Genomic DNA, 71,320 nt, shown 5'->3' on the forward strand with positions numbered 1-71,320 from the left:
TTAGCTTTTTTAAAAATATTGTATTTATTTATTTCCCATCCCCATTTACTCCCCACTGTACCATCTCCACTGCCCCCCACCCCCCCTCCCACAGTCAGTTACCACGCTCAGGTCCTCTTCAGTAAGGACAAACCTGCCTTCCCAGTCCTGCTTCCCCTCACTTGTCCTGCGCTCCGGTTCAACTAGGCGATTCGGTGCCCTGCAAACACACCTACCTGTGTTCTCCCCTCGGATGTCTCTTCTTCTGCCACGTCTGTCCTTCCTTATCCCTTGTCAGATTCTATGTATCTTCAAGCCATGTTTCCACCTTTTTCGTGAAAACTTCTTGGTCCTCACTTTCTCCTGTTGTAAGCGCTCATTGTACTTTGTTTATACCCACCATAGGACGATGCATTCCTCGTCTGATAGACAGACAGACAGACAGACAGATGCCCGGGAATGCCCGGGAACTGCATCTCACTGATCTCTGTCTCCCCTCTGGAGCCTCTGCGCTCAGCGCATGGAGGCATGTCATGCACGCTCCCTGAACTGGATAGGTCTCCCTGCTTCCATTCTCCTCCCTGCCAACAATTCGTTGAAATAATTATCTGATAACAATGGCACTTTGTTCCTCTATAACATGCAAAGTTACAAGACTCTTTCACATCTGCTTTTCGTGAATAGCCCTTCAAGGATGGCAGGATAGATAGTATTCTCCTTTTATAGACAGGGAAACGGAAGCTCACAGAGGGAAATAGTTGCCCAAAGCTGCAGGCAAGCAGCCTAGCCATTAATGGAACTCAGAGAAGTATCCTGATGTGCAGTCGAAGGTCAAAGGAGAGAGTAACTGAAGTCCAAGTCCTCCCAAAGACCCCTTCTTCTTCTCCTTCTTCTTCCCACTTTATTGAGTATGATGGAGATATTCTAAGCCCACTTGGAGCACCTCATATAGGGTTGCCAGGCAGGGAGCTGGGCAGGTGGTGCCGTGTGATTACATGAGCATTTAAAACTGGAGTCTATTTTTTCCCTTCAGCCCCAGATACACAAATCATCACGTGAGCACCAGCAACCGTGGAGCCCTCCTTCCCGTCCAAATTAAGCCATCACTCCAGGCTTCCTTTCAATTTGAACACTCAGTAGATTCCGGCTGCTCATACCTCATCAGGAAACTCAGGGATCTGGGCCTCATTTTCCCCCTATTTTCTCACACTTGGAACTGGCCCCTCATGTACCCACTCACTCATTCATTCACCAGACTTTTCTGGAGTTCCAGATCTGTACACTGCCATCTGTTCCACTGCCCTAGGACTCTCTCCGGCTCTTCAGTTCTAGGCAGAGGAACCCTGCTAAATTCCTAATGGGCTAATGTGTTTCCTTTCCCAGGTAGTACTTGTGTGTTTTAACAGGGGGCTTCACCAAGGGAATGGGAAAGCTTTAATGAAAGAATGGTGGAGGCCTAAGGTGTTTTGGATAAAAAGGATCTTTTCCAAACAGACCTCGTGTGGGACTCAGAGGGTGGGGGATGACCTGTAATTTCCTTCGTTTTTCGGTGCCACTGAGAGGAAAGCTGTTTTTTCCCAAGCGTGTTAGTGAAAGTGCCCTTACTTTCCCTCACTGGAGCTCAGTGGGGATGCCCTCAGCAGACCTTGCCAATGTTTAACATCAGAGTTTGAAGTCAGTGGATGCGACAAGGGAGACCCTTGGGTCTTAATTACACTTGAGATTGTGAGATAATAAATTTGGCAAAATAAGGAAATTCAAGAGAATAAATATGTGCTGGTCCCAGACATGTGAGGAGTCCACATCCCCCTGCCTTCTCTCCCACTGCTACTTTCTTCGCATTGAATGGATCCTGGCTGAACTGCAGGGGGACTTCTGGGGTCCCTACTGCCAAGCAGCCCTTGGGGCCAGGACTTCTAGCCACCCCTTCTCCACTCTTGGCAGGCTGAGTGAAATAAAGGGCTTGTTGGTTCATCTCAGAGCCTAGCAAAGAGCCTTGCCTGGCAAAGGCAGATGGGTAGTGAGCAAGATGGCGTGGTACATGAGGACCACTGAGACTCAAGATCAAATCATGTGAAGGCCTTTGCAAATCAATTTTCCTTTCCGTGTGGCAAATACAATTCCTGAGGTTAGTTACCTCTTTCTTTTTTTTTAAGGGGCAAAATAATTCCCTCCACAAACTCTCCCTTTTCCCTTTTGTCCCTTTAAACACAGTGTGTGTTCTTCCAGAGGTTTTGAAACATCAGATATTAGAATTGGTACTTTCATTTTGCTATCTTTCAATATGAATGAGCCACAATGAGTGGTATGATACACAATAAAGAATTCATTTATTTGTTCACCCTTCCCTCCCCCTAGTTTAGCAAAATAATTCAGATCCTGATTTTCTTCAACTTGCAAAAAAAAAAAAAAAAGGATTGCTTCCCAGAGTGCAGAGGCCTTCAGAGACCCCACGCCAGGCTCAGCACGGGTCCAGCTCACATGTGCTTCTGCTCGTAGTCAGCTGCCTGCTCCAGGACTGGCTCAGTGCATAATTATATCAATGCCTACAGTTTGGATTTCTTTTCTACTATGTAGAAGCTTAATTGGAGTACAAGAATAAATGAGAATTGCTTTACAAACATTAGAAGGTGATAGTAAATTCTCCCGGGGCAATCTTGACATAATGGCTCATGTCACCGACTGTGGCCGATTTCAGGTCTCTGAGTAGCTCCATGATATAGCTCAGAAACATCTGGTATTTTTGAATGGACAGGTCAATCAATCTTTTGGACTCAGCAATGAATTTTTCATAGTAATCAGGGAGTTGGTCTGAAAGATTCTGTAGTTTATATTTGAACTGCTGGTGGTAATCAAAAATGATTTTCTTCATCGCAGTGGTCCAGCTTTTAATTATTTCCTGAGCACTGGTAGAAAGCTCCACAATCTTTTCTTTCCCTTTTCCATCTGCATCGGCAAGGATGCTAAGGTATTTCTGGATATCTTTCTGCACAAACTGCTCAACCTCACTTGAGAGTTGGGAAGCAAAGCTAGTGGCATTGACAGCGTATTTGGAATGGAAGTCCTTAAGGATGTCTACTAACTTTTTGATCAGGTTGATTATCTTGTCTTCAAGTTCATAGTATTTCATTGCCCAGCTGCCCACCTTTGAATCAAAATATTCTTTGTGAAGAGCCTTTATGTACTGATGGATCTGTTCTAACTCTTGAGAAGCTTCCTGAAGTTTGTTCTGAATAAGTTCATTAAGCTTACCCAGGTCAAGGTTTAGGTTTTCTTTCAGAAATTTAAAAATATATTGAATGTAACTGTTGAAGGTTGTACTGATATCATGAATGAGATTAGTAAGTTTCTTCCCCTTGAAGCAGTTCATTGCTCCTTCAATGTCTTGGAAAACGTTTTGTAAATATCTCTGAAGATCACCTAGCATCTGTGTAGTGTTGTTAGACTGGAGGTCATTAAATACCTTTTGGATCTGTTGTGAGAAAGATTTCAACAGTTTTCCATACTCCAAGGTTACATCAGTTAGTTTATGACTTTTTGAATCAAAAGGAAATTTAATTTCTAGGTCCTTGATTAATTCAGATTTCTCCATCAGGTCTTGGAGATAGGAAAACAGTATTTCCAAACCACTATGGATTTTGGAATGTACCTGGGACAGTACCCTCCCTACTTCTTTCATGACCATAGTACAGAGTTCATCTACAGTGTATGTCCTGGCTCCTCCTGGGAGCCGGAATATGGCGAACTTCAGGTAATCAATGAATGAGCCAGTCAGACGCCTGACCATTATTTTGTATTCCCTAGTAACTCCTATTAGGTTGTCAAGCACCGTATTTTGTAGTCTCTGGAGATCGACTTGGCCTTCCTGATCCAATAGTTCCTGGTATAGATTCTGGGCCTTGTCATTCCACAGCTGGTAGGTTCTCGTAGCATCTCTGGCCACCCTCCTGAGTTCCAGCGTCTGGTCCACCTCGTCAATCAGACTCACCGCCTCATGATAGGTCTGCTCAGCTGTGCTCTGCAGGCTTCTTCTCAGTCCCAAAGAAGCGTCTCTCAGATCAAGCCCCGTGCATTCCTTGTGGTACCTGTTGACACCATCATAAAGGGCCTCTGTCGCCTTGGGCACGTTGTCTTTCAGGGAGGTTAGCAGTTCGGACACTGCCTCTTCTTCCCAGTTAACTTTCACCTCCAGTGTCTCATGAGATTCAGGGAAGATAAGCTCAATTTTGAATATGCTGAGTTTTTTATCTGGAGACGTCTAAAACCAGGCGGGGGGAAAAAAGGATAAAAAGAACATGTTTTCAATTATCCTGATTACATAATATACTACACTAAAACTTCATTAGTAGTTAAAAGATCAGAGGATCTTTCATATTCTGAAGGGGATTTATCTTTCTTATGTCAGTTCGTGTGTTTGTCTTACTGTTAAACAAGCCTACTGTTGTTAATGCCTCTTTATCACGCGCCTCAGAAAGGATAAAATTATGCATGGCATTTACCCAGTAACACTTAACATTAAGGCCTTCCTAGGATTGAAGATCAGAGGAGGAGGAGGGGGAAGGGGAGAAAGAGCCTGGGAAAGACTAATTCAGAGAAAAAAAAGAAGTAGCCAAAAAGGAAAATGCCTAGAACCCACCCAGCCAAAACCTACTGTAGGATACCAGCACCAGGGGCTGTTCATTCTCCAAGCCTCTGACAAACTTCAGTCACAGAACCTCATAACTTCTCATCTACTAAATCTAACGGCATCTCTGATTGGGCCCTGGCAGGGCTTGTGAAGCACAGAGAAATCTGGCATATCTCGTAAGAAAATTCTACCGTGGGGAAGCACTGTGAAGCCTCAGATACTCTGGAAACCACTACCTGAAAACGCACTCAGCGTATGGCAGAGTTTGCTCATGACTTGGGTGGTGAGCCATAACCCTCCTCTTTCTAGATACGCCCAACAGTAATAAAATAATAATAGTAGTATGATGCCGTAGGCACACCTCATGATTAAAATGAATCAAAGACTCATTGCAGTGTTTCCCGGAGAATAGCTCCTCAGAGGAGAAGCGTGGCCGGCTCGTCACTGTGTTCTGCCCAGTCTGGGAAAGCCCAGAGATAGTATGTGGGTGGTGCTGACTTACATGTACCTGCCCCAAGTCTCTGCTTGCTGCCGAGGGGTGTGGCCCCTTCGGCGGGACTCACCTGAGGGCGGTAGTAGAGATTGTATTTTAAGGTACTGTTATCATGTTCCGAGTCCATGGCCACCGTGCCTATGGCTGGGAAGGCTGCGGAGTAGTGGACATCTCCATCGGAGTGGTAGCGCAGGTGGGCGTCGGTAAAGGTTGGGCTGGTGACGTCCAGGCGAGCCTCTCCCTTCCAGTCCCTGCAAGCAGAAATGCAGGTGAGCCACCGTGAGAGGGGTATGAAGCTCTGGAACAATCATGATGATCTGAAAAGGGATGGAATTTCAGTAAAAGTTTCATACAGAAATCCTTGATATTTGCCGTCTTCTTTATATGCTGCACTGACGTCACGGTGAGCAAATGTTCCGTTAGTCTTAGAGACCAACGTGCCACCTTCAATCTCGTGCGTTCCCACAACTGCAGAGGAGAGATTTTTCATGCGATTAGTAACTGCAGGACACAGACATTTTCATCGTGATGGCCGGGAGAAATCCATCTTAACTTAAAGGATTTACTTAGATATTTGAAACATGTAGCCCACATTTAAAAACTAAATAAATAGGAGACACTATCGGTCCTAAAATCATGACAGAAAAGTCTGTTTTCTTAGAACTTATTCCTCTGAAATGTCAGTAGGTTTTCTACAGGATGTTACATGTGGGTATATAAGTATCACTTCTTTTAAACGTTGCTGTAGAGAGGAATTGTGCCTCTAGTCATAACTAAGTCCACAATTATTGGTCCACAGCTCTCACTGAAAACATGTGACATATAGAATTCTTACACAGGGGAAGTCAGGACATTTCCTTACCATTAAGGTTATATTCCAGGAACTGTATGGTTGAGCTGCCTGTGGAATCCAGGAATGTTTCAACGTGATCTTCTTTGTTTTTCAAACCAGCACTCCAAGTAGTATTGTACAGGGGAGAGGTCACCCCGAAACGTGCCGTCAGTGCTCCAAAGGAGGGGATGTAGATTCCAGCAGGTACAGAGAACTTCATGGAAGGAATCTTAATAGTCTGATCGGGCAGGGTGATGTTTGGCAACCTGAAGTCTGCAATCTTGCCAGCCACCTCGTTTAGATCCAAAACAGCAGCGCCAATGGAAATACTTTCTGGGTAGGTGAGCTGGGGTATAGTTAATTCAGATTCAGGCACAGCTATCTCAAAAAATGGGACGGAAGAGTCTCCTGGTGAAGAATACTTTGTTAACACATCAGCTTCAGGGAATTTCACTGTGGGCAGTGCTGGTACTTTGAGGGCAAATGGCGAGGTGCTTAGCTTCTTGTAGATTTGTATTTCACTGAAGTCCACTAGGTAGGATGGAACCTGTAGATCTGTGAATGGGACTTGGAATGCAGGGGTGACAAAAACGGAGTTCAGAGTATTTCCTTTCAGTCCAGGAATAACAAATTTATCGGCCAGTTCTTGCACGGGGATGGAGAAAACATAGCCCCTGGGGTTTTTGGTGTACGCAAGGGCTGCTGAAGCATGAAGAGACTGTTTCTGGTCAGTGCTGGTGGTGACATCCAGCTTCAGAAGTTCCCATAAGGTCTTGGCGTACACCGGTAGGGCAATATTGTTGAGACACCGTAGGTGCCCTTCTAAGGAACCTGCAATGTCAAGGCGTGCCTCTTTTTGGTCATTGGAAAGCTGTACATCATTCTGGAGAGACCCAGAGAGGGCCTTGATCTCACTTCTCCAGCTCACCTTCTGGTTCTCAGTGTTAATGTTTAGGGCCATTTCCTGGCCAAGGTAATCAAGATCGAGTAAGTAACTGGGCTGACTTGCACTGACCTGAACCAGGGCTGACATTCTCCACGGGGAGAGTTCCAGCGTGGCTTTGCCTGCATGCTCTCCGGATGTTGAAAAGGGGCCCACTAGCTGTAAGTGGTTTTTGGTATTGTGTTCCCAGATGGCATATACCCGTTGGAGAGTGGTTTCTCCAGCAAAACTTTCTTTTACCTCAAGGTTCCAGATACCATCAACTTTGGAAGCCCCTTGTAGCTTCACTGAAGACCGGGTCCCCTTGGAATTTACATAGGTGTTGACCTCATTGGCAATCATTCCTGAATATTCCTGTGAAAGGACTGAACCCTGGATATTTCCTCTGTGCGATGACTCCATGGAAAAGTAAGAAGTGAGGGTTTCTAAGCTGAGTTTGTGGCCAATGGTCCCCGAGGCAGTAGAGTACAGCTCGGGGGCATTGAAATCATACTTTAATTCAACAGATGATGAGACAGTAGGATTTGACCTGGGATTTCCATTAAGTTTTTGCTTTAAATCCATTTTCAAAATTGGGCTTTGGACTTTGGCTCTTGTTGTCATCGAAGCTTCCGCGGCATTCCTGGTTAAGCTAATGGTGCTGTTGTGCTTGCCTTCCACAAATTTGTTACTCAGAGACAAAGCTGTGGCTACCTTCAACCCCCGCTTCCCCGTCAAACTTGAGGTGCCCTCTAATTTGTACTGCAGTGCATCAATGACAGAAGAAGCTGACGTAAGCAAATGGGCAACGATATCTGATTGGTTATAAAGTCCAACATTGGTATTCAGGGTGATGACACTTGATTTAAAGGAAAAATCATAGGTAATATTGCCCATGGCTGGAATGAAAATATTGTTTGGGGCATTCGGTACCTTGATTTCTGGAAGAGAAAACTCAAGGAAATTCCTAGGGACATTAAGGACTGGCATATCTAGGGTTGATTTTTGTGAGGGCACATAGAAGCCAGAATCTGGGACGGTGACACTGGGGAGGCTGATCTCTTTTGGGGTTACATAGCCGAATGGCAACATCTCTACTGTGAATGGAGATACTTCAGCGTTGACTGCTGGGATAGTATATTCAGGAATCTGAAAGGTCGTGGGTTGCTTGTTCAGAGCTGTTTCAACTTTGTACTTATCAGACCTAATTTTTACATTATTATAGAATCTGGTGAAGAGATTTAATGCCTTGCCCCTGGCTTCCTCAAAATGCCTATTGAAGGAATTGATGTTCTTATTGATAAACACATACAACGCGTCCAAAGGAATCGGGATGGAATGTTTGTCTTTGTTTTTCTTATACCGAGCATTTACACTTAAGTCAAATGACTGCTGTGTTGTTTTCAAGAATTCTCCCAAACCGGTTTTTTCCCATATGGAGAAATTTTGCACGTGGGGAATTGTGAGTCTTGTATAAGGCAGTGTTGTTTCAGGAATCGTTAAAGAATTGTTCAGGAAATCCAGGTTGGCTTCTCCATTTACTCCTACATGGGCCTCGATGCTGTTCTCATTGTTGGTAGCGGAGAAATTCTGATTGTATTTATACTGATTGAACCTGGCACTGGCTTGCCAACTAGCTTGCTGGGCGTTTGGACTCAGAAACAGTGCATAATTATTCAGGAAGCCTATTTTCGCTGTCAATTTTAATGGAAAACTAACTTTCAGGTTTCCTTCATTGTTGGTGGATGCAGTCATCTCCAATGGCTGTGCTGAAAGGAAGAGAGAATTCTTCAAAGTTCCATGCACTCTTCCATGCAAGTGAGCATCGTGGTTGCCAGTTACCTTGACCTTCCTCTCTCGAAGCTGGGCTGTGCCTTTAGCAGTGAGAACACTGTGGCCCACGTGTGGGGATTCGACTTGTGACTGAATCTCCAACTGGTAAAGGTCGAGAAAGCGAGACTCATAATCCAAGGTTTGGTTTACTCTCAGGTGTTTGCTATTGATCTGATTCGACCATTCAAGGGACGTGAGGGGTCCTTTCACAGTGAAGCTAATTTGCGATTCATGTGTTCCCTCATCTGAGAATGTGGGGCAGGCCCATTTCCAGGATCCCGTCCCCGAAGAAGTCCATTCTATGTGCCCAGCTTCCAACAGGGTCTGGATTTCATTGTGTAGGTTGGCCTGACTGGAGAAGTCCAGTTTGGGGATGTTCAGTTTGTGGAAGTACTTTGTGTTGCTGTCCAGGGTGAGCTGATTGTTTATCCTGACGAGGACACCATGACTGAGCTGCAGTGTATTTTTTTCTGTGTGTAAACCTGCCACTGTGTTTGATTTGCCCTCAACAGCATTTTCCAAAAACAGCACTTCGCTCTTATGCTCTGTTTTCAGGTATGTGCTGGAGAAACTCATGGATTCCTTCAGGATGACTGGGTTAACCTCAGGGTATAAAAGTTGTGCCTTTCCCTGAAAATCAAACTTGAGCACTTCTAACTTGGAGTCTCCTTTGGCGGTGATGGAAGCTGTAATCCCTGCCTCGTTCACTGAGGTCGTCACATTCTGAACGTCAGCGTTCACGTCTAGTGTGAAAAGAGGAGACTGGATTTTCCAAACACTATGGAGCTTGCCAAAAGTCGGCACTGCAATCGTGTGTGGGATGTCAGGAAGCTGGAAGTCTGGTATGTGAAGGTCAGGGACTTGAAAATCTCTGAGGTCTAGATTCGGGATTAAGAATTCTGGAATTGTGATTTCCGGAACGTGGAAGTCTGGCAGCGTGACTCTAGTAAGCACGGTGTCCAGCCCCTTCAGGTCCCTCAGGTACACTTCTGGAGCTGACCACTGCAGCTCACTGTCCAGCACTTGGTCAATGACTTGGATGATCTTTGCTCTGATTTCTATCAAATCAATGGTGAAGGAAGGAATGTGGAAGGTGTTGAGGACAGTAAATTCTGGTGTGGAAAACCTGAGTGGGACTTGTATATCTCCTAACCTTTTAAAGTTTATCTGAATGGATGGAATCTTCAGATCTGTCAGGGGGACTGTGAAGGCTGGAGTCTTAAATGTAGCTTCCTGAAGGGCGCGGAGGCTGACCTCAAAGGCAGGCACGGTCCCAAAGGCGGTCTGGATTTCAGGGACAGTGAACCCTTGTTCTACCAAAGCTTTTAGGGTCTCAGCCCAGCCTTGCATAGAATGCTGTGCCGCAAAGTCAGTGAGGTTTTTAGCCGCAAGACTCCACCAGTCAGAAATGTAAGTAACAACTGTGTCGTAAACTTGGCCTACTAGCAACAGGTATTGCTGAACTGTCTGTTGAAAGTCCATCTGATCTATTCGGTCTCGGATATCTTGTAGGGTCTCTCGGAATTTAGCTTTCATGTAACTTAAAGATTTTGAATTTAAAGCCTCCTGCAACCGATCAGTGAATAAGGTTATGTTGGTGGCTTTTATATTTTCCAGATGCTCTGAGACCACAGTGTTGATGTCCTCTACAAACAGTTTTAGTGCCTGTGCTTTCTGTGGGAGTTCCAGGGCCTGGATTTCACCATTGATTCTCTGAGTCACCTCATGGATTTTGTTGTTGGTGTTATCTACAAACTGGTGGTAATCAAATGACCTTAATTCCTTTATCAGCACGTCAAGGAATCTGTTCACTTCTTCAATGAATTTTTTGAAAGACAACGCTTTAAGCTGTGTGACTGCATCATCAATAAACCCAACCAATTTCTCAAAGTGGTCTTTTATCCCAACTTGTTGTAGGACATTGCTCAGCTGCTGAACAGTCTCCTTCACCTTATATTTGTGGGCCAACTGTACTGATTTATCCAGGAGCACCTGGATGTGTCGGTCTATTTCATACGTCTGAATTAACCTGTGAACCACAGCTCTAAAAGCATTGATTTTCTCAGTTACTTCATAATCTTCAATGAAATTTCTAACATAGTGTTTGACATACTTAATCATGTGCTTTATTTTTTGAAATGGAATTGCAGTTTTCAGTAGATTTAAAAGCACTCTGACATTGATGGCTTCAACCTGTTGTTTTAATGTTTCTGCAAGGTGCTGGATGTCAATATTCTCAATTTGTGTTTTGAGCTGTTGCAACTTTTCCTGTACCTGGCTTCTGATTTGATACTGAGTATCCATCTTTTGAATCCAAGATGCTGTACTAATTCCAGCTTTGTTAAAATCAATTGTTTCAACAAACAAATACAGATCATGGATTGCTTTTACTAAATTTACACGAATATGATAATGTTCATCAAGAGTTTTCAATTTTTCAATGATTTGATCAATAATCTTAGTAATAGCTGTCTTAAAATCATGCAAATCATAATTATCTTTAATATACTGATCAAATTGTATCACATATGCTTGTAGTTTTTCATTAAAATTGATTTTGGCATTGTCCAGTGCAATTTTTAGATCATTTTCTGTAATTCCATAATTTTCCGCGAGAGCAGCGAGTTTCTCCTTGGCGCTCGAAACTTGTTCCTCCCAACTGACTCCACTCAGCTGATCGTTGACTTGCTGCGAGAGTTCGTCCAAGGTTGTTCTGTATTTCGTCATGAATTCATCAATATTGACACGTTTCAGTTCTCTCTGAATGGCTTCCAGCGAAGTTACAATGATTACTCGACCCTTCTCGTAGTGTTCCGGCAGGAGGTGAAGGAATGGGAGGTTGATGGTGTGAACATCTTGGTTCTTATCATACTTTACAGAGGCAACCATAGTGAATTCCTGGGGCTGGTCGATGGTGTCCCTCATCTCCAGGACATCAATGACGTTGACAGGGTTCCTGAACAAGAATGGCACCGCAATTGGGGAGTCCAGGACGGTGAGGTCGGCCAGGGCTCGTCCGGTAAGCTCCACACCGACTTGGTCCTTGGTGTTGTAAGCATCGAGCTCGTGACTGTATTCGTTTTGGTTGTACTGGGTCCTGAGCCTCCAGGAGCCCGACTGCTCAGCAGGCGTGAGCAGCACGCTGACTTTGTGGTCCAGCGCCGTGCTGACGCTCCTCCCGGACCTGAGACGGTGGCTGCCAGACTCTTTGTAGTCATGAGAGAACGTCAGGGCCAGGGGCTCCGCTTTCAAGAGGAATTTGCTATAGAGTTGCCCTGTGTGTTCTCCCCAGAGAACCAGCTTCCCGTTGCCGCTGGTGTGTGCATTCACGGTCACAGTGAAAGGGGCCACGGCAGAGTGGAAAACGTTGCTGAAATGCAGTGAGTCCGAATTGTAGTTTGTACTGACATCAATGGCCGACGCCAGCCCCGCGATGTTTGTGCTGACCCGGTGGCTAAACTCTGTGTCCTGCACTTTCGCTACGGTGTCTGCTTTGTAGCTCGCTGACAAGTCTGCGTAAGACATGCTGTAGATGTGTTTTATCTCATGACTTTGGTAGGCTCCTTTTATGCTCCCGCCCACGTTCAGCTTCAGGGGTTCCAGTCGTAGTTTTCCGTGGTTGGTCAGATCTAGGACATCGAACTTCAGTTCATTGTTTAAGGTCGTTGCAAGAGAAAAGGGCTGCAGCTGCAGATTATAAGTCTGCTTATAAAACTTGTCCGAACTATAGATGTTGTCCATCTTTGAAGAGAAGTCCAGCAAGAACCCCGCAATGTTCAAACTGTTCGTGTAGTCAAGTTTCATTTCGGCATAGGAGCCCATCATGTCATTGGAAAGCTTGAGTCCCTCCTGGTTAATTTTGAAGTTGAAAATATTTTTGCTGTCGACACCCAGCATCATGGCCTGATAAACACTGCCCAGCGACACCTCTGTGAGGGTGGCTTTTCCGTCGAGACTGAATTTTGCATTGTGTTCCCTGAAGCGGCCGTTTGCTGCCACCTTCACGAACGCCCCGGACAGTCCCAGGGCTGCATTCAGCTCGTTCTCCAACATCAGGGGACTGTACTTCAAGCTGGTCGTCGCGCTGGCCGACATTCCATCTCGGGAAATCCTCAGTGTTGCTTTGTGAGCTCCAGTGTTGCTTCTGTCCGTGCCCAAGACGTCGGCATTTATTTCAAGCCCGTGGGAATTCAGGGAGCCAGCAAGCAGGCTGAAGAGCCTCAGGGTCTTGTAATCAGCCTGGTACTCAGAACGCAGCAAGGCGTGTTGCGGAGAGAAGGTCAGGTCTACTTTGTTTGAAGTAGCAAAGTCCTCATACTGTCCGTTGGTGTCGGATTTCAGAGTCAGCTCATAGTTCTCATACTTCAGGGAAGCAGTGTTCTTAACCATGCCGTCTTGCAGGTCCGAGGTGGAGATGAAGGAGACCGTGCCGTCTTCGTAACTTCCTGTTATCCGGTTGGTGCCCTGGAGGTAGGTGGAGTTGAACCTCAGACTGGACTCTACGCTGCGCTGGCCGGTGGCAGGGTCCTTTTGATAGGACAGGCCGTATGCACCTTTAGCGTAGATGGAAGAGACTCGGAACTGCCCATCAACCTTGACCTCCTTGATGTACAAATGCTCTTTCTTTTTTGAGTCCAAATGTACCGAAGCGGACATCTGCGGTCCCCAGGCACTGGCTGCCTTGAACGTCAGCAGACCTTTGGAGGCTGGATTGTTTCCAATCTTTTCTACATGGCTGAACTTGACATTTGAATCCAGGAACTTGTGGTGCAGAGATCCATCACATGATAACGTGAACGTATTCCTGTGGTCATATGTTGTTTCTCCAGAGCCTAACCAAAAAATTAAATCACATGGGTTAAATTAGGCAATAAATTTCCAGAACCATTTCTATGTTGTAAGACTTTCAGTGAAAAAGCCCCACCGATCTGGGTCAGTTGTGCCACGGTCTCCTCCGTCTATAACATGAGCATAAAATCTGATAGCAAAAGGCATTCCCACAGGAAGACTCCCCAACCCCTGTAGACCTTGCTGGGCTCCCTTATTAAGTGCTTCCTCTGTACCTTATACTTAGACACAATACGCTATCACAGCACCTCTTCCATTAAATTCTAATTGCCAGTTTGCCTGTCTGTTTTCTCTGTTACTGCCTAGTAGAATACTGGATATATTTAATAAATATTCCTATTGGTTGAATGAATGAATGAATGAATGGGTTTCCGAGTAGCAGGAAAAATATCTGTAAGAAAGCCCAAGTCCTTTTCTCCCTGGAGAAGCCTATCCCATCAGAGCCTGCAATGCCTTAGCCCTGTGCACCCTCTACCTAAGCAGGGCTCACCTTGCACACTGTAGGACAGCAGGTCGACCACAGAGTCAGCCTTCATGCGGTACCGAGCCTGCAGGCTCAAGTGGTCTGTGCTGGTGTTGCCGCCGGTGTAGGAGGCGGACCAGTTGTAGAAGTTGCTATAGACATTTGTGGAGAGGTCTAGGACACCCAAGTGAGGCACCCGCAATTCATAAACGGTGGGGATGGTAAAAGTGGGGACCTGGAACTCTCGGGATGGCAGGTGGAAGCCCACAGACCGCAAGTCGATGACTGGTGTCCGAACAGTCTCCGCCATCTTCAGATCTTTGGAGGATTTGCCACCAAAAGGCAAAGGGATCTCAATTTTCAAATTGTTCTTGTTTATGGTGTATCTGACCCGGCCATCACTGAAATGAAGAACAAAGACAGTGTCCCCACGGTCAGGTATCAAGAACTTAAAATTCTCTGCCATCTGACCTGCTGAGTGACGGTGCATACACCCCATTCCCAAACCCATTCTCGCTTTTCCCCATGCTGCTCCCTGTGCCCAAATCCCTCTGCCATTACTTCCACTGATCGCACACTCACATCCACTCAAAACCCTTCCAGGAGCCACTTCCTTATCAGGATCAACCTCAGTTGTAGTTAGTTGCTCTTGTTCTGATAGTGACACAGTCCCTGACACCTATCTCAAAGAGCATGTCATAATTCTGCTTATGGAATTAGAACTTACTTGCTCCTTTGTCCATGTCTACATGGTATCTTCCTGGGAGGAAGGGTTACGACTTGTCCAGTTTTTTCTTCTCACTCTACCTAGTCTAGTATCTCGCCCACAGGGGACACTTGGTACATATTTGCTAAACTGAATTCAAGCAACTTGACATGTGGAAAGAACACAGGTGTGGGATAGAGTGGTAGCTGCCACCGAAGGTGATACCATGTTACTGAATTCACCTCGCCGAGTCTCAGTGATGTTATCTGTGCAGTGAGGGTAATAGTGCCCTTCCTGACGACCTCACGGAGCTAAATAGCAAAGGAGAAAAATAGCCAAACCGGTTTGCAGTCTTTTCAATACCATGCACCTATCATGGACTATTATAATAACTTATGAGGATGAAGTAGAGTGGCAGAGTTTTACATTTTGTGAGTAAATCAACTGTTCATTGCACTACTCCAACGGCGACTGGATGGTGTCCATCCAGGGTCCTGGCATCCGGAAGAAGGATGCTGGATCAGACCCTAGATGAGTCTAAGGTCCACAGTCCTATCCTGTCAGCACAGCACAGGGAAGGCTGCTAGTCAGAGGCACTGGTGGTGAAGGAAGAGGTTTCTGAGTCCCCTGAAGCTGCCACTTTTCCCTCTTATCTTCAAGGGGTTTGCCCACATAAGGGCTTTAGCAAACTTCCTTCCGTTCACACTTCTGTGGTCTATTAAACTTTGCTGCTCAGCCTCAGACTACCGAAAGGCCCCTGTGACACAGGCTACTTGTTTTCTTAACCCTGAAGATCATACAGAGAACAGTCAATCTAAAAAAAAAAAGACACTTGTCTTCTTAGGTCATGCTCTGATTCTTTTTTTATTTTCATGAAATAAAGAAGAGCACTATGTGTATTTCTGTAAACACAAGAGTGGCCTGTGTAGTTTGGAATCTGACTTCCCTGTAAGGAGGAGGCTTTATTGCTAAAGTGAAATATTCTCTCAGAAAGCTTCCTTCATTCAGCGCTCAGTGGCCCTGCGGAGCTCCACAGCACGCTTGTAGTCAAGAGTTCCACTAGACAGTCTCGGATTCTTTACAGCCAAACAGTTATGAGTATATTCTGATCCTGAACAAAGGAGGAATTCACTTACAATGGGAGAAAATGGAATGGCTTTCCAGTTTCAGTTGTAGTAAATAAAATGTTTTAGGGTGAAAGTACGAGAACACTCAATTATTTCTTAGGTACTTTCTGAATGGGCTGGCATTGACATTCTGACCTTATGCTGAATAGTGCAAAAATGCCACCGTGTGTATATGCCACAGCTATTAATATCCTTAAAATGCTTAAATTATTTCCCTTTAAAATGTGAATTAGAGCCTTAGTCGTGCTAAGTAAAATATTCCTCATATTTTGCACGGTTCAAGAAATTTTCCTGTTTATTTTTATACCTTTTCAAGAAGAGGTTTTCTGGGATGCGGAAGTCTGGTAGTCCCATCTTCTGGAGGTTCAGGTCTTTTAGGCCACGAAGATAAACTTGCAAACTCTGGGCATAAGGAAGAATCGCGGGTGCCTGCTGAAGCCATGTGCTTGTTGTCTACAAAATAATAGAAAGTTTTCAGGGCTATGGGCGCAGATTAGGCGATAATCCATACTTGACAGATCAATCACTAAGCAGGATGATGCACCGAAAGGCAAAAATAAATCACAGAAAATTATGACTTTTTAAAAAAAAGATTTTATTTGTTTATTTTTAGAGAGGGAAGGGAGGGAGAAAGAGAGAGAGAGAGAGAGAAACATCCATGTGTGGTTGCTGGGGGTCATGGCCTGCAACCCAGGCATGTACCCTGACTGGGAATCGAACCTGTGACACTTTGGTTCACAGCCCACGCTCAATCCACTGAGCCATGCCAGCCAGGAAATTATGACTTTTTAGCTGTCAGTCATTGATTGCTTCCTGTGTTTTATTAAAGGAGCATATCATATAGTCAGACTCCTAGCCAGGGTCCTGAGGCTTCCTTTGATACCCAGTCACAGTCAACTCCTCCACTTAGTCGTATATCCACTTAGCACTTACCGTACCCAGCCTTGTGTAACTGTGTGACCATGCACGGATGTTTCTCTTCTCCCCCGAAATTCCCTGGGGGTGGGAAGCACGCCTTACCCATCTTCGGATCCCCTCCTTCACCTAACTCGGGGTTGGGGATGTAATTAGCACTTCTGACCACACGTGTTGCCCGAGTTGTACTTACAGCTATGAACTTGGAGCCCATGTGCCGGAAAGTCATGTCTGTTTGAGGAACTCTGTGATCCAAGAGACCGTTGGCGTACATATGCAAGCTTTTAGGATAATCAGAGAGATCCACGGGGAAATTGGAAGCCGCTTTCTTGGTATCCACGTTGGTGCCCGTGTTCCATTCAAATTCAATCTTGTCTTCATCTGAAAACACACGTGTGAAACAGTTGTCAGTGGTACCAGGTCAGCCCCTAACCAATGGCTCTCGACACTGCACTTGAGTACGGAGCGCTTTGGGAAGCGCTCCTGAGGGGAAGAGGCACGCACCATAGCGCCAGGCCAGCTTCTGGGAAACCGCGGAGCCATAAGCTGTAGCCGATGAGTCCACTCGGAGGAGCAGTTTCGTGGGAGACCAGTGGGCGAGGGCTTCACTTCTGGCTTCTGCTTGCAGACGGGGTATGGAAATGACACCTTTGATTTTGCCTTCTTCCTTCTTGTCACAGCTATTGGAAAGAAAATCAGTTGACATCAACGACTTTGTCCCTCCCAAAGAGGCATGCGGGATTCAATAGAAGTTCGACTTGTGGTGATGAAAATGAAATACACGGATGGCTCAGAGAAAATGACCAGAGATGACACTCACTGACTTCTACAGTCAACACAAACTCAGGACTCTCCGGGGAGGTAGGGGAGAGAGAGGTTTTCAAAAACTGTCTGAAGGCTGTGCTACCATTTCCTGGCTCTATTACCTTGTCCAGATTATTCAGCCCCTCTGAGCTATCGTCTCCTTATCGATCACACAGGGAAACTCATACCTACCTTGCAGTTTATTATGAGGACTGAGATAATTACTTTAAAGCACCCAGCACAGGGCCTGATGAATAGTAAGTGCCCAGGGCGTGGTAGAAAGATCTAACTGCACGTGGGCAGAGGGTCAGAACGCTGAGGACTCTCTCTGCCCCTCGGGCCATAGAGCAGGAATGCCCCAGCCTGGTCAGCTGCAAAGACAGGGAAGAGCCACGAGGACCAGCAGCTCAGGTGAGGTCACCCTGAGCCTTCTGTACCTTATCTGGCCAGTGAGGGCTATCTCCGTGATTTTCTTGTTCTGAATGTCCAGGGTGAGTTTGTAAGATGTTTCTTCCTCAGCAGATTCATCACTAACTCTGAGGACTGTCCCAAGGTCAACGTCCAAATCTGGAATTTGCATTTCACTGGTCAAAGTCCTAGTCTGCCGGTTATATCTGAACGTCATGGAGGCCTCGGTCTGCTTTACACCTGAAAGAATGTACAAGGTGATCAAAACGTGTATCCAGGAGCTCTGTTTCGGATGGAGAGGGAAGGAAAGGCCGAGAAACCCCACCTACTCCATGGTCTTAAGTGAGGACCCTGCAGGATTTTACCCTCGGATTTTAACTCAGTGATGCTCATGTATTTATTTGCTCAATCTGCAAATATTTATTGATTGCCTATCACGTGCTAGGCACTGTACTCAGCATTGAGGGGGAGCTCCTGCCCTCACAGAGCTTACATCCCAGTGGGGGAGAACAGCCAATAAACAAGTAAATTATTTATGTCACCTGGTAAATGATATTATCTAGAAACGACAACTGGATAAGACAATAAAGTTAGAGAGGGGTAAGAAAGGTGCTGTTTCATGTGTGGTGGTCAGGGGATATCTGGGCAGGCACTCGAATGAGGAGAGGGGCCGAGCCAAGCTGCACGCCGGGGGGAGGACGGTCCAGGCAGAGAGAACCGGAAACACCAAGGGCCTGCTGTGGGAAACACTCGGCACGTTCTGGGGACAGTAGGGCTCAAGGTCCTTCTGCGTCAGGCAGATGTGACATCTCTAATGACTCTCCTCTGATGACACCCTTCCTAGGTTTTTGCCCCTCCCCCACACCCTGCCTCATCCTTCCCAAACTCCTTTCTTTTTTTTTGTTTCTCTAATTCTTTTCTTTATTTTAATCGTTCTTCAAGTACAGTTTTCCGCCTTTTACCCCATCCCAGCCCACCTCCCTCCCAGCCTTCCACACCTCCCTCCTGTTTCCAACCCTCTGCCCTTGATTTTGTCCATGTGTCCTTTATACTTGTTCCTGCAAAACCTTCACCCCTTGCCCCTGAAATTCCCTCCCCTCTGGTCACTGTCAGCCTGTCCTCTATTTCAGTGTCTTTGACTATATTTTGCTTGTTTGTTTGTTTTGTTGTTTAGGTTCCTGTTAAAGGTGAGATCATATGGTATTTGTCTTTTACCACCTGGCTTATTTCACTTAGCATAATGCTTTCCAGCTCCATCCATGCTGTCACAGAGGACAGGAGCTCCTTCTTTCTCTCCGCTGCATAGAATTCCATTGTGTAAATGTGCCACAGTTTTTGATCCATTCATTTACTGATGGGCACCTAGGCTGTTTCCAGCACTTGGCTATTGTAAATTGTGCTGCCAAACTCCTTTCTTTCTGACAAGGACCACATGTTTCCTCCAATCCATGGGTTTACCTATTTTATGTCCTCTGTCACATTGTCGTATGACATATTTTTCAGCATGCGCCCTGTGGATGTCTCCTATGAATTTGTTTTCCTAGTTTAATTTGGAAACACTGTTCTTACCTAAGAAACCTTTCAAAGTGAACATCTAAGTTTGTCCTATCCCCTAAGACCCACTCCTCTAGCGGCCTTTTCCATCGCAGTGAGTGGCATCTCCGTTTTTCGGTTGCACGGGCTGAAAAATGCAGTCACCCTGATTCCTTTTTTCCTTACACTCAACGCCCACTCCGTCAGCACACCTTGTCAGCCTAACCTTCACACTGCAGCCAGAATCCAACCATTTCGCAGCTCTCCTCGGCCACCACTGTAATCCCAAGGCCCCCGCCTTTGGCTTGGATTAATGCCATAGCCTACATACTCATTTCTCTGTCTTTGTTCTCAAGTCTTTCCTCAGAATAAACATATATCAAATCGTGAAACTCTCCAGTGGCTTTTTATTGCATGCAGTAAAAGCCAGCATCCTTACCAAAACCCACGAGAGTATCCTTCCTCCACATCTCCCTATCTTTCTGACCCTGCCTCCTCCCTGCTCTCTGTTTCCGCCACACTGGCTTCCCTCCTCCTCCTCACACATGGCAGCCTCACACCTACCTCAGGGCCTTTGCACCTGCTGGCTCCTCCGCCTGCAAAGCTCTTTTCATATGGCTTATCCCGTTACCTCCTTCAAGTCCCTCTCACGTGCTCCCTTTGGCAGGGAGACTTGGCTTCCCCTTCCCCTGCCTCCTCCCTCCACTCCTGCCATTCTCTGCACTCCTCTAAGTCCTCTTTCTCTCCCCGGCACCACTCTGATGCCCTAAGTATTTACTTGTTTGGGTGTTTACTGCCAGCTCCATGAGGGCAGAGACTATCTTCAGTGTTCACTGTGCTAGCCTCCGCTCTTAGAATAGGCCTGACACTAATCAGGCACTCCGCACCTACTTGTTATACACATTGCCTTGAAGATGTTCTCCTCATGGGCTCTGGACCTGCGGCAGAGGGCAGGGATGGAAGGGCCCTTCTCTGGATACCTACCTTCTGCCTGGATTACGAACTTCAGCGAGTCCACCCAGGCTTTGCCCTCTTCCTGGAGATTGTAGATTGCGCTGGCAGAGTACTGCTCTACCTCTCCCGTGGGCCTCAGTTCCAGGTCATACCTAGAGAGGCTACAATGCACATGGTGAACGATGTTCGAGCTTTCCATGGTGAGGATGCCCACAAAGCAACTCAGCCCCAGTAGCCACAAAACTGTGGTCCTCATTTTAAGATGGACTCTTTTCCTTAACTGATGGTGAGCTTTACCCTCCCTTTCAAGTCCCTCCAAGAGCCCAAAGCCAGGGCAGAGCCCGGTACTCCCAGCGTTCCCGGACAAGTAGAGCAGAAGTTGCTGGTTGTGTCAGCAAAGCTGAGAACAAGCGGTGGAAGTGGGGGATGGGGAGTGGAAGACATGTTGCTTTTAAGCATGGCAAGGGCTTGGAACACCTGTGGGCTCTAGGGGAGGCCTCCCCAGTGAGCCTGGAGGCTCAGAAACACAGACACTGAATTAGAAGCAAACCGGAATATGTGCTGTGATCCCCTTATCAAATGCACATGGGAGAAAGAGGGGGCACCAGCTACAAAGAGATGCTTTTACAGGAGTGGTTCTCCAGGGCAGTGGCTGCAGGTCCCTTGAGGGGCACGAGAGAACTACTTTGGCTATTTCTTTTGGAGCTAAGACCTCCCTCAGTGGTCGGGACTCCCCACTTTTCACCACCACCACTCCCCTCCCACCTGTGGGGGAGCCCAGTCCTAGACTCAAAGTTTAGGCAGGAATCTGTGTACCCTTCAGGTGTGTTGGGTAGAGGACCACTGTTTTAAATAATTAAAAGAGGGTACAAACTACTGAGGCTGGTGACCCAGGCCCACAACACAGCATTTTTTCCCTTGCCCTGTTAGGTAGAAGGTAATCAGACGCTGGGCGGGACTTGGAGCGTGTCTGACCTGGTGTGTCCAATCAGAGGATAGTAGGAACCGCTGTCAGAGTAAGCACTCGTGGTACAGTAGTTCAGGCCGGTAATGAAAGGCTTGCAAATTGACTGGGACTCCCTGTTCTCCATTAGAGATGGAATCACTTGCATTTTGGTGGTAGAGACCAAGTGTAATGTGTTGCTAGTGAAGAAAGAAATACCCTGAGTTATTTGGAAGTCATGAATCAAAATGAACGTCACTGATTCTCATAGCACAAATGCCCTCTTATCCTGCCCTCTATCTCCCCTCTGTCCACACCCACCTCAGTTTCTTTGATTTACGCAGACACAAGTCATACTAAAACACTGACAAGGCTAACAACCATCACAGTGACTCCATGTTTCAGACACTGCACTGAGTTCTTTACATTTGTTATCTGTAGTCCCCACAACAGCAGGCATTAGGCGCCTCCTTTTATACAGGAAACAGGCTCAGCAGTGTAAAGCAACCGTCTCTGGGACCTGACCTCAGGTGTGTCCCTTCCTTCCTATGATGCAGGGTAACAGGTGCCCTGTCTCCTTTCATCTGAAACCTCTTAGTCCCTATTGGCTTCTTTCCACCAGCATTAAACACACTAAGTGTCTTCGTCTCTTCTACACGTGAGCACACGCACGTGCACACTCTCTCTCTCTTTCCCTTCTACCCCCTCGTTTCCCTCACCATCAAGGAATTGTCTTTGCCATCTCCACTTTCTTTCAACACCCTTCTCCTGAACTTCTATCTGACTGCCACCTGCACTGGGTTTCTGGAACTGCTTTCATCAGCATCTCCAATCACCTTCTTGCTCCCAACTCCAATGGACATTTTTAGGTTTCATCTTCCTTGATCTCTTGGAGACATTCAGTAGAGCTGCTCACTGAGGGCCAGATTAAGACTTTAGAATCCATAACCTACAAAATAATTATGGCCTCCTTCTCCCAAGTGTGTACTTAAAAGAGTAGTCAGTGCAAGAAAGTTCAACTGTGTCTTGGTATCGCCCAAGTATGCTTTCTTTGATTGATCATACTCTTTCCTCAGCATTGTTTCTTCATTTTAGAGGTACCCTGAGATGCAGCTATCCTTGTGCGCTAGAGCCCTAAGCATCAGATCCACCTCTGGGGCCACTCCTGGGCTTCTGTGACTCTTCACAGCCTTGGCTCTCCTTCTGCGTCTCTGGTCACTCCCTCTCACTCTTTGCTGCTTGTCCTCTCCCCCTTCACGTGTTTATGTTCTCCACATTCCTGCTCTAGTCCCTCATGGTTTACTCTATACCAAACCTCTCTATGCCAACTCCCAAATCTGCGTTTGTACCTCAAACCTTTTTACTGAGCTCAGACCCATTGGCTCAGTTGCCACCTGGATATGCTAATTGGTTCCAATGCAATATATCCAAACATGAATTTGTCATCTTCCTCCACACCAGCCTCTTGCCTTCATTAGTCCATTTTTCAATGAATGGCACACCCTCACTCCCCTTTCCTCCTTTCTTAAGTAACCTCCCCATATCCAGTCAATCACTTAAGTACTCATGTTTCTAAGAATTTCTAGAGTTGGCTCACTCCTTTCTACACCCAGTAGGCCACTGGCACCTCTCACCCATGTATGATTGTGACAGACTTCTAACTGGTTTCCCTGTCTCTGGTCATGCCTCCTGCCCACCCACAGTCCACTCTGGAGTCAGAGTACATCTTCTAAAACACCAACTTATTTTATTTATGTCCCAATTTTTAAACTCTTTTTCCTTCAGAAGAGGCCAAACTTCTTAGGATGGTTCAAAAGACTGACCCTTGCCCACCTCTCCTGTCATTTCTCATTCTGTTCCCTGGGCACGTGATTACACTGAATTTACTGTAGCTCTTGAACCCTATCCTTTTCTTCTCCAGGCAACCACACCTGCTTTTCTGTTGGCTTGGGGACAGTCATTCCTTTCTGTTTTGTCTGAATAATTCTGACAGAACTTCGGATATCGGCTCAAGTATGACTTTCTTCGGGAAGCTTTCCTGAACTACCACAGGCTCCATGCTGTAGAATGTCACGGTCCTCTAATATGTCCCCTAACTTAGCCTGTACTTTATAGTTACTGTTCGCTTCCTCGTATGCCCTTCCCATATACTGTAAGCTCTCTCATTCAATGTGCTTGGTCTATGGTAGGCAATTCAATACCATTTTTACTATTTTTGAATCAACAAATGAGTGTGCCCCAAATACAGAAACTATGGCAAATCACTATTTGAGGAGATCACTGAAAATAAAGCTCTTAATCTGAGGCTCTCTATCTCATAGTCATGAGGTATGGACTTCCATACTGTATCTACTGAGCTAGCTACCACCAATCAGCTATTTTTTCCTGGGAAAAATGTCCATTTCCCAAACATCATTTCTCTAGAGCTAATGCTTTTTTCATTCTCAAAACAATCAACAAATAAAAAAAACCCCATAACCTAATAACAACTAGGTAATCTAGATCTTAAGTCTCCATTTAGTAAAATGTAGGAAGTTGGGAAAATTATAATTATTTAGTGAGTGTAGGCTAGGTTAAAAGCAGGTAACCCAGCACTTTCTCTCCCTCTGTCACTCCAGACCCACTAAGGCCAGAATTATCTCAATTAGCTGTCTCTCTGGCTCAAGTCCTGCAGATACAGTCTCAATTCTCCTGCAGACCCAGCTGAAAGAATCACCTGATGCTGAACAGCTTAACTGGCCTCTTTGGAGCCTCAATGATGAGCTTCAGACGCCCAGCACCTGGGACAGCTCGTGCCGTCAGGCCTGTCTCGTGGAAGAAGTTGACGTTCATTTGGACACCACTTCTAGCGAAGTGTGGGATGACGACGCCCATATTTGTCACGAACTCCACAGACACAGAGGGCTTTGCCACCAGTTCTGCCTGCATTCTCTGTGAGTCAGAAAATGACCTAGTCAGCTTTGTGAAATAACTTCGTCCTCTGCGGTCAAATCAACCCCCTTTCCCACCCCTGGGCAAACATCTCTGGATGGCTCACACCTCAGGAAACATTACTGTATTTGTTTGAAGGGAGAAGAGTCAAGTTCTCAGTTTTCCAGGGCCAGACAACACTGATATCCAGGACTAGGAAGTGCCCAAGTTAGCTTTAAGCATAAGATTAAAAAAACCCAACAGGAATCCCCATGTATTGAGAGAATAGCTGGGTTCTCATGTGACTGCCAAGCCCCCTGGGAGCTAGCAAGGTGGAGCATCCTAATGGATCCCTAAAGTTTTTCATTAAAATGAATGAGGTGATTACATTGACGAGGCACTTCACCTTGAGCTGGACGCACATATGAAAATGGCACAAGATACCCGCCCTGGAAGAAGAGAACAACCGGAGGAATCGGAAGGGAAACGGAGTCTTACGTTGCCTGCTTCCAGTTTCACCCCGGCCTTCATCCCGGGAGTGAGGACTCCGGAGGAGGACACTTGCAGTGGAAGGCCGAGGCTGGTGGGGAGTTCAAAGGCATTGTCCATGAAGATGTAGTGAAGGAACAGGTCACCCGATGCACCTCTCTTGACGGCCTCTGCAATCTGCGGACCCAACGGGGGAGAGTAAGCGAACCTGGGTCCCCTCAAAGTGGGCTTGGTGGCATGCCCCTCCCACACATCAGGCAATAGTTCCTCTTCTTCACCCAGAAAAAAAATCTAGCATATTTTGATTAGCTGAATAGTTTAATAAGTAAAGATAAATTATTATTAGTTTAAATATTTATTTATTTTTAGAGAGAGGGGATAGGAGACAGAAAGGAAGGGAGAGAAACATTGATGTGTGAGAGAAATGTTGATCTATTGCCTCTAGCTCACCCCCAGCTGGGGACCTGGCCCTAACCCAGGCATGTGCCCTGACCAGGAATCAAACCAGCGACCTTTTTGGTTTGTAGAATGATGCTCAACCCCCTGGGCCACACCAGGCAGGGAAAGATGGATGGTTATTGATTTCCAAAAATTGGGATATAAAATATCACCCTGGATAGTTATCCTATCATTTTCAACTGGGGATTCAGAAGGCTTTCAAGACTATTGCTGGGCCTCAGAGCTTTATGAAGTCTCACCGCTCAGCATGGCTTCATTCTGGAGTTTTGGAGTCTAAATGTAAATGACTACTTGAAGTACAATATATTATGGTAAAATCAAGTTTTTGAAGCCAACAACCTATTGAGATGACATACATATTAAGTATGCTTTGCTTTCGTTTTTTAAGACATGCCTAGAAAATACATGAGATCAGTTCTCTTAAAGCAAACATTTTTTATTTATTAAATGCAGGGGAGTAAATTCCCATATTTTCTCTCTTCTCAGTAAATTAATAATAACAAACACTATAGCTCATAATTAGATAACAGATTACAGTTAGCCGAATACATTCTTTCCTAATCATTGCATCATTTCAATATTAAAAGAAACCTGTAGCACAGGTAGAGAGAGATATACTCAGCATCGTCTTCCAGATGAACAAATGAATACTCTTCAAAGATACACTTAAGAGTATGAATAGCTTAATTTCTAAATGTTACCGATTTCTTGTGATCCAAGAATCTTCTTCACTAAAATTCAAGGCAAACCTGTCTCTCTCTTTTTTAAATTCTCACCAGAGGCTATATTTTACTGATTTTTGGTGGGTGGAAGAGAGAGAGAGATACAGGTGAGAGAGACACATCAATCGGTTGCTTCCTGCATGTACCACGACCAGGCATCAAACCCATAACCTGGGTATGTGCCCTGACCGGGGGTTGAACCTGCAACTTTTGGGACGATGCTCCAACCAACTGAGCCACCCAGCCAGGGTCAAACCTGTCTCTTCAAAGGAAGTATGAGCACTCTTGCTGGTTTGTGTGGCCAGAATCTTAAGGGAGTCTGAGAGATCTCAAAGGAGCACAGGCTAAACGCACCACCTGTGCTGGGGCCCGGCCCACTTACCATCTGGGGGATCCCCGTCAGAGTACGGGCGCCGTTCAGGAACAGCCTTCCCAGGAGCCGGAGGTCGTGGAGCCTGACAAAGCCGAGCTCCTCTCCTAAGATGCGGAGGTAGGCTCTGCCTTCTGGGAATTCTTCGGATTTCAGATCTTTGAACAGCTTCTCAAGGTTGAGCATGATTCCTTTGACCATGTCCTGGGAATTAACGGACAAAAGACCCAGTGAGATGTCAGCACAGCCAAACGCCTTGCGATTTCTGATGTGGAGCCTGTCTGCTGCAGCCACAATGCACCCAAACAGAAACACTCTGAGTTGGGGACACAGAGCAGGCACGGAAGTCAGGCTCTCACCTCTTATTTGAAAGATAAACAGCTTCCCCAAACTGAGATGAAATAACTGAGGTCTCGTCAGGGACAGCGGTGCTTCCACACTGTTCGCAACTTAAGTCATGTATGCATGGAACGGGGGATCTCTGCTCCCCAGGATGACAGGGTCCCTAGGCGCCCCCAGATGAGAAGACCCTCTATATTCCACCCCCTCCCCTGCTTATGCCCTCTGTCCTTTGCGTAGGGGAGATAGTAGGGGAGAATAGTAGGGGTTTCTTGGAAAAATTAGCTGTCAAATAAATTGGCCAACAGCTTGAAAACACCTGATACTAGACAAGTTTGTCTTAGCAATAAGAAAAATTCCATTGACTGATGCTTAGCCATTGAGAGAGAAAAGAGAGTGAATGGCAGACCCAAAATAGATCCATGTCCCTCTGCCTCAAGTAGAGGTAAGCAAATTAGAACAAAAAGGTAGGGCCATCTGTGAGCATCTAGAGGTAAATTATTGCCCTGCTTCTCAAACTGAAATGTGCATGCAAGTCACCTGGGGGCCTTGTGAATGTGTAGGTTTGGATTCAATAGGTCCCACTGGGCTCGAGAACCTGCATTTCCTTAAAGCTCTGCTTTGACGCCAATGACTAGACCACACTCTGGGTAGCAAAACGTTAAGGACTAAGAAGCTCCAGATTAAACTATCTACTTTCTACCCCTTCAGCGGGGGCTCATGCTAGCTTCCGAGTGAATTTTGCTTTCATTAGCTAATGCACTGAGGTGGGTGACAGGCACAAAAAGAAGTTAAAAATAATGAAAATGTGAATTTAAAAATTCTAATAGTATCTGCTTGTTGAACAATCAGCATCAGAGTCAGGCACTCTGCTTAAAGGTTTACATTCTTTATTTCATTTAGTCTTTATATAACCTTGTGAAGTATGGGTTACTCTTATCACTCTGGGGATGCATAAGCAGATAGACACAGTATCGAGCAACACGCCCAGGGTTGCATAGCTTGAAGACAGTGAGGGTAGAGTCCAAACCTGTGCCCTAGACACTCCTAGTCATTATGCTGGGGTGCCTCCAGGGAGCCTGGTTCCTGCACACACTGTGTCTCCAGGAGCCCCATAACTGCCGAGGAGACTGGCTGTTACTTTCAAAGGACCGATGAATAAAAGCCAGAGTTGTCACTTAAGTTAAATAGTTCCTTGGTTACTTCCAGGCTTAGATGAGAATATCTTTTTTAAAATTTTTAAAGATTTTATTTATTTATTTTTAGAGAGGGAAGGGAGAGAGAAAGAGAGAGAGAGAGAGAGAGAGAAACATCAATGTGCGGCTGCTGGGAGTCGAGGCCTGCAACCCAGGCATGTGCCCTGACTGGGAATCGAACCTGCGATGCCTGGTTTGCAGCCTGAGCTCAATCCACTGAGCTATGCCAGCCAGGGCGATGAGAATATTTTTGTACTGAGACCTAAAGCTTTCCTTGAGATGACACTTAACGAAAACATACCTGCTCATGTTTATCATCTTTGTTGTAGCCAAAGTGGTCCACCAAGACCTTGGAGACATGATCGGGAACTTGACCATCAACCCAGTACAAAGCCTTGTTGACGCTGTCTGGGAAAAATCCGTTCTTCCCAAAGAAAGCTTCCACTGTTGGCTCAAACCCTTTTCCTTCCAAACCAAGCTGAGAAAGAAAATCAGGCAATAAATGCTATCAGGTTTCTTTGTTGTGTGTCAACCTCCTATTCCCCTCTTTATTGTCCATTTGATTGAACAAGTATTTGATAAATACTATAAGACAGGAACTGAGCTTAGCCCTCCACAGGAGTTGCATTACTTAAATTTTAGTAGAATCTTTAAAGGCAGAACTTAACATCTGCTTACCCCCCCCAGAAAGACAGCTAAGGTTTAGGGAGGACAAATAATTAAACCAAAGATTCAGAGCTGGGAGTGGATCTGGGGATTAAACCAGTTCTGTCTGAGTGCCTACACCATGCACTTCCTTGTATTTTGGGTCTAAGGGCTTTTACAAAGCATCTACCTTTCCATGCATGATAAGAAGTCATGCTTCAGGTGACCCCTAGCAGGGAGGAAGAAAAAGACCTTGAAGGGATGGTATGGAACTACAGCCTGATGATTCTTGTTCCTCCTCCACCTGGCTCATAAGTCACTTGACTTTTTATTTATGGTGTAGAACAGAAGGGACTAGAAAACACAGAACTCTTCTTCAGTCTCACACTTACCTCAAAGAGGTCAACTGAAGCAAGTCCAAAGACGGTGAGAGTAGTTTTCAGCATGCTTTCTCTAGGCAGGTAATTACTTGGATCAAATATAAGATTGCCTTCAATTTTGGCTGAGACTGGGTCAAGTGATGGGAGAGAAACAGATTTGGAGAAGTGGTAGTTCCGGGAAAATGCTTTGAAGTCCATGAGAGTTGGAAGCTGAGAGTTTTCCAGAGCGCCTTTCACTAACTCTTTCAAACTAGAAGAAAAAGAAGGATGATGTTTTGAGCCAACACATCATGTAACTTAGGCTTTGCTCCTCTCTCCCCAGGTAAACAGGGATTTCCAGGTGCTACCAAATTCATGAATCTGCCCCAAGAGTTGGGCTCAGGCTTGCTGTCCTTTTGTACCACTGTTTGGTCCAGAAGAAAGAATGCTCTCTCAAGGGCAGGCAGGGGCTGAATCCAAACTGAGGTTTGGAATTCCAGCACCTTTGTAACAAACAGGTGGGGGAAAGTGATTCTTACTTACTCCTGGACATACAGTTCTTCTGAGTTTAAGATGTTGGCAATGTGGGAAGCCACGAAGTTCTTCACTTGCTGATTCTGTTCCCCTGGGAGAAGCTGGGTGATGTTGCTAATATCTGACTGAGAAGGGTCCCTCATCAGCATGAGATAGGCAGCCAGCCGCTTATCCCCTGGGGCCACGGCATCCAGGAAAGTCTGCAGAAGGACCTCCCGGACCTGTAGCCGAAAGAGGAGACTGTTACCACTGTCCTCGGATCAGAGAACAAGTCTTGCAAACAACTGGCATGGTTGCAAGCAAGTTATTATGTGTAAGCTGAATTTCTCTCTAATAACTCTTCAAGTGATGGAATGGCATCTTCTTGCTAGTGTTCCCCAAAACAACGAGCCTGAGGAAGGTTTCTCGGAAGACTCTTATCAAATGCATGTCAAGTTCAATTTCAGTAAAATATGCAAGCTACAGCCAAGTTATGACTTGTTGGAGGCCTGCCACTAACTGAAAATGAAGCTGTTTTCCCATAAATTAGTTCAATATGAGGTTAAAGGTTGAAAGGGAAAGCAAGAGTCGGGGCTCATAAATAAAGCAGTGTCCAAAGATAGGGAGCCATTGCCACCTACGGTGGGGGCAGGCTGACCATTGGAGATTGGGGAGATTGGGGGAAATAGGGCCTGTTTTCCTAAGATAAGAGTGGGAGTGGTGGTAGACCTGGTAGGAGGATAGCATGTCATAAAAACCCCAAATTCTGCATTCTGGAGCAGCAGCAGCGAGGTCAAATATTTCTCTCATGTTCACGTACTGCTAGGCAGTCAAGCTCATAGGCTTGTTGAAAATTTGCAGTTAGCAAGCAGTAGCACATAGGCCACAGAATGACAAGATTAAGAATCTTATTCCAAATCCTTGTCCATCGGAATACTTTGCCCTTGCAGCCCCCTCTGCGGACTTCACCTCATCTTTATTTTTCATTTTCCGCAGGGCCTGGATGGCGGCCTTCTGAATCAGCAGCGACGGCTCTGCGCTTCGGACACAGTTCAAGAGGGCAGATGTGAGTCTTGGGGTGAGCTGCTCCATGGTTCCGCCGATGTTGCCAATGACCTGCATGGCCAAGCACCGAGAGGGCATCAGGATGCAGAAGGGGAAGGGAGGGGTGTCCGGGAAAAGCGCTTCTGCAATGGCACAGATGACACGAAAGACAGAAGTACCCTCAGAATCAAGTAGGTGTGCTCTTCGTTGCCAGCGCAGTCATCTTGGATCTGCTCCAGCAGGTAATCTGCGATGTCCAGCAGGTCTTGAGTCTCTGTAGGGTGTGTCTCATGATACCTGCAGAATAAGAGTTAGGACTCGGTAAGTATGGCTAGGGTTATCTGAAAACCCGAACTTTTGTGGGCTGATTTCATATTTCAGATGATTACTCTTAAAAAGATCAGGAGAGAAACGGAAGAGTAAGCATCAGGGCCCGAAAGTGGAGGAAGGGGCACAATCTTGATACCGAGATGCGAGGCCTTCCTCTGCTCCTGCCGGGAGAACCAGGGTAAAGCACACCTGTTGATCACGTGACTCAGAGCGTAGAAAGTAGCCCGGCTCTGCTGCTCCTTGGCCGTGTTGAAGATCTCCTGCAGCCGCTCGGCCGAGGGCTCCGGGGTCAGGGCCACCAGGTAGGTCACGATATCTATCAGCAGTGGGTTGGCTTTCTCGCTCCTCAGCCACTGGAGGATGTAGGTGTAACACTGGGGCTGTCCGCACTGAATCAAGGCTTGCAGAGTGACTGGGCTGGTGGGAGGGGAAGGGCGGAGAGGGAGTCACACAGATCATCTCCTAGGCAGCTGCAGTCGCCTCAACCCACGGTCTTCCCTCTGCCCTTATTCCCCTTACTCACTGTCCAGATCCAATCATATTTCAAAACCCAACTCAGATCCCCACAACCGTTTGCCTGAGAACCAGGAAATCTTCCTTCTGAGCATTCTCTACAGAGAAGGCATCACGGAGACGAGTCTGAAGGAGAACCCCGGTCCGATCACCAAAAGGGCACAGTTACCCCTGTCCCTCGGACAGAACACAGAACGTGCTGGGCGAACATCGGCACGGTCTTGTTTCTGCCCTCACTTTCCTCTCTACTCCTCACAGCTCCAAGAGCCACGGCCTTGAAGTACACAGAAATCCCAGTGTTCTTTCGTTTGCCCGAGTTCCCTCTCTGCCAGCCTAGAGGCTTCCGAAAGGCCCGGACTGGTCTCTCCGACCTTCCAGGGTGCCCGAACGAGGAATGGGAAGACACCCATCTGGATGTGGCAGACGGCTCCGTCTTACTTTACCACACCAACCCACATCTGCCTTGGATGCCACGCGTGTACCTGCGTGGTTGCCATGGAACAACTCCAGGTCCCTTAGCTGATACTTCTCTATCCAGCAAACAAGAGCCGATTGGCTAATTGACCATCTGGGCTGACATTTCAGTGGTCCCGCAGATTCCCTGTTTGGCCAGGGTTCAGCAGGGACCACAGGTTTGTGACCTTTGGAAGACTGAGCTGCAGCCATTAGAGGCCTACCTGGACACCTGGAGCAGCTTGGGCAGGAGGGACGCGACCGCCGCACTGTCGAGGCCCCGCAGCTCAGCGACCAGTTTATTGAAGAGGTTGGCTCTCTGGGCGTTCTCCTCGGAGGCGTGCAGCTGCTGGAGCTCCCGGAGGGTCTTGAGCGCGGCCTCGGCCTGCTGGGGCCGTGCCGTGGACTTGGTGCTCTCAAAGGCGAGACCTGCCTCCTCGGCCCCTGGAAGGAGGAACGTGTCAGAGGTGTTCTTGCTTGCCTCTTTGTCCCGACCCCACCTCGGTCCACTGGAAACTGGGAGTCAGCAGGGGACCAGCAAAGGGGAAGAGAAAAGACCCCTGTCCTGTACTCCACGCCTACTTTGTATCGGGCTCTGTGCGAGGTATGTGACTGCAGTGTTTCACCGACTCATCCTGCTAGCCCTGTGGGCAAGTGGTACTCCTCAATGTAAAGATGAGGGAACCAAGACCCAGATTTGAGCAACTCTCCTGTCCAAGACCCCTCTGGGTCTAGGAGGCAGAGCTGGAATTGAATCCAGGCTTGTTTGACTCTGGTTCTACAATGACCTCTTCGCCCAGAAGAACCCGCGAGGAGATGCTGCAGCAGACAGAGCTACTGCCGAGGCTCGCCCATGATTTCTTCCAGTGGAATCTAATAGCAGAGCGTGGGGGAAGGGAAGACCCTTTTGGGTCCCCCCCCCACTACCCTGCTCTGACCTGCTAGGGAAGAGGGCTAATTCACCATGGAAGTGTGGTGTGTTGGAAGGAGTACTGGCTTATATCAGACCCAGGGGCTCATTGTGTACCACCTCTAATGTTCTATGACATCGAAGATGTCACTAACCCTCTCTCTGTGCCATCTCCCTCCTGTAGAATGAGTATAAAAGCATACATTGTTACCACCTGACATCACAGGTTGCTGAGAACAGTGAGGTAATGTGTAAGACAGATTTAAGTACAAGACAAATGAAGAGCTAGAGTCGGGTTTGCATCTCTCAAGTCCCTTCCAGCTCTACAGACTGATTTCCCTCCCCAAAGGCCCTCTGCCACTTGCCGAGGGTGTACATGGTTGTCAGATCTACAAACGGTAGACCTAGGAGGCTGGTTCCCTACTTACAAAAACCTAAGGAGCTTTGGGAGACTTCTCCTTTCCTGGGTGCCATTGTCACTTGACACTCTGATAGGAGCACAATTTCTCTCCAGAGCAGCCCACAGCCAGAACACCGGAGCCCGCTTAACCGATCAGTCAGCAGAGGTTTCATGGGGCCCAGCACGGAGCCAAGCCGTGACACGTGGACCTCGTTGGGCAGGGTCCTCAGCCCTGGCAAACGTGCGGGTGGAAAGCCTCTCACCTTCCTCAAAGAAGCGGCTGTTGATCTTGGGTGTGTCTTCAAGTTTCAGAGTCTGTGTAACCTGTGTCATCATCTCGTGCTTGTTCCTGGAAGTGAAGGAAGGACATCAGGTGACAAAGGATGGCCACCTCTCCGGAGCAACTTTTCATGTTGAGTGTTTCCCTCGTTTCCACTTCCACCCAAATGCCACCCACCTCTCAAGCCACGGGCAATCCAGACATCCTGCCCCCCCTAATTAACAGGGCCCCCCTCCTCCTGGTCACACTCACTGCCCTTCCAATCGAAGGACATGGGCGCCTTACACTGTCATCCAGCCTGGGGTGTCTAGAGGGCAAGGGACTAGCTGTGTGCCTTGAAATCCCTGTGTATCTCCCACCACACGGTGCCAAGAATATAATGGTTATTCCATAAACATTAGTTGATTGATCAATTTTCAAAACAGATTTGGATACCTAGGTCTCTGGTCCAAATTCCAAATCCTTCACAAAGCCTCTTTCTGACCAGGGCAGCCTGCCAAGATTCCAGCTTTTTATGACCTATAACTCTCAGAGTCTGGGTCTCAAATACCTTTTGTTGGTCTCAAATTGTTCTGAATGTCTAGGACTTTCCTAACAAATCCCCTGTTAGCTTGAAAAGCGGGACAGGGATGGGCTCTGCTTTGCACCTCGCCATGACCTAGCCTGGAACAGGGCAGCTGAGATGTACTCAGCTCACCCAGACCCCGTCGATAACGAGCCACGGGGCAGCAGGCAACCTACTCATGGAAGAAAGGCAGGAACAGGTGTTCTTCCTTGCAGGTGGCTTCTGACACATGCTTCCTCTTGGGGTCCAGGGTGTACTGGCAGGACTGGCTGCTGCTGATCTGAGTTGACAAGGGGTGGCCCTGCGAATGAGATGGGGGAAAGCACTTTGATCAGTCCCTGGGGCTTGAACCCAAGTCTTCTGCCACAGGCATTGACCTTTCAGGAAGGAGGGGCGGGGTGGAGGGAGAGTGGGCATGCTGAACCACTGGACAAGCTCAGGTAAAGAGGAGAACTTGGCTCTTGACATCTAGACAAGGGGATGCAACAGCCTGGCATACCCAGAGCTGAGTCAAGCCATCGATTTCTTATTCTGCCTCAGTGGGTACCTCACCCCGCACCAAGGGTAGGTAGCCTGCTCACCTGCACAGACCTGACCCACCACACATCAACCCTTCACACGCTATCGCTCCCCATGCTTCCTTTGCCTAGTGGTGCAGCCTTCAGTCTCTCTTGCAGCCTTCGGCTCCACATCTTCCACGCAACTTCTTCGAGCTAAACTCTGATGCTCACCCGTCATTTCTTCTAACTGGATTTACTAGCTGCTTAGCTCAACGCGCTTGGTGAATGGTGCTTTCTCCTCCATGGTCAGGCCTCGGACTGCTCGTCTGCCCTGCTCAGCCTCTCACTTTGCGTGATACGCCAGATACTGTCCTTCCCTGGCATGCATTTGAACCCTGCTCCTGCATTAGACTGTAAACACCCCGAGGGGAAGGTCCACACTCATCTGCCACTGCCCCTCCCTCCGGGCTGCCCAGAGTAGGGCTGAGCACACAGCAGCTGCTCAGAAAAAAGCACAGTCACCAGTGCACTGGCCTCTTCCGGGCGTGGCTCTGGGGTCACCAGACTCCCTGTTTCCCCACCCAAGGACAGTGACCAGAAACACGGCCAGGCATGTCACGATTGCTCAAGTCCTTCGTGTTTACGGAGATAAGCTATGATTCATGTCCCAGAGGGTATCACAAGGCATTAGGCAAGCTCAGGTGCCGTGGTGCTACATGACCTCCGTGACTAGAGAAGGTCAGTACCGAGGGGGCAGCCCAGGGAGGAGGCCGCGGGCCAGGCATCGATCAGGGTCATGCATGGGATGGACAGACAGGACCCTGGAGTGCTCTCAGCCACGTGCCTTCATGGCAGTGGGAAACGGGAGAGCAGAGCACAGGCCTTGGGGCTACCTTAGAGGCTAGGGGCTTAGAGCTGGGGACACCCAGCCCTTGCACAGGGGCGAGCGGTAGGTGGCTTGCCCCCCTACATGAAGCCTTAGAGCCTTCCCAGGGATGGACAGTCATTACTACTCTTAAGAGATGACAGAAGGTTGGGCACCAGGGACAGAATGGCAGCAGAAGACCCCAGTGCTCTGGATGGGGAGTCAGAAACCTGACCCCAGTCCTAGATCAGTTAACAACAGACCATGTGGCACTGGGCGGTCCTTTCCTTGTCTGGTCCTCATTTCCCGGTGCAGTCTATATGAGGAAGAGGCTGGGCAGGTTCTTCTCTGAGATCCCTACTGGCTCTAGCTCCCAGAATTTTAATAACGAAGAGGATGGTGAGAACAGCAATGCCGATGGTGTGAAACTTACCGTGCCTTTGATCAGAGCCAGGGGGCTCACCCCTGTGCTCACGGGCTCGAAGTGATCACACGTCTCCAGTTTTCTTTCGATGGATATTTCCGTCGCCACGTTCCCCTTCCGTGTTTTTACGGTAAAGTCACTGGAACAGTTCCCGTACACAGTATCCTATGGGAGCAGAAGATGCGACAGGTGCATTCAATGTGGGGAAACATGTCCAAGTGCTTTGGGAGGGGCTGGGGAAGGCGCTTGGAAGAAAAGGCAGGAGCAGCGTGGATTTGTGGGGGGATTTCTTCCTCCCAGGCAGAGCGTGGGCATGGCAAGCGCCCGGCCAGCCAGAGGAGGCACAAGGACACCAGGGACAACAGGTTTGATTCTGAGGGACAGGGGCCTGGCCTCTTAGGAGCCCGCCCACTCTGCCTTTCTGCTCGGTGCACTTCCAGCACTGTCTCTACTGCTCATTTATGGTGTGTGTTCCAATTGCCTTGTGCTGTGGGTGCCACGGTTCTCGCCACAAATCCCGAGAACTCGCTGCAGGAGGCAAGCCTGCATTCTCTAGCTGGGGTGCAGTCTAGAACTCAGAACACGGCAAGGGCTTGAGAATGGGTTGAGGGACTGCTCTCTCAGACTGAAACCTGAACTTCTTCAGTGAGGCTAGCAACCGATTCAGTTGCTTTTCTGTGCTTACGAAACACGTAGGCTTCACTGTGTTACACTCTGCTGGTGTGACATGATATGACAAGGAGAACAAAATCTAACAAAGGAGTAGGGTGGTCCGGGCTCCCCAGAAGCTGCCTTTAAGTGAGATCTGCTCAGGACGATCTCACAGTGAGCCTAGAGGATGGGGGGTGGGGTGGGGTGGGGGTGGGCGGGGCCTTGGGCGCTGGTGTTTCACATGGTTGTACGATCCCCGTGTGACTAGCCCCCAGCTAAGCCAGTGTAGACAGCAGGACCCAGCACACACACGTGAACAAGAGTTCAAGGACCATTCTTACTGGGTCTCTAAATTCTCACCAGAAACAACACTTGCTTGGCTTCTTCCGTTTCTGGGGGAACCAGGAGGGCAGAAATGATGCCTCTCTTGACGTTCAGGATGTGTTTCGGCTCCTCCTCCTCCGGGTAGAGGACAACCCGCTTCCCTTCGGGCATGGCCAGCCTGAGCTCGTACCTGTCCCGGAGAGAGGGTGGTCACGGGGCTGTCCCCTCTCCATCGAGAGCCTGTTTGCAGAAGCTGGGTGCTTCGCATCCTCTTTTTCACTTATTATTTTTTACCTCTATTCTTCATAAGTATATCTCTATGTTTTAAAAAGGTATACAAGTATGTGTGACTGGCATTCTTTTCCTTCTTTTCCTTTATTGCCGGCTCACCTGTCCCCTCTGGATGCCCCTCACAGCGGTGCCTATGAAAAAAACCATCTACATACAAAGATTTTGCCACTCCTTGTTTTGTACGAATGCATCGCATCATGCACACTTTTCTTTATCACCCTTTCATCAGTTATGCTCCACGAAAATCCTTCTGAGCCATTTGGTTGATCTCAAACAGACTTTTTTTTCTAAAAGACTGCAAAACATTGCATTTTGTGCTTACCTATAATTTATTCAGACATTCACCTATTCAACAGCAATCACTTTCTGGATTTTTGTTTTTGGCTAACACTGAATGAACAACACTGAAATAAACATCTTTGTGCCTATATCTTCACACATTTCTGTTTTTCTTTTCGTGGGCTGGAGTCCCACAGTTGGACTTTGCTGTGTCAAAGGCTGCAGCATTTTAAATGATCCCAGATGTCCGCTAACGGCGCCCCTTCCACCAGCGAGGCACGAAAGCACGCTTTTCCTCGCAGACCCACCAGCAACAGGTGCTGGAGCTGTTTTAACGTCGTGTAGTCCCGTGCGATGATACATACCTCGCTACATTCATTGCATTTCCTGACTGCCAGTCCATTTGAGCTTCTTTTCATGCATGTGTTGGACGTTCACCCTTTGGTAGAATCTCAGGCCATGTCTGAGGCCCAGGCCACCTTTGCTCTCAGGGATTTTCCTTTGGGTACTTCCCATTGGGGGTTTCAAAGCACCCGGCTGCCCCTGCCCTAGTTATGTCGGAAGGGGGAGAAGGAGAGCAGGCACGTCTCCCGCAGCTCTGCACTCTCCCCGAGAGTTCCGGACACTGCGATGCAGGTTTGGAAAGCGTTGAGGTGGTCAAGGGCAGGAGTCCCTTTTGTGTGCAGGAGGGTAAGGGCCGACAGGTAATTACTGCTCACTCCCCTCCATCACTCACTGTGCCCGCTCCCTCACGCACATCTGAGTGTCAGATTAAATACGGTGCCTGGGTGAGGGACAGCTGCCTCAAGGCCTCCTCTGCTGGCCAGGAGTTGGCTTCCTGGTCTAACGGTCAACAGGTTGAAAGGTGGGCAGGGAGTTTCCAATGCTACCAAATCCACAGACCTATGACTGCCTCTATGTACACACTGATAGGACATTACAAACTGATTTGATGATAGGGCAGGGGTGATGTTTAAAATATTTAGCAACTGGTACAGCTTGGCCACTGATGGGTTGGAAGAGATGGCAGCTGTAAGCCACAGGACTGGTCTGGTCAGTGTGCACTGGCAGATGCTCGGGCCCGGGCTTTCCCTGGACTCCCTGAGGCTAGACCTTGACCCCTGCAGACCAGACCCTGCACCGCCACGTCCTGCTGGGACCCTCCCTGGAGACCACCATGCACCATTCCTGCTTGTCTTTACACAAGAATCCCCATGTCTAGACAAACCACCTCAGCTTTAGTATCTCAAGGAATGAAAGCATGCGATCTTATAGAAACACAGTTAAATGATAATTAGGGGAACTTCACTAGGGGAGGGTAAATAATGCTTTCCTCTGTTGGATGGTCGTGAAAACTCAGCCACTCCCTGATCCGTGGTGAATGCAGACTACAGATACTTACACGTATGCCTGTTATGCACACACACACTCATACGCCAGTGGACACACACGCCCTCACTCACAGCACATGGCAACACCCACAGAGGCTGACGTGCGCAGGCCCACGCCTCACCTGGACATGGCCTCGGAGAACTCGTCCGAGCTCCTGGCCTTCTTCAGCATGGCCCTGCCCTCCGGGGTGAAGCCGTGCACCTCTCTCAGGGTGCACTGGCTCGTCCTCAGGATGAAGCTGCAGAGCTGGGGGACCTCCAGCTCGACCTAGAAGACAATGGTGCAGCCCATGAAGGCCCTCCATTGAGTGAGATCCCTGCCCCGACCCTGGGGCCCAGGGATTCCTCCCTAAGCAGGACACAGGGGAACACTGCAGGGGAACGTGACCGCTGCCCCCCAGCACCACAGGTGTCTTAAAAAAGCCTCATGAGTTCTCCATGGACCATCCTACACGGAGTCCCGCTTGTGATCGTCCCCACGTTCTGGGGCACCAGGTCTCTAAGCATGTGGGTGCAGAGGAGGGCATCTTTTTGTCTGTTCCGGATGTACCCACTTCAGTTACAAGGAGGTACAACTGATTGGAAGACATGTAGCCTAGGAAGGAGAGTGAAGAAGCAAACCAGAAGCAGGGGGGCTATCGCTGGTTTTAACAGCAAAGCTTTCCTTAAAGTCCCCCCCGACCCCAATCCAAAAAAATCAAACCATTTGCGTCTGTTAGGGACTCTTTAAACCTTTGCCTGTAGCTGGTGTTTAAACAGATCCCTGGGCATTATCCAGAAATGTTCAAAGAGCTTTCTGCAATGACGGAAAGGTTCTGCGTTTGCACTGTCTCGTACGGGGGCCACCACCAGCCCTGGGTGGCTACTGGGCTCTGGAAACATGGCTATTGTGACTAAGAAACAGATTTTTTACTTTTATTCAATTAAACAGCCACATGTGGCTAATGGCTACCTTATCTGGCCACACAGACAATGGGGCCTGAGGAAGAAGAGGGCAGCCCCCTGGCCCGGTGTCCCCAAAGGAGCCCCAACAGTGGCCCTTGCACCTGCTCCCCGTGAACATGACCATGAGTGCAACCAGCCTCAATGGGCAACGTTTCCTTTGAGGACAAACTGCATGTTTACATTTTTTCCTTTTCCCACTTGTTTGAAGTGAAGAGATGCTACTTTGGATTTTAGAAACTGCTCTCTGGGATGCTTTCCTGAGATGCCCACTCCCCCCCCCCCCCCGGGCTTCTCTCATCACGGCCAATGGACTCTCCAGAGTGCCGATGCTCTAGATCACGTGTTACAGTGACATCTCGGGAGTGGGTGGGGGAGTACATCTGGCTGCTCACATTTTTTTGTAGCAGACCACTTCTCGGCGAAGTGGCTGACTTTTGCCCTGAGGGCCAGGTGCCGGCACTTGGAGACAACGGGAGTCTCAGCACGTGCCGGGTTCGCCCTGGCAGCAGGCTCCGGGGCCTTGGCGGTGCCCGCGTCTCCCCCGCCCCATCTCCCCTCATACCTTGCAGTTGATCTTGGTGACGCTTCTGGAGTCCGCTGTCCTGGGGACCCCGCTGGAACTCTCAGCTTCATAGTTGTAGACGTATTTCCTAAGGTGCTTGAATCGGGTTGCATCTTCTAAAATGAGGAGAAAGGAGTCAGCCACGTGGTGGAAATAACTCCCCTAAGGACCAGTTCCGGGCAGAAAGGGGCAGGGCCACAGATAATAAAAAAAGGTAATGAAACTCAAATTCTCTTAACTGACTTTATATTATACTTAATTCTTTCTTTATAGACTTAGCTTCTCCACTGTGTTTCCATGAGGTTAATGTTTAATTCATCTGGAATTCCATGAATATATCATCTGAGATACAAGGAGGCAATTTTCAAGTAATAGAGCTCAGAAAGTTTATTGGAGAAGACCGAAAAATTAAGCATTGAGAGCTTTTTCAGCTTGAAAATAGTACACTCCTGTGGCTCTTTTTTTGGTTCTACTAAATACCTAAAGCAAAGTTTATTAAGCATTAGGGGTAGATGCTGACTGAGGAAACCCCAAGAAGGAATATCTGGATGTTTCCACGGCTTCAGAGGAATTTTTCCCAACAATTTGAGGAAAAAAAGAACCTTTGAGTCATGAACCCAGATGCAGTGATGGCAGATGCCCAGAAGAGGGCAGTGCTGCCCCATCATAGGCCAGCCTCAGCTCTCAGGAGAGCTCGGTACCTCTGCAAGGCCAGCTCCCTTGACCCCTAGGGGTCAGGTAAATACAAAGGGGTGGGCGTCTGGGTTTCTGCACAAAGGTTAAAGTCAGCATTTCCACACCCTCATGTGCTCTGAATCAATAACTAGCCACTGATCAACAGGATGGTGATGTCTCAAAATTTCCAGGCAGGGGACAACAGAGTGACATTCCTTTCCCAACCCAACCCCTGGCCGTGGGTAGAGGCAGAAGGTCGGGCAGAAGAGGGCCCAGACCCCTTAGGGGTGGGCAGAGCCTTCTCGGGACTCAGCGCAGTGTGTGTCAGTTACAGCATGACGGCAACCCGAGGTGCCGGTGGGTGGGTTGGGGTTTGGGGGTGCCGGGCCTTCTTACTTGGACAGATGGGGCTGACATTTTCCAGCACTTCGTCTTCTGTAAGAAATGGAGAAAGACAACTGTGGGTTTTTCCCCATCATCCGGGTGGATCCTAGGGAGGACCCCTGCCTGCACACGGCTTTTCTCTTCCCGGAGGAAGCAAGGTCTGGAGAAGCTGCTCCCCAGCCCCTCCATGCCCCGCCCCCACCCCTACTCCCGTCCTGAGGCTGGAGGAGCCACCCACCCACCCTGTCCCCCTGTCTGTCGACTGTGACTGCCCTCCATCTGACCCAGGTCCAAGCTGCCCCAGTCACCCCTCCTGCTCCTGGTTTTGTGCCCTCTGGCTAGATTCTTGGACATTCCTGGGGCGGCATCCCAGCGGGGCCAGCGGGTGGGGTGGCGGGGTGGCCGCCTCACTCACCTGCCCGGGCGCCTGCACCCAGCAGCAGCAGCAGCAGCAGCCCCGGCAGGAGCAGCGCGGGCCCCGGCGGGCCCATGGCCGAGCTGGCGGGTCTTGGCTTCACGTCGCTCGCTGTCTCCTCCACACGGACGGGCACCCACAGGCAGCCTCTGCACACCCAGGTGAGAATGCACGACCGGAGTCCACACCCTATTTATTGGAGGCCGCCCGCCCAGGGCCACCGCAGCCTGGCTTAAAAGAGAGGCCAGCAAATTGCAACAGGTCCAAAGGGCAGCTTCCCGGCCTGTTTGCTTTTCCCGGACAGGGCTCTTCTCTGAGCCGGAGGAGGGGCCCGGCAGCGGCAGCGAGGGGGCTCAGCTGGGACCCACTCAGGCCCCACCGGTCCTTTCCCTCTTTCCGAGGGCCTGCTCTGGCCTTTCCTGGGGGTTTCAGAGGGTGCGGCTGTGAGGACAGTGGGCCTGGCACCGGAGAAGCCCGCCCTGACCCGGCAGTGCCTTCGGATGACCAGGCACAGGGGACAAAGCCCACCCCTGCGCCCTGCTCCCTGTTTGGACTTAGTAGCCATCCAGGGAGCCAGCCCTTCACAGCGCCTTGGCGGGGACATTTTCCCCTCTGATCTTTCCCACTGTGGTGGATTTGGGGTGCCTGGGCACCCCTAATCCTGATCATTACCCATGGCTGTGGTTACCTGCTCTGGATGCAGCCTGTAGGGAAGAAGTGGAGAGAGAGGGGAAGGGGGGAGGTCTGGTGAGTGACTGACCCTAAGTCACCCTCGGGAACAATGAAGTCACTGTCTCCGCAGGAGCTAGGGGCCCGGATCTTCCAGAACCCCCAGTGAAGTGCACCCCACCCCCAGGAGACCACCCCTATCCAGACCCCACCCCCTTGAGCAGGGTCTTGTTGGAAATTTGAGATGAAGAGCCTTTCCCCTACATGAACCAGCTCACGGGTTTCCTCCTGAGATGGGCAGGCCGGAGGCGAGGAGGAGAGTAGTGGACCCGGACATGCCACGTCCCTCCTAAAGCTCCTGGAACCTCCTCCAGGAATCCTTCCTTTCCCGCAGAAGACGTTCCCCAAGGCTCCCTTCCTCCGCCCACCTGTGGGAAACCAGGCTATCTGGGCTAGCCCAGCCACGCTGGTTTGACTGACCCTGAAGCAACCTTCAAGGGGGATGGGTGGGGTGGTCTGACACTGGCTGTGTCCACAGGACACCTCCAGGCTGGTTGGGGAGACCAGATGTGTGGGCAGGAAACTGCAGGTGAGCAATGGGGGTAGGCTGTGAGCAGCGCAGGGCTGCATGGGGTACACCTGCAGGGGGAGCGGGAGGGAGGGGGCCAGGAGCGATGAAGAGGGACTGTGGACTGGGGACTGCCCGAAGCCCCTGTTGCAGAGTCACTCTCTGTGGTCATAGTCTGTTATTTGTGTGCTATATCCAGATGCAACCAGTCACTGGGGACTCACTGAAATCTGGAGGCAGGACTGGTGGTCCCAGAGGGGCCGCGTTCTGAAACAGTAGTGAGGCATAAAGACCGCTGTTCCTGGTCACACTGCTGGCCACTGGGCCTCCACACTTCCTCTCATTCCTGTGCAGTGTCATTGTTCTTAACACAAAACCCCTGTGGGCAGCTAAACTCCCTTCAGGGGTCGGTTGCTTTGCATCTGTGGTGTATTAATATCAGAAAAGGAGGCTACGACAAAGGCTTCAACCCAAGGCTGGCCAAACCTACACCACTGGCCTGTGGAAGTTCTGGAAATACTAATTGCCCCAGAATGCCATTTCTCTTAGCATTAAAATTTTGTTTTCTTAATTTTATTATTCACTTATAGCTTACCCTCAGTAGTATTCTGTATCTGTCCCAGGTGTGGTGTCTGAGCATTTCCTTTGAACGGGTTTGTGCGGGCTGACTTGGCACAGAAGGAGCTGCTGTACTTTAGGAAATGTCCCGCCTCCTGTGGGACCCCGCCCCATTCCCTAAGGAGAATGGCCGAGGACACTTCGCCACTCAGAAGCCGGATGGCCGACTTCCATTTGCCGGCACCAGGGCAGGCTGCCTGTTGGGTGCCAGATCGCCTCGCTGCTGTCCTACAGTCAGCGTCAGCAGGGAACACGACTTTCTACTGTTTGGGACCTAAAATGAGTCCGGGAATTTGGGTGCAGGGAGAGCTTGTGGGGAGACCCCGAGGAAGCCTCAGACTGGGGTCAGCTTCTCCCTCTTGCCCTGGGCTCCACTGGAAAGTCCTCCTGTGCTGGGCTTCCTACTCCTTCTCCAACAGGGTTGCCCATCCACCCGCATCCAGGGCACCTGTTGGATCCCCGAGTTGACCCGAGCAGACTCGCAGAGTGACTGTGCAGATTCGTGCACAGATTTTTCATAAATCGCAAAACCCACTGAGATCCGGTTTTCAAAAGCTGTTTGAAACTATAGCATGATCTGTGACCTCAGACGCCACCCTTCCTCCCGTCCCTTGAAGTAGGACCTTTCTCGATTCCCTCTCCTAAAACACGTTTTACGTTTCAAAAACATACGGCCCATTTTCACAGAGAAATCGAAGAGAGCATTGCTCATTGAACGGAGAAAATGCTGGCCCGGAGAGGTCAGCTGTGTGCAGAGGAAACCAGTGTGAGCTTCAGACTCGCGAAGACCCGGAGCTGGGTCTTAGCTGGGCTCCTGGTGAGGTCTGAGACCTTGGGCAAATGTCTTCGTCATCCTAGGCTTCTGTTTCATTATCCCCAACCCAGGATGAAACATATTTACCTTCCTCATAGGAATTTTTATGAGAAGTCAATGAGACAATTAGTTCACAATTGCACTGACAGCATGATTCCTGGCAAAACAAACCAAACCAAAACAAAACAAAGCCCTTCGTGAATGGTGATGTGATCATTTCTTATGTGTGAGTCAGCATGGAAGTGTATCTCTAGGGCACCTGCCTGAGCTAGCCAACCGCAGTGCACAGGAAAACTGAGGTTGATGGAACAAAAAAACGGAATCAGGCCCGAGGAAAGGGATCAGGAGCAAAACCGGGCAGTCCTAGAGCTGTGAATAGCTGTGGCTGCCCATGTGTTCGTCTCTGAAGATTCCTAACATTTCTGGGCACTCGAAATCGCTGTTCTCTTGCGGGGAAAAGAGGCCTTCCTCCAGCAGGCAGACTAGTGACTCTAGCAGGGACACATTCTGGTGTCACCAAGATTAATCTCAGTGAGTGGCTGTGACTTATCAAGCTCATAGACGCCAAGTCCCATGGGGTGACCCATCGGTCTGAGTCATCACACGGCTCTGGGTACCAATTAGAAAGCAGTCTGACTGGGGGAATTTCAAGGACTAAGATGAGGCAGAATGTACCAGCGGTGGCCTCTGGAAGACAAACTATGCATGCTGTTTATCTGCAGGTGACCAGAAGCGTCCTGGCCAAGTCCGGGGAACTGCGGACACTATTCAAGGCCCCTGAGAAGGCCAACGTTCTGAGTTCAGTGTAGTCCATGTACTGAAATCAGTGTTCAGTACCTAATTTGGTGAATACAAATGAATGAATCTACCAGTCACATACCCCATCGCTACCAGGAGATTTATGTACAGGGACCAGGATGCTAAATGACTCTTTCAGCGACACAAAACAAGGACGTAAAACTTGATACAAATTACTTTCAGCTATGCTGCTCAAAAACACATTTGGCCAGTAGGGACCGGTATCGACAATGACTAATTAGTTGATCCCGTTTTTGCCTATGACAGCATTATCATCGCAAGTGATGCCCAGAAGCTGGGCATTTCATAAACTTCGAGAATTGTAAAGGGAACTATATCCAGCGTGGCCTTTAATTGCCAATGGTAACACGCACACACACACACACACACACACAAATGAGAAATGTTAAGGAAAAAAATGAGGCATTTAGGTGAATGGCACAGGTGGGAGAGGGTGGCATGGGCCAGTGTCCACCAAGTGGAGACAGGACTGATGCAGGACGAGCTTCCTGTGATGAGGCAAAAAGAGGTGGCCCCACTCTGTCGTCCTGCTCTCTAAGCGGTAAGGCCAGAATGCTGAGCAGCAGTCCTTTCTGGGGGAGAGGAGTGAGCAGCCAGCACTGCCCACCGCGCGGTACCAGTGTCATCCTGTGGGTGTGAGGTCTCACTTCCTGGCCCAAAGGGATCTCCTCCCTTCCAGGCCCCGCCGGCTCCAGCCCCGCCTACGGGGAGGAGCCTTTCCCCGGGCCCAGCCCTGTTTGACCTCGGGGCTGCTGACCCCAATCTCCTATCAGGTCCTCTGTAGGGCAGCTGATCCTGAAGGGCCTTCCTACAAACTACTGTTGCCCTGAACTTGTATTTTTCTCTGGTCATATTTAATTTTCACCTGTTTATGTGTTACCTTGCCAGCCAGATAAGCTTGGAGGACAAGACCCGTGTGCCATTTTCACCTTTGTGTCCCTCTCCCCTCTCCCTCACCAATGCCTCATCCAGGCCGATGGGAGGTAAGGAGCAAGGACTGTGGCTACAATGTGGGATGCTTCTTGTGAGACAGGTTTTTGTTTTATTTTCCACATGCGCTTTGTTTTTACTTTTGGTTGCCGCTGCGTACGTTTAATGTCGAATGTGTGGCGAATCTGAATCGGTGTGGGAGGGGGCAGGCTCTGGAAGCGAGGGTCGTGGGACAGTCTCCAAGACTCCAAGTGCAGGTTCCTCATCTGCGCGATGGGTGGGACGGGACGGGGTGACCTCTTTGGCCCATTCCAGCTCTGACTGCTTTGGTTCTATGAGGACTTGGCAATTACAAAAAAAGTTCATGCATTACATGGGACTCAACTGCATAGCAGTTAGGGGCTGAGGAGTCAGGACCATCCAGCAGGATGAATTTTCTGGAAGGACACCTATCACTATGAAGACTTACACTGCCTGAGAAATAGAACACGTCACCCACTTAAAACAGGTGTCCACCTAGGAAGATGGCATGCCCTCCCGGGGGTGCTAGGGAACTCTCAGGAAGTTCTTCCTCATGTCTAGCTGTCATCCTCATCCTTGCCTTGATCTGAGATGGGTCCTTTCTTAGTTTTTCCTTTGAATGCCTTCTTTCTTGTTGACTTTTGTCAGTTACTATTTACCCATTTTTGTTGTTGTTGTTATTTTCTTTATGTCCTCACAGGAGTAAGAACCAGACAGCACTGCCCTGATAAGGCTGAGAGCGTGCTCATGATAAACAGATGGCTGGCTGGCTGAACAAGCCTCACTGTGCCCTGACCGCTGATTCTAGGGGTTTAGGGAGCCCCTGAGCCCTCTGTCCTCTGAGAGCTTGCTGATAAGGTGAAGGGCATGAATACACACCACGGCAGGTGATGGGCGTCCATCGAGTGCCGGGTGTGGGGTCTGCACAGCTAGACTGCAGTGGTCCAGTGTGGTCCCAGGGATGCTGGAGCAGGAGAGACAGGAGCAGGATGTCGGTGGGTGGGCAGGATTTGGGGACCTGGGCTGGGTGGCGCCGCTGAAGAACAATGGCGGGAAGCTGAGAGGGTGTTTGGCATGTCTGGCAGCCTGTGAGCCAGCCAGGTGAGTCCGTGGACGTGGGGCAAGTGAGGAAGCGTGGGACCAGAGGCCTGGGAGGGAGCACAGCGTTGCTCTGCCTGGGCTGGGACAGAGCTTTCTGGCTCATTCAGTCTCTGGCTTAACTGTGGATGGCCATGCATCCTGGCCTGAATTCTCTGTGTTTGGAGCTGTGAAGGGAAGTGGGGGAGGAATAGTGTGTCAGACGGGGGGCATCTGAGAGACTGACTCTAGAGATTGCTCTCTCTAGAGATGGAGAAACTGAGGGCTTGGCATCCTGAGGGTTTTTTTTCCCTGTGAAAATAGAAGGAGGTAGGGCAGGAACTTGGGTCTCCTAGTTTATAATCTCGAATATTCATTCTGCTCCAACTGCACTCAATCTATGGTGATGATAAAATTGCTTGGAGATTGCTTTCTGAAGATGAATCTTTGACAGTGTATTTCATGTAATTTACTAGTCATTAAAAGTGAAAAACTGAATTGATTTTTTGGTGGGTTTGCATTCAGAACAAGTATTGCTATGGAACTGATTATATAGAATCACAGATACCCGGGCTCTTTAAGGGGCATTTAGGTCATTGAATCCAATTTGTCTTCCAATATGAGTGTCCCAGCGACCTGAGAGTACCTGATTGCCCATTAGCAGGTTGCCTAACTGGTAAAATTTTGTGGATGTAGATGATGCTCTAGTCAGCGTAGCAATGAAGAGCCCCTAAAAGGGAGACTTCTGTTGCCTGGCAATCTACAGACGGCCAGGTGGGTCCTGTAAGTTGATAGCAACAATACTCTGTGGTCACATCTCAGGTTTCTTCTATTTCTGTCTCCCAACCGGGTCACAGAACACCCATTGTTGGGAGAGCTGGGAAAGGTATCAATTTTGGGTCGGAAGCTCTCCTGACCCTGTCTTCACCTCTATTCTGAAGTCAAATACAAGTAACGACCAGATTGCCTGATGCCGTTTTCATCTGTACATTCCTGCCTCTCCGTCAGCACAGGGAGGAGGAGTCAGGCCATCCCCAGCACCCAGCTGGCTTTGGTTACTTGGCTTCCAAAATAGGAAGGGGATAAAAATTTGTGCCAAGTAGTATCAGGAGTTCCTTCTCTTCCTTTTTTAAATGATGGCATTTAGCATTGAATACAACCATTTAAAAAAATAATTACACTCCAGTCTTCAGTTGCGCTGTGGTCCACTCTGGAAAGGGATTTCTTTCTAAAATAGTTTTTTTGTGATAAAATTCATGTCATAAAATACACCCCTTTAAAGTGTATAATTTAATGGCTTTTAGTACAGTCACAGAATTGTACAACCATTCCCACAATTAATGCTGAAACATTTTTATCAGCTCAGAAAGAATCCTTGTACAAAGTAGACAGCACTTACTAAACTCCCCATTTCCCCCACTCAGGACAGCTGCGAATGTACACTCTGTCTCTATAGGTTTGCCTGTTCTAGACCTTTTGTATAAATGGGATCATACAGTGTGTGGTGTTCTGTGATAAAATTTTTTTCCACTTAGCGTAATGTTTTCCAGGGCCACCCATGTTGTAGCATTCCATTCCTTTTTATTGACAGACAATATTCCATCAATATAGATATACCACAGTTTATCTATTCATAAACGATGGACATTTGTGTTGTTTCCATTTAGTGGCTATTTTGAACATTTATGTACAAGTTTTTGGATGGAAATGTGTTTTGATTTCTCTTGGGCATATGCCTAAGAGTGAAACTGCTGGGGAATATGGCAATTCTATGTTTAATCATGTGAGCAACTGCCAGACTCATTGCCAAAGTGGCTGTACCATTTTATATTTTCACCATCAGTGTATAAAGGTCCCAGTGTCTCCACATCCTTGTCAACACTTGCTATTGTCTGCTTTTTTCATTATAGCCATCCTAGTGGTGATGAAGGGGTATCTTTTATGGTTTGGTTGACATATCCATGGTAACTAATGATTTGGGGCATCTTTTTGTGTGCTTATGGGACATTTGTATCTCTCCTTTGGAGAAATGTCTTGTTCAAATCCTTCGAGTTTTGAACTTTTTAATTGAGTTGATTTACTTTTTATTATTAAGCTGTAACAATTCTTTATATATTCTGGCTATGTCTCTTATCAGGTATATGCTTTTTAAATATTTTCCCTCATTCTGTGTGTTGTGTTTTCACTTTCTTGATGGTGTTCTTTGAAGCACAAACGTCTCTAATTTTGATGAAGTCCCTTTATTTTATCTCTTGTTACTTGTTCTTTTGGTGTCATATCTCAGAAACATTGCCTAAAACAAGGTCAAGAACACGCATTCTGTATTTCCTCCCAAGAGGTTTGCGGCTTTAGGCCTTATGTTTATGTCTGTGCTCCATCGATCTTTGTGTATGGAAGATGCCTTCTGAGCTTGCTTCTCGACACTGCTGGGCTCCATGGGCCTGAACGTGGCTCCGAGTCACCTCTTCTGCCTCCCTGCTGATAGGGTGTGACCTCTTCCCCGAGAGGGTGACATCAGTCCTCTTGCTCAACGGGCAGGGTCAGTCCCTTATCAGGGTGCTGTGCCTCCCTGGTGCTTTCCAGCCAGTGCGCAGTCACCCGCTGCCGAGAGCCACAGCCACGGAAGGGCCAGGCCCTGAGCCCTGCTCTTTCCAGAAGGAAAAGAAGAGATCGTCTTCGTCTCTGAAGCTGAAGTTTCCCACCTGCGGCAGGAGTCCGTCACCCTCTCATAACCGTCCCTCTGTGTTTCCTTCAGAACCTATCCAGTAGTTAGAGAAAGGAAGCCTTCCTGAACCCAGAACAGCTCAATACATTTTATAAGAAAACATACAAGACTAGTAATAAATAAAGTAAGTAAATGAAGTGACATCAAACGCTGTAGAATGGTTGTTTGAGGCGGAGTGAAGCGCAGGAGTCGGGAATAGAGATGTGAAATCAGGATGCGGATATACAAACAAACCAGAAAAACGAGCTGGGGGCCTTCACACTCCACATGCCAACAGCCAACAGCAGGCCGGGTGCCGAGGAAGGGGAGGAGTCATCCCTGTGCTCCCGGGCAGCCACGGAGCAATAGTCACATCGTTATAAATACTTATGAAAAACCTGGTATTTATTAACCACTAAAATGTACCCATCGTTGTGATAGCTAGCTTTCATAAATTACCTCACTTAATATTCTAAAGACAAAACCTGCAGGATAGATAGCTGAACCCCAGTCCCTACCGATAAGGAGGCCAGAGATAATTTCTGCAGAGCTCCCCTAATTGTACTGTCTTCATTATGCAAGCACAGGTACCTAGGAGGGATGATTATGGATGTGTAAGAGGATCAAATAAACACCATTAGGGTGCATTTCGGGGACTCTGGGCGTACACACAGGTTTCCCTCTATCTGGGGAAATAAGTCAGTGTTTTATTAATGAGAGCTGCAAGCGCGCATTGCTTTAATGTTTGTTAGGGCTTTGGTATTCATTATTTCTTTTAATTCTTCTAATAACCCTGTGAGTTTTATGTTATATATCACAGGCGAGACAGCCGAGGCTCTCTGGAGTTACATGGCTTTCGGAATCACCTGGCATAATAACTAGCTGAGCTAGAACTCAGACTCAGGCGTTCCGGCTTCCTATTCCAGGCAGTGCCCACGCCACCACCCTGATCTCGGTGAGAGCAGCAGGAATCGCATGTCTCCGAACTTGGCAGTTTTTAGAGAAATAAGGCATGGGGGCTCTGAGTGTCAGCGGGCTCCCAGAGAGGACACTCAGAGGGACACCCTGAAGATACCGCAGAAATACCACTGCCCGAGAAGGAGGTGGGTGGCTGAGCGGCGTTTGCTAGGGTATGCCTAGGATCGTGTCCAGATTTCTGATGAAATGTGATCGGGGGGAAAAAAACACAGATGTGCGGAGCTACCTCTGGTTGCTGCTCCTTGGATGAATCCCTCACAAATGTGCTGTTGATTGTACTTTTCCCCTTCCGGGTGCCTGCGTGCATTCTCCCCGAGTGGGTTACAAAGAGGCTGGCTCCGGCACCGCGGGCCTTCCTCCGTGCTCGCCCTGCTCATGGTGGCCTTTGCATGGCTCATCCTGCTGGATTAACACGCTGTATCGCAACCAGAAAATATCTCCAAGAACATGTCAGTAGGAAGTGACATCTGTCCTCTTATTCCAGACCGGGTCTCGGGACTGGAGTCCCGTAGCACTGGCTGGCAGCCTTCTTTGTCACTGCGGACCCATAAGCATAGCTAAAGGCCATTTATGTAACTTAATTTGGACAAGTCCAATGTAAAATGGTAAATTGGGGCAATTAATTGAAATCCATCTATTCTTCTTGACTCCTAGACCTTTTTTTTACCTGGACGTTTTATGTGAAAATAATGATGGATGTCTGGATTATCTAGAGAATTACTTCCTTCTCACTTCATTAATAACCGAGCCGTGTCTCCTTGTTAGAGGGCAGATGAGCTATTTCTCCCTTAGTGCTCAGAGAAGCTGGGCCCTTCCCAGGAAGAGGGGGGCAGACAGGCTGGGAGACTCAGGCAACTCAAGCAGCGTCTGCGGACCCCACTGATGACGGGATCCCCATCTTTGGGGCAGACCAGCTGCTGCCCTCCTTCCACCCCTCCGTAAAAGCCTTCCCTCCCTGAAGGTCTTCTGTGGAGAGACAGCTTTGCGTGTGACTCTCCCCCGCCCCGCCCCCGTCTCCTAGTCTCTCCTGTCACTCCCCTCCCCCTCAGTCTTGCTCTCCATCCCTCTCAGTGCACGCACTCTCTCGCCCTTGCCGCCAAACCTCAGCCCTAAGCTCCACTTCATTAAGGTTGTCTGTCCTGCTCTTCCTCCTCCTTCACATTTTCTTTATCATGTCCACCCTTTGGTAGACACCGTTACTACTGAACTCATTTATTTCTTGAGTTGCGTTATGGGCCCATGTAGACTACGCCGCAGTGACTCCCCGCGCAGCCCGTGTGTCAGTGTCCTAGGGCTGTCACACGAAGAACCACCGGCTGTGTGGCTCCAGCAACACAGCTGTAGAGGGTGGAAGTGTGTCTTCCTTCTGAGGCCTCTCTCCTGGGCTTGTGGACATTCGTCTTCTCCGTGTCTTTGCACAGTCTTCCCTCTGTACATGTCTGAGTGTCCTAACATCCTCTTCTTATGAGGACACAAGTTATATTGGATTGGAGCCCCCCTTGGTGACCTCATTGTAGCTCAGTTACCTCTCCAAAGGCCCTCTGTCCAGTACATTCTGAGGAAGCAGAGCTTAGGACTTTAGCCTGTGTCTCAGTCTGCCTGGGAGAACATGATGAAACACGGACAGAGTGCTTACACAACAGAAACTCATTTCTCACGCTAGGGAATCTGGGAGGCTGAGATTAGGGTGCCAGCATGGGGATCTGTCGTCCTGGCTTGCAGAGAGCCGGGCCACCTCCTCCCTGTGTCCTCACAGGGTTTGGGAGTGGGGGTGGAGGGTGGGGGAGAGAGAGAGAGGGAACTCCCTTGTGTCTCCTCTTACAGCAGCACTAATCTGGTTTTGAGGGCTCCACCCTCATGAGCTTGTCTAACCCTAATCACCCCCAAAGGTCCTGTCTCTAAATACCGCCCCATCAGGGGTTAGCGCTACAACCTAAATTTTGGGGGGAGTCTGTAATACCTGAAGGGGTACTACAAATGGAAGTACAAAATCTCCTAACAGTACGTGGAGATGTAGAGCCACATGTCCTGTGTTTCCTGAGAAGAGCTTTGAAAAGCTTCAAGAAGATTCTGTTAACTGACTATCTGACTGTGGACTATGGTCCAAAGGGCCTTGAAACTGCCTCACTGATGTCAGCATGGCTCCCCCAGGGTCCCAGTGCTTCCCAGGTTGGTTTGGCCGTGTGATTGCCGCAGGGGCAGGCTGTTGTTGGTGGGCGCCTCTGGGCATACTGGTGGGCACCATCGGTGGGTACTGGGGGCCCAAAAGCCATGCAACGCTGTGGCATTCATCCCAAGGGGAAGACAGATACAGACTGCCCTGGGTCATTAAGATAACCCGTCAGGAAAAACAAAACAACTCAGGCAAGAGGACGATAAAGCTTGTTGACTTTTGATCTTTCAGGGCTATTTTTCTCCTGGAAGAGTAAACTCATCCCAGGAAGCTGTGGGCTCCTTTGTCCTTGCAGACCAGCAATTGCCCCAGTTTAAGAGACGAGGCCGCCAGTGACCTTGGCCTTATCAGAAATGGTGGATTAATACTTTGATACCGTGAATGTTTTGGGTGGAGAAACAGAGAAATACACATTGCATCAAATCCTGTCCTCTCTCTGGGGAGGATGCGGGAGGGAATATTTTCCTGGTGTTCCCTCTTTTACCTGGGCTCCCTGTCAATGACAAAACCCAGTCAAGTCTGCCTTCTAAATGTCTCCACCTGTTTTTGTACCCTCCTATCCTGCCACTGATCTGGACATGTCTCCCCTGTAGTTTTGCAATAGTCTTGCACCCTAGCTACAGCCACACGATATCCCCGAATATTTTAAGCTTTCTTGTGACTAAGTCCTGGAAGATGATGTTTTCTCTGCCTGGAAGGCTCCCTTCTCATTAGTTTGAAAACTTAAAAGTCTCTTTGTAGCCCTCCTTGAGGTCCCCAGCAGATTTAATCGGTGCTCCTAATGCTATGTGTATGCTTTGTATAGACTTCCATGATAGTCATATCTTTTACTGTAATTATCTACTGGGCTACCTGTCTCTCCATTACTCTGGGTATTTTACAGGCAGAAGAAGATATGCCTTTTAATTTTTGTCATCTTAATGCCAGGCACAGCAAAGCACCTCCACTTTGATGTTCCACACACATCTCACATGTGACATTTGTTGAATGAATGAATGAATGAATACATTTGTGGAACAAATCTTTCCCATCTTCAGAATCTTGAGTGTGGGAAGGAACTATCTTCATTACCTTTGGTGGCACATATTTAATCACTTGTCTTGATTGGTGGAGATTCATAACTTACTGGTTCTCAACTGTCATTCACAACTGATCCCCTCCCCAAATCTCAGTTGCCTAAAGGATGTGATGAACAAGACTGTTTTTCTTCCAAGGTAGTTTCTTCTATGGTTCCATGGGAGGAGCGTCTTTGGAATTAAAGCGCAGAGTCGGCAGGAATGCCCCCTGGATGCACAGGTGGGTTTGAAGGGGACAGTGGAATTTTAAGAGAGTCGTTTTCTTTTCATCTGGAAAACAAAAGATGAACAATGGTAACTTGTGTTGCAGATTCTTCGCAGTTTTCACTTTTTAAAGTTCTGTTTGCACACATGTATACACAATTCATTCAAAATCTCAAACATTTAGTGAACAAAGAAGGAAGAATCTTGGTGCAATAGATATTTTTTTTTAGCAATTTCTGTGGTGTGTCTGGTCAGACAACATGGAGAATGTTCTTCCTTCGCATCATAAGGAATTCTTCCTGGCTCTCCACTTTGTGAGACATTGTTCTGCTCTGAGCAAAAACAGAGAATCTATTTTTAATTCCTTTTTATAATTCAGTAATGAGATATAATTTTCACTCCAGTAAAAGTCTTTGAGATTTGGAAAAATGAAGTAGCTTAGAATGACAAACATAAATGTTCTGGTACATGGACCACAGGCTCATTTCCTTAGCAAAGAACCTACCAATTCATACCAAGGAAACACAGGCTATGGAGGGAAGAATGTATTTCTTATACCTCAGCTACCTGGAAAATGTCACTGGGCCAATTCTAATCATCTTTCCATTAGCATCTAAATACATACTTGAAATGAAGCATTATAAACTAAATGGATATTTTTAAATTGTCATGTTAGATTTTTACTGGTCATAAAGCTGCTTGATGTTATTTTCTATTATTTTAGCAGCCAACCAGAGCTTATGTTATACAACTTCTATACAGCTCTCCAAAATCAATATTATATAATAAAGTTACACAGTGTAGTTAACTATGAACTTTCCATACCCTTTAGTATTTCATCAAAATAATTACCCAGTTACAAGAGGGGAAGTTATTGATTTAGAGTATTGGAAAGAATGAATTTGGGGCAACTTACATTTCCTGCTTCCTCTAGTTTTCATTTGTTCAGACCACTGCTTTAAAAGTGAATGAATTAATTTTGCTAGTATTAAGTTTCTGTAAGAAAGCTATTCTTCTAGATAATTAGGTATTTTCCTACAAGGAGAAAGAAGCACACTCAATTTAGCTATGGAATCAACATTTCCCCCCAGTTTTACTGAGGTATAATTTACAAATGAAATAGTAAGATATTGAAAGTGCACAATGTGATAATTTGCTATATGTATACATTGCAAAAGGACTCCCCCATTGAATTAACATTTCCATCACCTCACATATTTACCTTTACTTTTTTCAGACATTTACATTCTCCTTTCTTAGCAAATCACAATAGTGTCCTCAACAATAGTTGCCATATTATGTATTAGATCCTCAGAAATAATTCATCTTATAACTGACATTTTTTATGCTTTTACTAACCTCTTCCTGAATTTCCCCCACCTCCAAGCCCCTGGAAATTACTTTTCTACTCTCTGTTTCTATGAGTTCAATTTTTTTAAAAAAGATTTTGCATGTAAGTGATAACATGAAGAATTTGTCTGGCTTATTTCATGTAGCATATAGTACCCTCCAGATTCAACCATGTTATCACAACAGACAGGATTTCTTTCCATTTAAGGCTGAATAATATTCTAAAATATCTTGTGTGTGTGTATGTATGTATGTGTGTGTGTGTGTATGCATATGTATATATGATCTTTATTCATTTATCCGTGGATGGACACTTAGGCTGTTTCCGTCTCTCGGTTACTGTGAATATGCTGTAATGACCATTGGCGCGTAGGTATCTCTTTGAGATACTGATTTCACTTCCTTTGGATACATACCCAGAATTGGGATGGCTGGGTCATATGGAAGTTCTATTTTTAACTTCTTGAGGAAAGAAAGACTTCACACTATTTTTTCACAGTGCCTGTACCAACTTACATTCCCACCAATGGTAGGCAAGGGTTCTCTTGTGCCGCCTCTTTGCCAGCACTTACCTCTTGCCTTTTTGATGATGAGGTCATATCTCACGCTGGTTTAGTTTTTTCTTTTGTGGTTTGCATTAAACCTTATTTTGTATTAGTTGCAGGTGTATAGCATGGGGAATCAAAGTTCTTTCAAGTTAGGAAAGCTACAAGCTGTGAAATTAGGTCACAGTTTATCTTTTGGTAAAAACACCCGGATTTGGATTACACAATTGTGTAAAAGTTATTTAGTAATTCAGAGGGCAATCTGTGTGTGTGAACACCGCCCCCCACCGCCCAGACCCTCAGCGATAAAGAAAACAAAATACCTCTCCCACAACAAAAGCGGAGAGAAATTACCCAGTTTCAAAGAATACATTTTTGATTTGCTTTGATTCCATTTTTTAAAATCAGAATATACGTACACAATGCAATCAAATAACAATTAGCCCCACGGGACTCTGAATTCCATTCAGCCACCTCAGAAAGAGACATCCTGACCCAGCTGGATGGATTAGAGCCCAGCCAGGCCTTTCTCGGTAAGTTGTCAGCGGCAGTGATCCTAGTGACAGAATCCGCCATGGGGCATGCTGCACTCTTTGCACGGATGACAGAAGCAGCGGGACTGGCTGCATCTCATGACAAGTTGACTACCATCAATTTACTTGTTTTTGAACCTGAGACTATGCTAGGGCAGACGCGGGAATGCTGGCACAAATTGTGGAGTGCGGTGACTGTATTTTCAGGGGATGAGGGTCAGCCCTTAGGTTTGGTGAAAGCACGTGTACCTGGTCTCCTACAGGACACATATTCCTGCTGAGGCGGGGACACTCTGACCACAAGAATCTGCTGGCTGACTGCCGGCTGAGTAGATACTGGGCAGTAAGCCAGCCGGAAGCCAGCTTCGGTTACTTAAATGGCTTTCCCTGTTTTTTAAAATCCCGGGTTATAGGGCTACTCTTCTTAATAGGAGAATATATAAAAATCAGTTGAGGAAACTAATCGTTTTTAAAATTGTGGGACCACAGACTCCTGCCCGTTGATGATCTGCTACGAGCCAGCACACTCCAACTGTAAAAACCTACAAATGTCCAATAAACTCTGCGTACAGCTTCAGGAGCCTGTGACGCTCTGAAACCCATCGACGGCCCCAACAACTCCCTGGGTAAGGTGCTCATGGGACAGCTGGAGAACTGGGCTCACTCTTCCCGATGTCTCTCACCCTCCTAGCTCAGTGATGGGCCTGGAGGAAGTGTTGAGATCCCAGGGGAATGATTTGCCGGGGGTTGACGTTGCTGCCCTCACCCGCAGGGCGCTCCAGGCATCGGTAGGGAACTCAGTGCTCTAGCGTCCGCCATCTGCAGCGGGTGCCCACCTTCCCACCACTGCCTCTTGCCTACCCATTCAGGAGAGAAGGACACCATCAGACTGGCAAGGCGGGGTGGCACTGCCCAGTGCTGGGTGTGGGTGGCAGTCCAGGGCAAGCCGCAGCCACCCCGACCTGACCACACTGGGCAAGTTGTGAGTGAGGTCCTGCTCTCAGGCAGACTCCAGTTTGGGGTCTTTTGTCCATGGTGTTAGATGATAAGAATATCATCGTCCTTCGTTAAATAGTGCCGTTAGCTGCTCCTGTGTCTTTGAGAAATCTCTGGAGTGAGTCAGAGGATCAGGGCCCCGAGTCGCAGGTCCAGAACCAGTTGTCTTGTCAGAACATGGGTGCTATGGGCAGGATACGGGACACGGCTTCAAATTAGGTTCCTGATCCAGTTTTAGAGTCAGGTCTTCCTCGGGGTGGGGATTATTGTGCTGTGTGTGTGTGTGTGTGTGTGTGTGTGAGATAGGAGGCGGGGGCAGAGAAGGAGGTCCCAAAGTTATGGGCTCCATCCATGCTTCGAGGGACGTTTCAAGGCGAGATTTCCTGCAGCACCTGTGGCCTGTGACGCGGCTGGAACACTGATTCAGAACCTTCAGCGGTGTCCCAGAGGACCCCCCCCACCCCCTGCCTTAACCCTGCCATGACAGTGCAGCCGCTCCGAGTCATGCAGGCGGGATGTGTCCCTGATAGCTCCTGAGGGCAGAGGTCAGGTTTCTGTGAGAACGTCCTGGTGGTAAAGGTCTAGTTTCAAGCACAGGACGTCAAGAACACGAATGTGGCAGGCCTCAGGCTGGTCTACTCTCCGTCTCTCGCCCTTTGCAGGCTGATAGTTACTGTGTATAGTGACTGGCTGAGGTCCAGGCTGAGGGACGATCTAAGGGAGGGAAAACCCAGGCCATCCAAACTGTTGGAAAGTGACCCATATTAAGAAATTATTTTCCCATCACTGTAGAGTACACACGAATATATATGTATGTATATATAAAATACACATAATATATATGATATATAGTTATATAAGAGAGAACTATCACACTCTGATAGTTCTGTCTTAAGAGAATTTCTTAAGAAAATTCTCTAAGACAATTTCTTTGTTTCAGTGATGTGTCACTATCACTGAAACAAAAATACCCATACTGCCTGTGATGTACTCTCATATGTCCTATTCTGTTCCATTTCCTCACAAAAAAATTCTGGCCCCTGCCCATTCAATTGATTTCACTGGTGAGTGGGTGACAGTTTGTTTGCAAAACACTGGCTTTTCCCATTGGGTTCTACTGAACCTGACAAGGAGTTCTGCCCTGATTTGAATTTTCCTCTAAATCATAGACATGGTTTTTATCCACACATGATTTACATGACCTCTAAAACACATCCTCACAGCTGTTCTGCACTGAGTTTCATGACTGACAAGTGGTGACATTGAGAGTGATGCCCAGTCTTAAGATTTCCAAAGCAAGGGCTCTCCCCACTTGATCAAGCTGCGGCTGTCGCCTTATTTGTTCCTGCCTCACTTCCCCAACCCCGCTGTAAGTGCCAACAGGACCAGGAATGCGCCTAACGCCTAATGCCGTGCTGGGTGCCAGGAGGGGCTCAGTGAGTACCTGATAGCAGGATGGTATAATAATCTTCGCTGAAAGCCATGTCCTGCTTTTGACATGGTGCTTTAGGCCCTCTTTGTGCCAAAACCTTATGTAATACTTGGTTATCATGCCTTTTATGAGGTATAATGATACTTCATTTATGGTATCAGATCTGTGATACTCTGTGAGCTATTATTCGATGGGTTGTTACTGGGAAAGTTTCCGAAGCTTCTTCAGTGGACAGATGGGTACTGAGATGAGAGAGAGAGAGGGAGAGAATGAGAGAGAGAGAGAATGAGAAACAGGGAGACTGGTTCCTACCTGAGCCTGGGCTTTCCCCCAGAGCTCACAGAGAGTTCCAGAAAGGTCAACCAGACCTTTCAAACAAGCAGACAGGAAGGTTTTTGTGTCTGCCTGTTTTCCCCAACAGCTGGCTCCCCTAAGGCTGTAATTTGTAGGCCTGATTTTACCAGACTCTGAATCGTGATCAGTGGTAAGCTATCAAGAACATGTCCCAGTCTCTGCTAGCGTGTGGGTCTCTCCAGCTAAACCCAATGTCCTGAAGGAAATGCAAACACACATCCGCCCGCAGGTGTAAACAGGTATGAATGGGGAGTAGGGTAAGGACAGGTAAGACTGAGCTGACACTGAGTAATCTGTTGAATGAATAAAGGACCATATGGATGAGAAAAATCAAAGTATGATATGCACAATGTATCCCGTGTACACATGTATATGTATTTTTTATGTGCTCACATGAGGCTCTTTCCCGAGATGACGTAGGAGGGGAAAGGCGACAATAACACCGTGCTGTGGGCACGTGGGAAGGAAAGGGCAGGTGGAGAGGGGAGTTGAGAGGAGAGATGGGAAAGTAAGGATGCGGAACACAGAACAGCAGGGCAACATGCGGCTGGGAGGGCAGGAAGACGGCCCAGAAGCACTGAATGTGGATCACAGTCTTCGTTAGTTCTAGAATTATCTTTATCGTACCTGCTCGCATGTGTACTCTGTGGGACTGAAAGTTCTGCTCCGCCTGGTGGAAAGCTCCCCGTTTACAAACTGTTCTGGAACAAGTTTTAAAATACGTTTCACCATCTCAGTACGTGCCTTGGAAAGGAGTGGGAGGAAGCCGTAGCCCCTAAATCCGGTTCCTGTGTAAAAACTAATGCAGGGGGCCTTTCCCGATGTTGGGTCAAACAGAACCCCACCCGCAGGAGGCGCAGAGGTGATGCTGCAATGACGGGACTCACCTCCCGATCCCATGTTCCATAAGCTCTGGGAAGAGAACAGCATTCTCTCCGAAAGTCAGGTCAAAAGTCTCCCCACACGTTGGGTTCCCAGTCCAGGGCCTGTCATATCAAGGGAAACCAAGGCCCCGAATAAGCCAAAGCTCTTTGCTCTCCTGGGAATCGTGGTCTCTCACAACATCTTTCTACGTGATCACTTCGTATGGAGACAAGAGTTTAAATCTTCACACGAAGCATTCGGAGGCAGAAGGGGCCAGCGGTTCCACGGGCAGGGCGGGAGGCTGGTGCTACCCTTGTGCGTGCGAGAGACCTCGGGATGAAGGGCACAGACCCGACACCGGCTCTGCCACCAGCTACATAAGCCACCCAACTTTGCTATGCCTCGTACGTGAAAGGGGGATACAATGGTTTTATCTCATCGGAATAAATGAGCTAACACAGATGATTCGCTTCAAACAGGGCGTGAACACAGCAGGCATTCCACAGGTCCCAGGGATGAATAGGATATAAGAAAAGAAATATTCCTTTGCTAAATGTAAGCACCCAACACCCAGTTACGCTCTCAGTGAAGGTGCAGGAGAGTAAAACACAGTCCTCCCCCTTAAAGGATTTCAGCGGAAACGGGAACAGTAAGACAGGCAGAAGTAAAAATGATACAATAATACAGTCACTTATATAATAGGAAAGTGTTAGAGAGGTTGGGCATCTTTTGCTATCCAACCAATCAAAAGTCCTGTAAAAGAGGTGTGATAAGTAAGGTCAGGGAGCTAATGAACGACCGCAATAAATGAGGCCGTGCGGTCTGCTGGGAACTGTGCTGTGTGCCGTGTTTGCTGTAGCTGTAGGGGCCAGAGCCTTCAAACTTCTGCAGTGTCTTTGTTTTTGTCGCCTCTGCAGTCTTGAGGGTTTTTTTTTGTTTTGTTTTTTTATTAAGATTTTATTTATTTATTTTTAGAGAGGGAAGGGAGGGAGGGAGAGAGAGAGAGGGAGAGAGAGAGAGAGGGAGAGAGAGAGAGAAACATCAATGTGCGGTTGCTGGGGGTTCTGGCCTGCAACCCAGGCATGTGCCCTGACTGGGAATTGAACCTGTGACACTTTGGTTCCCAGCCTGCGCTCAATCCACTAAGCTACGCCAGCCAGGGCAGTCTTGACGGTTTTTAAAGTACTGGTCCTTAGAGTCTGTTCGCTAGTCCAGCTGTGACCCACTGTCCTGGCGGAGCCTGGTTGGTGTGGTGGTGAGATGTCGGGGAGGGGTGTGTCCTGTAACTGCATGGTTAAACCTCAGTGCTTTCATGGGCCTTGACCCCGGGGGATGTGACTTTCACAAGTGGTTCTTAGGTGCCTTCCCCCTTAGGCAAGAACTGCAAGGTCCAGGTATCTGGAGGCAGGGCAAGGTGCACCTCCCAGGTGGGGGGAGGCTTTGGTAAGATCTGTTCTCTGGGGCGGGGGGAGGCTTTGTTCTGGAGGATGCTCTGCCCTGCCTCCCGCCTGCTCCTGCAGGCTGCATACAGACACGAATCTAGATTTCTAACAGATCTTTTGAAGGAAGAACGCATTTTTCATAATTGTGTTTAATTTGGTATGAATGCACGCATCCTTTTTTAAATAACTGAAGTGTTATTTACAGTGGATCTTAAATGCGCAGTTTGGAGAGTTCTGGCAAATGCATAACTTCTCACCCCTATCGAGCTATAGAATATTTCCATTCCTCCAGGAAGTTCCCTGGTGACCCTTCCCACCCTCCTTTGGGCAACCACTTCTCTAACTTCTGTCGTTACAGTCTTCTGTCATTGTGTCTGTTTTAGAACTTCGTATTAATGGAAACACAGCGGGCATTCTTTTGTGTCTGGCTTCTCTTGCTCAGCATAGTAAGTTTTAAAGTTAGAATTCGGGAATGAAAGTAAATCATCCTAATAGACAATTCTCATTATCACTAAGGTGACTGAATGCAGACCAGAAAGAAGGCCCACGTGTGAAAGGTTCCTGGTGGGTTTCCACCTCCTGGACACTTGGCCGAGAAAGCCGGTGACAGAGTTTGGTTGAGCATTACAGGAGGGAAGGCCCACTGTCTTTGTGCCCCCCTCACCGCACCTTCCTGAACTCCTTATTGCTTTTGACGTGGAAGAGTGAGAAAATACTTCCTTTCCATACCTCTGAGAGAGGCAGCAAACCTGCTCTGTGCTGGGTGGGATGCTTCTGTTCCTGCCCCGGGGCATGAGAAGAAAACCCTGAAATATATTCTTGAACTTAAAAATGAAATCCCAGCTTCGACATGAAATCCTGGAATAGATTTCTGTTAGCATCTGTTTCGGTAGAAACCAGTCTGAGAAAATATCTTCTCCTTTTTTAAAAACTGTGCTCAGGCATGAGGTGGGACTATGGACTGAATGTGTGTCTCCCCTCCAAATTCCTGTGTTGAGACCCCTCACCCCCAATGTGATGGTATTTGGAGGTGGAGCCTTTGAAGGTAATTAGGGTTTGTTGAGGTCCTGAGGATGGGGCCCTGTGATGGGATTAGTGCCCTTACAAGAAGGGATGCCAGAGAGCTCACTGGCACGCTCTCTCTGGGCACACAAAGCAGAGGTGTGTGATCACGCAACGAGATGTTGCCAAGACAAGAGGCCTTGCTGGCGTCTTGATCTTGGACTTCCCAGCCTTCATAACTACAAGAAATAAGTTTCTGTTTAAGCCACTCAGTCTGTGGTATTTTGCTACGGCAACCTGAGTTAAGACAGAGGGTAACACCCGTTAAATACTAACTGTATGTTGAGCACGGTGTGACATTGAACCTGTGAAACAAGACCGGGAGGTCAGTAATGGAGGTCAAAATGGAGGTCTCTCCATTTTGCCAGGGAGGAAATAAGGCTCAGCATCACACAGTAAGTAGTGGCAGCTATTGTCAAATTTCCCTCCCTCCAAAGAAGCTGCACCAATATACTCTGTCATTAATAGTCCCCATATGCTTACCAAATTTGATAAGTGACCCCCAACCCTTTTTAAAATTCTGATAAGTCTGTCTCACTGTAAGGTCTTTATCTCATTGTTTCCTTTTGGGAGCTGATCATTGAAGATGGGGACAGCTTCTGAAACCTGTCAAAATACTGGTTTTGGTGTTTCCATCTCAGCATATTCACATCTACATTATTTTTTTAATGGTTTCACTGTGTACTATTGCATATATACCTCTTATATGTACCATATTTATTGAATCAATCCCCATGAAGCACATTTAGGTTGCATCAAATCCCATGCAATTAAAACAAAACAAAACAAACAAACAAAAACAATGACGTTGCAATAAAAAGCCAGTCTACTTACATCTGTGGCCACATATGAGTCAATTGGCAGGACATGGTCTCAGAAGAAAAATTGATGGCTTATAAGTGATATAAATTTTGTCTCTTTTTTGTCTTCTCTACTAAAAATCATTCCATGTTTTCTTCTACTGGCTGTATGATTTCCTTTTTTTAAACATTTAGTTCTTGGATCTGTCTATAATGTTTTTTGACATAAAGAACAGGGAAAGGTCCAGCTTTAACATTTTTTGCTAACACCATTTATTGAAAAATCTGTTGATTTGAAATGCTTCTGCAGTTGTATACAAAATCCTCATATGCACTGATCTCTTATCAGACTATTCATTGTCTTTCATTGATCTATTTCTCTTTTCACATACTAATTTTAAACTGCTTAATTTCCCTATAGCAGACAGAATGCTAAAGTCACAGGCTCTGGAATCAAACTGCCTGAAGTAAAATCTTGACTTCAGTAACCATAGGTTGCCTCTTGATTTTGTTGGCTGGCTCCTTTGCTCTGCAGAAGCTTTTTAGTTTTATACAGTCCCACATGTTTAGTTTTCCTTTTTTTTCCTTTGCTTTGGTGTCAAATCCAAAGATCATCGCTAAGATTGATGTCAAGGAATGTACCTTCATGTTTTCTTCTCGGATTTTTACTGTTTCAGGTCTTAAATTTAAATCTTTAATCCATTTTGAGTTAATTTTTAATGTATGATGTAGGGTAGGGATACGGTTTTATTTTTTTGTATGTAGCTGTTCAATTTTCACAATACCATTTATCAAAGATACCACCCTTTCCCTATTATATATTTTTAGCTCCTTTGTTGTTAATTGACCATATATGCATATTTTTTCTTGGTTCTCTGTTTTGTTCCATTGATCTATGTACCTATTTTTATGCCATAGTTTTTGATTACTGTGGCTTTGTAATATAGTTTGAAATAAGGAAGTATGATGTTGAACCTGGTCTCTTTGATTACAAAAATTGTATTCTTCTTACTGTGTATTTTTTCTCTATTCAGGAGAATTCTTCATTAATGACAACGGTGATGTTTTCCTTCTTATGCTTCAATATAGAAAAATGTTAGACCCTAAAGTAATTTTTTGAGTAATAACAATTAGAACAATAATCATAATCTAAAATTTTAAAAATATTTCCTTAAAAATATAGAATGTTGAGACAGGGAGTTATTTAGTTGCTTAACACATTTACACTATTCTGGATAAATGTGCTTTGTTGAAAAGTGAGTCAAAACCTTGGTAACCTAATAACAGGCTTTCTGGTGTGTGTGTGTGTGTGTGTGTGTGTGGCGAGCAGTGGGCAACACTTCACTGATGGAACACATTCCTCAAAGACAGCCAGAAAATTTGTATTGTCTAGTCTAGTGTTGTTTAGTCAAAATATTTTTGTTTTAAAGCATGGTCAATAAGTTAGGTTAGTTTAAAAGGAGAACTTGATGGAAGAATATAGGGTTGTATATTGTATGGGTTCCAGGGCAAATTTAAACAAATAGTCCTTAGGAACTTCAGGATCTCATTGGCACAGACTTTCTGTTTAGCATTCTACCATCAGTGTAATCCAACTGCAAAATTCCAATCTCTATGTTTCTCAAATTCTCAAGAGAGGGAATAAGATAGGGTTAGTGTGGATCAGGCATCATTTATGGAAAAGAAAAGGGAGGTGGTACGCACTCTTTCTTTACTCTTGACCTACTTCCAGATGCTTTTTTCTCTCTTCCGTTACACATGCCAGAGCTGTTAGGGATCGTCTAATTCAACTCCAGTTTTCAGGTGATGAAACATGAGGGACGTTCAGCCACACTGTCAGTAGCAAAGGTAGAGATGACAGCAGTGTCAATCAAGAGACTCCAGGCCATATTTCCACTTCTGTCCCTTTCCCTCCACTTCCTTGGATAGCACTTTCGTTTTGGCTTTTATTACCTCACATGCAATACAGGAGGCTCCTGACTGGCCCTAACGATCTTCTCGGGCTGACTGATCCTCAGTCACCACAAGAGATCCCCCCCAAACAATTAGGATTGTGCCATTATCTCAACTCAACTCAGAACCTCCAGTGGTTCCCCACTGTCTATAGGCCAAACTCTTCATTATGAATTCTTATTTGTGTATCTGGGAAGGGTTCAACAGAAATTGGAGGCATTTTTGCAGCCTCATTTCTCTGAAAATAATATTGAGATTAATTAAAAACCAATTGATTTTTGAGGTCCCACTCAAACTAAAAATTTCAAGATCCTATACCTATTTGCTTCATGTTATCTCCCAACCCTCACATTCTCTAACCCCTTGACACAAACCTATTTTAATTCCTTTACGTGTTTATATATTTTTGGCCTTAGAATAAAGTGAGATTTTCATTTCACTTTAGAAAACATAAGGTTCAATATTTAATAGCTCAGGAAAAATGAAGCTTTTTCCTCTCTTCAGGCAAATTTATTAATTCAGCTCTTCATGTTCCATTGTCTATGATTCGATAATTTGTCAAAAACATTTATATGCAAATATTCCACTGAAATATAAAATCTACAGACACAAATGAGTTTATTCAGCCATATATATAATCTTAGATTAAAATGCTCTGACTACAAAAAATGAGTAAGACAAGAATATAATAAAAAAACACTTATACTTGAGGAGTTTGATTATATTTGCCCCTAGAGATAAAGTTTCATTAGAATCACCTTCTCTCTAGTTTCTTTTATTTCAAAGACCTTTCATACAGTACACTACTTTTATGTTGGAGAATTTAATCACTGAACCTTTTTTTTTACAATATTAGTTACTTTATTATTTCTTTTTCAAAAAGATGGGAAATCCTGGAATAAAACCAATTATTGGCGAGCTCTGTGTGTGTGTGTGTGTGTGTGTGTGTATACATACATATATATGTATAAAGTTGTAAACTCTCTTGGACTCTCTGGATGGTGTCATCCCGGGTGGCTGCTTTCTGTACAACTCTTCTTTCTAACACCAGCATTTTCATTCACTTTGTGGCAGAACTCCATCCAATGCCAAAGGAAATCCACCTATAATGAGGACTTCCTTCCCAGAGAATATGAACGTAACTCAGTATTTTCCTTGTGATTAAAGATTATCCCTAAACTTTCTTTCAAAATCACTTATTGAGCAGACACTGAACAAATTGCTGCCGTACTGACTCGTGTCGGACCCAAGCACAAGGAGACACCACACTCAGGGCACCTGTGGAGCGGCGCAAGCAGGCAGTTGAGCCCCACTGGCACGGAGACGGAAAGGTGTTGCCAGTACATTGTATGTGCCTTCATAGTTTTCATTTTTGCTTAAGACTTACCCTTCACACTAATGCTAAAATTTCCCCCTTATGTCTTTCCTTATTCATTACCAGATGTTAATTCTCTTTAAATCCTCAAAGACAAACCAAAACAAACCCGCAGAATAAATAGGCTAGCAGTATCCTTCCTGTCTCGTAGGTGAAGAACTCCGGACCTTGTAAGGGAGGCTCAGTGATTGCCCGGACACTGCAGGGAGTGACTAGTTGAAGGAAGCCACATGTGTCTCCTAACTCCTGGTGTAAGCTCCTTTCAACATCTTACCTAACGTCCCCATAAAATTGGAGAGGACTTAGTGTTTTCGAGGAGGGAGGGAAGTCTGGTGAAAAGAAATGCATCTGCAATGAAATGTGTCAGCTACCTACAAAAAATACAGTGATAGGATTAAGAAGTACTAACTGGTAATTACGACATAGGCCTGGGGATGGAAAGTACAGCACAGGGAATGTAGTCGACAATATTGTGACAGCTACTTGTGGTGCCAGGTGGGCCCCTGAATTATCAGAGGGAGCACGTTGCACTTTGTAACCTACAGGAATGCCTGTCTGCTGTGCTGTACACCCGAAACTAATACAATGCAAACGGTAACCAAAACATACAATGATTGAAAACATACCCTCCAGATCCTACAAGGCTGGCACGTCCCCACACAGGTGGGGCCCCGGGAACGCAGAGCCCCGACTCCCATCCTGGCAGCACACTCCCCCCAGGGGGCTGCTTTGGCCCCACTGCACGGGCCCACCCGGGTGTCTGGGCCACTCTCTTAGGTCCCCACAGCACAGCTGAGGAATACTACTGTCTTGTTCTTATTTTTTTAAAGCAGTGTTTGTTTTCTTTAAATTTTCTATTCCTTCCGAGGTCAAATTTAATCATTTCTATAACAGGAAATACTTCATTTAGGTTTTCAAGTGGGTTAGCATACAGTTATGTAATATTCTCTTATAATTTCTTCTGTCTTTCACACACGCGTATCTGTGACTGACCATTCGCTCATGATTAGTGGTTGCTTATTTTGTGGCTTCTCTTTTAAAATTAACCTTGCCAAAGGTTTAATCTTGTTTGGTTAGCAACGACACAAAAGGTGGGGGGAAGGTTTGGGGATTGAAGATGTGATCTGTTAAACATTTTTGTGCAGGCTGCCACGCCGTGATCTAGGGTTGACTGCTGTTGGTAGGTAGGGTGATCATAGGACCCAATTTGTGCCTTTTTGCAGGTGTAATAATTAACAGCACTCCTGTCGGCTCTCAAAAATGTCCTAAATTGTAAAATAAATTCCGTGACCCGCCCACTGATAGGTCAAATACGTTGAGTTGAAATGTGCAAGCGGCGGCCGTCACGAGGTGAGTCTTGCTGGAGTGTTCGAGACGGAAGCCTGGCTGGGAGGGCTGGGAGGGCTGAAACAAGGCAGGGAGCAGCTGCAGACGGTGAGAATGGATGTTTGCTTTGAGGAGTTTGCCGTAAGAAAGAGAAGAAACGAGGTAAGAGGCAGAGGCAGGGAAGTTATTTGCTATTTTATCCATTTCTGCTTCTACTATTTTTTCTTTCTTTCTACGTTCTGTAAGCTTGAGTTGTTTATTTCCTAGTCTCTTAGGCTGATATACGACGGATGCACCTGAAGTCCCGACTCTCTCTCCATGAACGAAACGTAGATTCTGGTATTGCCTTCATTTCCTTGGATTTCTAAATAAGTCGAAACTTTAATTTGGACTTTCTCTTTAGCCAATGAATTGTTTAGATGTGACTTAAAATATGTAGATGCCTGGATTCAACTACTTAAAAATGTTCTAAGTTTAATATGCTGTGTTCAGTTAAGTACTCTATATACCTTTACACAGTATATCATTTTAAAAAACTTTTCTTGTTTTGTTTTTTCAATCACAGTTGACATACAATATTACATTAGTCTCACGTGTCCACCCCAGTGATTAGACATTGTATAACTTAGTAAGTGATCATCCTGATGAGTCTTGTACCCCTCTGATACCATGCATCATTATTAGAATATTATTGATTATATTCCCTAGACTATACTTTACATCTCTATGACTAGTCTGTAGCTACCAATTTGTATTCTTAATTCCTTCACCTTTTTTACCCATTCCCCAAACTCCCTCCCACCTGGCAACCATCAAAATGTTGTATCTATGAGTCTGTTTCTGTTCTGCTTGTTCATTTACTTCGATTTTTTGGATTCAATCGTTGATAGATACATATTTCTTGCCATTTTCTTGTTCAAATATCAAGAAAGGAGTTATTTGAAAAATCTTGGGAACAATGTTAGTGCTGTGGAACTTAGCTATTTTTATTATAATCCAGAAGCAAGCACAGCTACCTCCACTGATTTTTTGTTTGGTCTGATTTTCTTCTCACTACTAGAGTTCCCTTTATGTGTAAGGGATATTATATAAATTGTTATAATTTTATACAAAATACAGTGATGTAGGTATTATTACTCTCCATGTGAGCAGCTATGAGAAGTGAAAGAATTGTTAAAATTCACAAGGTAGGAAGTGACCGGACTGGGATTGGAATCCGTGTCTGTCTGTCTGTCACTAAGGTCCAAGGTCTTTCCATGATGTCAGTTAACCTGACGCCACCACTCTGTGAAACCCACCACCATAACCTCTTTCTGCCGGCACCAAACCAGAATGTCATCATTTTCCCTCCCATACACTGACAAGATTCCACTAAGAGCAACAATGGAGTACCTCCGCACTGGGATTAAACTGTACGTGTCTGATGACATTAATGGTTCACAGCTGCTTATCTTAGTTTAGCCCAGATAATTTGTTAATTAGTGTGCAGCCTTTCGGTTTTCTCCCAGTCCCCAGTGTCAAATGGGTGTTTAAGACGGGCTGTTTCCAGTTCCCTGGGACGTCTCGTGGCATGAAGATGCCGCACAACATAAAAGGCCAATATTGCACAGGATTCCTGGAGTTCAGGTTGGGACGGAAGAAAAATGGCTGCTTTCCAAGGTGGGGAAAAGACAGACAGTTTCTGAGAAAGTACTTCCTAGGCCTGAAAATAATTGAGGTTTCAACTGTGCCCACTCAAAGACCTACGCCCAGGTTAGGTCTGCACGCCCACGAAGCAGCCTTCTCTCGTCACGCCCATGCAGAGCGCTCACCACCTCCTCCTCCCACCTCTGAGGGCGGGCCAGAGTCCCAGGTGGTACCTATTAGTCTGGATTGTTTTCTGTGTTGTTGTCCAGCCTCTCCAACAAAATGGTAACTTACACACCTTTTTTTTTGTATCCACATCCTTCATGTATCTGCCGAGTGGGGACCACGTGGTGACCATTCTCTTCTTTTTGCATTGTGACAAAATGCACATAGCGTCAGAGTTACCATTTATAAGCACACAGGTCGGTGGCGTGGAGCGCATTTATATTATTGAGCCACTATCACCACCGTTCGTCTCCAGAGGCTTTTCGTCATCCCAAACTGAAAACCTGTCCCCAGTAAACAATAACTCCCCCTTCTCCCCTCCCCCCGACACCTGGCAATCACCATTCTACTTTCTGTTATGAGTCCGACAATCTTATGTCCGTGGAATTAATCATCTGAATTTGTCCTTTTGTGACTGATTGTCTTTTTTCACTCCGCATAATGTCTTCAAGTTTCATCCATCCTGTAGCAGGTGTCAGAACTTCACTCCTTTTGAAGGTTGAACAGTGTTTCACTGTATGCAGATGCTGCATTTTGCTTGTCTGCTCATCCTCCAGTGGGCGTGTGGGCTGTTCCCGCGTTTTGGCTGCTGTGAGTAATGCTGCTGTGAGTGCCGGTGTGCAAATGTTTGTTCGAATTCCTGCTCTCAATTATTTTGAGTATATACCGGCAGTGGAATTGTTGAATCATATGGTAACCTTGTATTTAATTTTTGTGTGTGTGAAGCCACTGTATTATTTTCTACAGTGTTACTCCATTTTGCATTTCCACCGGCAATGTATAAGGATTCCAATTTCTCCACATTCTCCCCATACTTATCATTTTACCATTATCCTCTGACTTAATCTTCATGCAGATAAATATTACTCTATCTAGCATCTGTGTTGCACTTTACAGTTAACATTTTTAACGTAATTATTCCTTTTAACCTTTTTAGTAATCTTTGGTTTAAGTATTGTATTTATATTAAAAAAAAGAAATGAAAGCTTAGAGATGTTACATCACTTTCCCAAGATCGCAAGCTAATATGTGGAGAAGTCAAATAGACAGCTTTACTCCTGATTCTTTTTAGTATTTGGGGAATTAAATAGTCTGTATTCTTTGAGATTCTCCCCTGTGTATTCTGTCCACTCTGAATCATAGCAAAAGGCAAGCTCGCTCTCACATTGAGAAAAGATTCCAGAAAAGGAGACCTG

General features: G+C 47.0%; 1 protein-coding gene across 2 annotated transcripts; it reads right to left on the reverse strand.

Annotated features, from left to right (window-relative positions):
* Positions 1 to 2,282: 2,282 nt before the first annotated feature.
* On the reverse strand, positions 2,283 to 41,796 carry APOB (apolipoprotein B). 2 transcript variants are annotated; one of them, XM_036027694.1, is made up of 29 exons: positions 41,591 to 41,795; positions 41,188 to 41,226; positions 40,117 to 40,232; positions 38,732 to 38,877; positions 36,685 to 36,838; positions 35,683 to 35,838; positions 34,061 to 34,185; positions 33,303 to 33,388; positions 31,954 to 32,173; positions 30,953 to 31,180; positions 30,613 to 30,730; positions 30,359 to 30,505; positions 29,420 to 29,631; positions 28,910 to 29,147; positions 28,174 to 28,350; positions 26,350 to 26,541; positions 24,796 to 24,963; positions 24,104 to 24,318; positions 21,420 to 21,587; positions 20,475 to 20,605; positions 17,987 to 18,197; positions 17,250 to 17,425; positions 16,939 to 17,126; positions 16,138 to 16,283; positions 14,025 to 14,398; positions 5,962 to 13,518; positions 5,453 to 5,567; positions 5,170 to 5,350; positions 2,283 to 4,237 (listed from the first exon to the last, which is right to left on the reverse strand). In XM_036027694.1, the coding sequence occupies exons 1-29, from the start codon at positions 41,664 to 41,666 to the stop codon at positions 2,603 to 2,605; spliced, it is 13,695 nt and encodes a 4,564-aa protein (XP_035883587.1). In that variant the 5' UTR covers positions 41,667 to 41,795; the 3' UTR covers positions 2,283 to 2,602. The 2 variants fall into 2 exon arrangements, with proteins under 2 accessions (XP_035883587.1, XP_035883588.1); XM_036027695.1 differs by lacking the exons at positions 14,025 to 14,398; positions 16,138 to 16,283; positions 16,939 to 17,126 and having other exon boundaries at positions 5,962 to 11,890; positions 17,311 to 17,425; positions 41,591 to 41,796.
* Positions 41,797 to 71,320: the final 29,524 nt, after the last annotated feature.

This window comes from Phyllostomus discolor, chromosome 6 (genome assembly GCF_004126475.2).
Source record: "Phyllostomus discolor isolate MPI-MPIP mPhyDis1 chromosome 6, mPhyDis1.pri.v3, whole genome shotgun sequence".
Lineage (NCBI taxonomy): Eukaryota > Metazoa > Chordata > Mammalia > Chiroptera > Phyllostomidae > Phyllostomus > Phyllostomus discolor.

Excerpts from the sequence above, each read along its gene's own strand:
- APOB (XM_036027694.1), bottom strand. The coding sequence starts at position 41,666 with ATGGGCCCGCCGGGGCCCGCGCTGCTCCTGCCGGGGCTGCTGCTGCTG. Across the intron at positions 30,506-30,612 it reads ACACCTACTTGATTCTGAGG|GTCATTGGCAACATCGGCGG; the intron begins GTACTTCTGTCT and ends TTGGCCATGCAG. Across the intron at positions 4,238-5,169 it reads ATCTCTACTACCGCCCTCAG|ACGTCTCCAGATAAAAAACT; the intron begins GTGAGTCCCGCC and ends GCCTGGTTTTAG.